The sequence below is a fragment of the Lampris incognitus genome, chromosome 15, assembly GCF_029633865.1.
Source record: "Lampris incognitus isolate fLamInc1 chromosome 15, fLamInc1.hap2, whole genome shotgun sequence".
NCBI lineage: Eukaryota > Metazoa > Chordata > Actinopteri > Lampriformes > Lampridae > Lampris > Lampris incognitus.
This window is the reverse complement of record NC_079225.1, coordinates 34,167,393-34,239,481: the sequence shown is the minus strand read 5'-3', so window position 1 is coordinate 34,239,481 and position 72,089 is coordinate 34,167,393. Positions and strand designations below refer to the sequence as shown.

General features: G+C 44.2%; 1 protein-coding gene across 2 annotated transcripts; it reads left to right on the top strand.

The window, feature by feature from the left end:
• The first annotated feature begins 31,078 nt into the window (after positions 1–31,078).
• On the top strand, positions 31,079–68,380 carry vsnl1a (visinin-like 1a). Of its 2 annotated transcripts, XM_056294602.1 has the most exons (3): positions 31,079–31,240; positions 66,109–66,324; positions 68,183–68,380. In XM_056294602.1, exons 1-3 carry the CDS (start codon positions 31,079–31,081, stop codon positions 68,378–68,380), a joined length of 576 nt encoding a protein of 191 aa, XP_056150577.1. The 2 variants fall into 2 exon arrangements, with proteins under 2 accessions (XP_056150577.1, XP_056150578.1); XM_056294603.1 differs by lacking the exon at positions 66,109–66,324.
• The last annotated feature ends 3,709 nt before the right edge of the window (positions 68,381–72,089 follow it).

Genomic DNA, 72,089 nt, shown 5'->3' with positions numbered 1-72,089 from the left:
TGTCATCAGCGAACTTTATCACCAAGTTGGAGCTATGTGTGGCCACGCAGTCATGGGTGTACAGGGAGTAGAGGGGGGAACTCAGGACACAGCACTGGGGGGCTCCGGTGTTGAGGGTCAGAGGTGTTGGAACCCATCCACACCACCTGGCGTCGGATCGACAGGAAGTTCAGGATCCAGCTGCACAGGCTGGGGTTGAGTCCTAAGTCCCTGAGCTTGGTGTAGAGTCTGGAGGACTATGGTGTTGAATGCTGAGCTGTAGTCTACAAACAGCATTCTCAGATAGGAGTTCCTTTTCTCCAGGTGGGTGAGGGCGGTGTGGAGTGTAGTGCCTATTGCGTCATCACTGCTAGCTAGCAGTGTTTACAGTGTTTGATATGTTATTTATTAATGTTGCTATTTTAATCGTACAAAAATCTTCAAGTGTTACTAGCTAAGATAGTTTATTTGCTAGCGACATGTTTCCAGTTTACTGCTTGGAATGTAACATCGTTACTTGGTTGCATAGCAACGAGCAACTTGTGGCGATAACTACAATTTTGGTAGATGAAATTGCAAATATTATAAACATCCATCCATCCATTATCTGAACTGCTTATCCTGCTCTTAGGGTCACGGGGATGCTGAAGCCTATTCCAGCAGTCATTGGGCGGCAGGTGAGGAGACACCCTGGACAGGCCGCCAGGCCATTATAGAGCCGACACACACACACACACACACACACACACACACACACACACACACACACACACACACACACACACACACACACACACACCCATTCATACCTAGGGACAATTTAGTACAACCAATTCACCTGACCTACATGTCTTTGGACTGTGGGAGGAAACCGGAGCCCCCAGAGGAAACCCACGCAGACATGGGGAGAACATGCAAACGTCACACAGAGGACGACCCGGGATGACCCACCAAGGTTGGACTACCTGGGGCTCGAACCCAGGACCTTCTCGCTGTGAGGCGACCACGGTAAACCCTGCGGCACTGTGCCGCCATTATAAACATATATTTTGAAAAATGTTTCTGGGTTTCCTTTCTTTACTTTGGGCAAATCTTGTGACCAAGTCAATGCCGTGACCCCTCCCGTGTTTTACTGCTCAAATCCAGAATTTCTAAAACGTGCATGACTGACAAAACTGAAACGCCCTCCACCAAGTAGGATTATCTACTAACTTCTTGTCTGGGGAAGATAAACTGCATGTGCATTTTTATTTTAGAATTAAAGGCTTTGGGAAAGCACGTTTGAACGATTCTTTCAGAAACGTATTGGCAGAGGAGGTCACATGTGAGCCTTAAAGTTGAATGAAAGTACCCCTGAGGACATTCATGTTGCCTTTCAAATACGTCTCCAGCATTGCCTTGTGTGTCAGCGCTGGATTAATGTAGTGGACATGGTCATAGTCACAGGATATGTCCCATCCAAGGCATGTTTCCTTTATCGGTTTCGTGCATGATACATATCGTGAAACTGACAGGTTAAAAAAATAAAAGCATTGAAAGGTGAAATATTACTTGCTATTATTCCACTTGAAAAAATTTTCAGCTATTTTCCTGTGTGTAAAAACAGAACCCTCCACCCATGTGCGATTTTATCTATCCATCTTAGTTAAGTTTTATGGCTTTTTGTTTCGTGTGTGACAGCAAAGCACCAACTACAGCAGAATAGAAGACAAACTGTAATAAACCCAAATGAAATTGAAAAAGCAAACAAGAGAAAGGCTCGGTCTCGCAATCAAAGGCACTTAACAGATTCTTGCGATTTGTTTTGCTGCATTGCAGCATTGGTTCCCCCATGGCCCTCTCTCTGGGAGGGAGGGAGAGAAAGAAAAAAAAATAACATGGCAGTCTGAATCTCTCTTCCACCCCTCAAATTAAAAGCGAACCACTCTTACCATATTGTTCATAATACTGGATCAATTTGATGCTTTCAGACTTAACAGTTGCAAACATTTAGATGATACTGGAGATGTTTATATATATATATATATATATATATATATATATATGTGTGTGTGTGTGTGTGTGTGTGTGTATATACATGTATGTATAGTTTATATATATGCACATACATACATATATAGCATTTTTTATACACATGGATAAGGATTTTTTCCCCCAGTGTGGTACCTTCTGATGGAAAGTGGTTGTTTTCATGCTCCCTCTTCATCTTCTCCTATATCTATCAGGTGTTTTGGCCATTGGGACTTCAATCCAGTCCTGCCTCCATTTATTCATCCCCTTATTGGCCATATTATTTCATCAATAGCCTTAATGCCCCAATTTTCTCCTGGCATTTCAGTTCTCTAACCAGATTAAGACAATTTATCAGCCTCTGTGCGAAAACAGACATCAATTTCAGAGATATCAATATTGTATTGGGAGTGGATTGCCTATATTTTGATGATTTAGACAGATTCACCTGCCCTCCTCTTGTTCCCCTGTGATAAATCAGTTAAAGCCATTTGGGACTTTGCAAGACAGCTAACTGGGCAGGTGTGATCCAGGGAACGGCTTATTTAGTCCTTCCACGGAGGTCAAACCCTTTCACACTCACTAATAAAGGTTTTTAAGACTGGAAGACCTGCAGGGGGCTATGGAGGCACAAAGAACCCTGTAAAACTAAAGGGGAATTCTGACTGTGGTCATTTTGCTTTGTTTCCAATGGGACAACTCTGTGTAGGGATGAATGGAGATGGCACCCCACTTTCTAGTTAAGTCAGATTAATCTGTATAGCCATAAATCACATTTTGGCCTAAGAGGGCTTTACCATTATTTTATTTATTTATTTATTTATTTGTTTTTGTACTACTTTATTTGTACTATTTATTGGGGCAAAATTTTCTCTGCTTTTAACCCATCCTTGCTATGTAGCTAGGAGCAGTGGGCAGCTGCCGTGCAGCGCCCGGAGACCAACTCCAGTTCGTCTTGCCATGCCTCGATCAGGGGCACAGACAGGAGTATTAACCCTAACATGCATGTCTTTTTGATGGTGGGGGACACCGGAGCACCCGAAGAAAACCCACCGCAGACGGGGGTGAACATGCAAACTCCACACAGAAGACGACCTGGGATGACCCCCAAGGTTGGACAACCCCGGGGTTCGTACCCAGGACCTTCTTGCTGTGAGGCAACAGCACTAACCACTGGGCCACCGTGCAGTTGCATTCTGTCCAATATATAATAGCCTCTATCCTCAGTTGCCATGATACTTCTGTTAGACAAGTAATCTACCATTTCTACAATTAATATTACATTCGAAGAGCAATCCCATATAGTTTGAATGTAGTTTTGTAATACATTACACAACCTGTGTTAACTTTGCATTGTGGATGCCATTTTTACAAGGGTGGGAACTGTTTACTGCTGAGCTGGCAGCACACAAGTGACAATGGCTGTTACACCTTGTTGGTAGTTCTCACTGCCAGAGGGAGGGACAGATCTGGGAAATTACGGATTTAAGCTTTACAGGGACTGACCTGTGACCATACATTCACACGTTCAATACCCATAAAAGCCAATATGTGTAACTCAGCAGCCATGTGCCCTGTTAAGGGGCCTTCAGCAAGACAACGAATCTCTGCTGTAGAGATGTATCAGAAAATGTCAATAGTCCAAGCTGCAGAGAAACAAGTAGTTTACCAAATGTAGACTATTACAATTTTAATAACTATCTGCAGTCTATTATACATTGGTAATATTTCTCATTGGGCCCGCTGACAATTCCCTTACAACTGTTTATCCTACACTTCTCTGCTCGCCACCTCCATAAATCATCGTAATGCTTGTGAGGAAACATCCCGGTATGTATCCATCACTTCTTTTTGATAGTATGTCTACAAAGCGCAACCAGCAGCAACAACTGCAACTGTGTCCCCAGCTGTCTTGCCATGCCACTGACTGCTGCCGAATGGCACCCTGGAGATCAATGAGGAAATTGGCATTGTGTGGTGAACTGCGGGGGTGCTGGGGTGGTGGAATGAGAATTAGTCTGGAGAATCAATGTACTATAAACTATTTCACTGCCATCCCTCTCTCTCTGCCACCCCCACCAGTAACCCTATCTTTCTCTCTCTCTCTCTCTCTCTCTCTTTCATGCTCTCACTCTCAGAAAGCTGAAATAAATCCACCTAATTAAATGCCGATGGGGACGCTTACTCTGAGGACTCCTATCACACAAAATTAAAATAAAAGCAACAGATGCACTGTGGGCTTGAAAAAAAAATCAAATGTTATTGACTGAGATTAGAAACACCAACATTACTCTGTGCGTCTCATGACTGTCGAGTCATCGACTTTTGAGAGTGGGTTGAGATCGGCGAGGCTAATGCTTCTCTGATCCAATTCCTGCAAGAACCTGGGCAGCATCACTTATACAATTTGAGCTGTGGCTCCACTTGCTTTCCATGAGCTTGTTAGTGCCAGCCAAATGTAGTCCTTGTCAAAACACTGTGCAGTCAACCTCTCCAAGAATAAGCTACTTAATCTAAAGAGCAACTTACTCAAACATCTGCACTTTGCCCCTACACTTTTCTACATTATTGAATTACTTGTGGGATAAAGCTTCATTCAATTCAGTTCAGATACTTTGATAACATATTTTGTGTAAATTGTGTATAACCTCTTCAGCTCCGTTCAAGAGCATTCACACTCCCTAATTACGCCATTACCGAGAAAAGCCCATTCTATGTTGTATATCTCTTCTGGAGACACTTTAAGGGGCAGTGGCTTTAACTAAGACCAAACAGTTGTCTCTCTGAGAGGCCGGCCAAGGAGTCACCACAGCACATGGCGTCAAGGACTGTTGGAGGCATCCAATCAAAAAGCCCAGAATCTTTCAATGCAAATAACCAATGAGCAAATTTTTTTTTTTTGGGGGGGGGGGATTTTTCCCCTTTTTCTCCCCAATTGTAACCGGCCAATTACCCCACTCTTCCGAACCGTCCTAGTCGCTGTTCCACCCCCTCAGCTGATCCGGGAAGGGATGCAGCCTACCACATGCCTCCCCCGATACATGTGGAGTTGCCAGCCACTTCTTTTCACCTGACAGTGAGGAGCTTCACCAGGGGGACGTAGCGCGTGGGAGGATCACACTATTCCCCCCTGTTCCCCCTCCTCCCCGAACAGGCGCCCCGACCGACCAGAGAAGGTGCTAGTGCAGCGACCAGGACACATACCCACATCCGGCTTCTCACCCGCAGACACGGGCAATTGCATCTGTATGGACGCCCGACCAAGCCGGAGGTAACACGGGGATTCGAACCGAGGACCCCCGTGTTGGTAGGCAACAGAATAGACTGCCACGCCACCCGGACGCCCAATTTGACAATTTTTTGAAAGGAAGTAGAATAGGAAATAGAATAGGAATATTCTTTCTTCCACCATCATTCAATGGGTCAGAGGAATGTTGTCAGGACTGCTTGCAATGCTAATGGATCAGCGAACTGTATTTTATTCTATTGTTGTGTTCAGTTGTTTTTTCAGTGCAAGTCACCCTGCACAAGCTAAATGTATACAGTTTCAAATGTTAATTGTAAACAGTGTTTACTGCTGCAAGCATTACATACAGTATTTGGCTAAGCCTGCTGGCATAGGCTCCAGGTCCCCACAGTCCTGACTTGGATTCAGTGGGTATAGCGAATAAACTAAATTTATAGTGCATGAGGTTCAGAAAGCTGCTGGATTTGTATGGATTTATAAAAAGACATCATTGGTCAGAGTCAAAGTATTAGTGAACAGTCCAGCTTTCTTATACACCACCCCGACATGAAGCAATACTCATTCCCATGCCCCCATTAACAAAATTCAGCCAGTCAACGTGAGATGTACCAAAGGAAATGCCACCAGTCTCGGGGATATGCCCTTCCTTCTAACACTGTGTGCCTTCTCCTTGAATTATAACTCAATCCTAGCAGCTCATTAAAGTGGTCGTGTCTCTCCATGGCCTGTAGCTGCTGTTTCTAAACAGATTAACAGTACAAACTTAACTCATATGGGCTGAGGGAACAAATTCCCCAGCTAGTCCTCGGCAGATTACGGCCCACTTCCTGCTGCTGCCTGTGGGCTTAGCCAAGTGGCAGAAAAGGATTTTTCTTTGGGAGCGGTTGGATTCATAACAGTGGCTCATTTTCCTGTCAGCTCTAGCAGCTATCCTGTAACAGTAACGCATGGCCGGGATACACTCCTGTTTATCTGCTGTCAGCCTCTGTTGCGTGTGTTTGCAAACTGTGTGTTAAATGCGAATGAAGGCCTGCCGCAGGGCATTCAAGGTCACCATTTTTCTCATCTCCACAGCAAGCTATAATTTGTAAGCAATAATAATAAGATGAAGCAAAAACAAAAGAGAGGGAGCAGATAAGAATGATTCAACAGAGACAGCATACATTTCCCACATACGTATTAATAGCTTCAAACATGAACTCTAAAGACAGCTGGGAAACAAAAGGGTAAAATTCAGCGTGTGGGTGGACTCAAACGGTAGAGACATGTACATAATGAAGTAGTATAATGGAGTTCTGAGAGATTTTGGCAGTTGTTAATTCATGGCCAGTGCTAAATGGTTCAGCCCACGTTCTTTTAGCTGATAGACCTGGCTTTGATGCAGGATCCAGAGACTCATCTGGACCTTGCCTCACTGCTGTAACCATCCATCTCAAACGCCAAATTAACGTTTTCTTTTTCTTTATGTCCAGCGGAATTATTGATGTCGTAGTACTTAACAATGATTAACTGTATGGGGCAGTTGTTCTTTCGTGCCCTAGAAAGCCAAAAAGCAGTACCTGTGAAAGTTGGGGGCCAGAAGCACATTTCCATCCAAGGGCTTTTGTAAAAACGTTGTTTAAATAAAAAAAAGAAAGCTTGCCAGAAATGCTATTCGAATTTGCATATAGTTTTTTTTGCTTGCTTGAGGTGGATAAACTCCCCCCCCTTTTTTCTCCCCAATTGTTCTTGGCCAATTACCCACTCTTCCGAGTCATCCCAGTCGCTGCTTTACCCCCTCTGCCCATCCAGGTAGGGCTGCAGACTATCACATGCTTCCTCCGATGCATGCGGAGTCACCGGACAGTGAGGAGTTTCACCAGGAGGACGTGGTGCGTCAGAGGATCATGCTGTTCCCCCCAGTTCTCCCTCCCCCCCGAACAGGCACCTCGACCGACCAGAGGAGGAGCTAGTGCAGCGGCCAGGACACACACCCACATCCGGCGTCCCACCCGCAGACACGGCCAATTGTATCTGTAGGGACGCCCGACCAAGCCAGGTCCAACATGGGGATTCGAACCAGCCATCCCAGTGTTGGTAGGCAACGGAATAGACTGCTATGCTACCTGGACACCCGAGGTAGATCAATTTTTTATTCAATAAAAAGAAATGCGAGAAATTACAATGGAAACATACTTGCCAAATTAAAAAAAAAGAAGAAATTTAAATAGAGTTTAAACACATGATATGCTGTTTCTTAATCGTAATTGGTCCATCGTTTTCATGAGTTATGAAGTAATGATGAATGTCGCAGGGCACATTAGTCTCAAGGTTTTATTTGCTTAAACAGATCTGATGGAAGCACTCCTTATTTCGCATGATTTTTTTTCTACAGTATTTAATTATTTGCTTGAAATGCATCTGTTTAAAAGTTGGACGGAAACACGAAAAGTGAAACATTTAAATCTTCTGTCCCACCAAAACATATTTTTGTGAAGCAGATGGTAGCTGATGTAATATCACATGCAGTCAAGGTTTAAGGTGATATACACTGGAAATACTACTCAGGATCCTTGACATTTTTAGCTCTAGAGAAGTTGCTTTAGTTTGCTTGGCTGGGTAGTATGGTCAACCATTACACAGGGGACCCTTACTTAAAGCCTCTTCCAGTGATGACTCCCCACCTGATCCAGGGTCTGCCATGAGCCAGCTAAAGACCTGATTATTTAACCCACCACACTATTTGTTGTGTTCTGTTGCCCGAGTCAATTCCAATTTAATTTGAGCTTTTCGGATGTCTGCTAATTAAGGATGTAAAGTTGTGCCATTATACTTCGCTGTGAAATCCTCTTATAGTCCTTCTTCCTGGACTGCTAACCCTGCCCAATAACAGGGTAACACGGAGATTACTGTCCAAGCAGACCTGGAAAAAATAGGGGCAGGATATTTTGAGCCATTGCAAAGAGCACACTGAGTGCTGCTGGCTAATAAGAGAGTTCTTATCTCACAAATAGTCCACTTTTGTGGTTACTTTACTGTGGACCAATAACGTCAAGCGTGATCCTACTTCAAATGCTTGAAACCAAATGAAAGAGGTTTCATATTTTCAACCAGGTCTTTAAGCACCACAAGTTCTCTTTGCCTACACTGTGATGTTGAGCCTTGCTGTTCAGATTGAGGCCACTCATACATAAAATCTAGGCAAATGTAGGGCACTTTGGACAAAAGCACCTAGTGAATGGCGTTATGTTAAATGCCTTTGAGAATCTTCAATACTGGCCTCTTTTTTTTTTTGTTGAATTGTTGAAAACTGCCCTATAGTCAACTCCAATGTGTGCTTGGGGGATGGATATTCTAGTGTATTTTTAGTCTCAACGTTGATTAACTGATTCAAGCACTGTGGCCCAGTGATTGCTATTGATCTGAAAAAGGCAGCAAATACACACCGTGTATGTGTTGGTGTGCAAGTGCGTGATGGTGTGTGTGTGTGTGTGTGCACACTTACAATGTCAACTACCAGTGTGTGAAACACTTTTTTTTTTTTGCTTTGCATTGATGCAGCTATGTCCTAGAGTTTGAGAAAAACAGATTCCTTAAGGCCAAGATTGATTGTGATGGTATTTGACAGACAGTGAGAACCAGTGAGAAAGGGAACGATGATAACCATGATAATGCACAATACAGATGGGGCGCTGAGGGATTTTTCCCTATGCATAGAAAATTGTTTAATATTCTGAACTAATTAACCCTTCTGCACTGGTGTCATTTTATTGATACTATTGACAAAGCTGATGTCTGCATGCAGGGGCCAGGGAGCATGAGAAGAGACAAGGGACTTGTTTCAAGTACAAAACCACCAAGCTCTAGACATAATGACTGCTCTAGACACTAAAACTTTGAAGGCATATCGGCTTATGTGCATTAATTATCCCTTAGCTATGCAATAATAACTTCCTAAAGTATTGGACTCCACAGTTCATCCCACATAGAGGAAGCATGTAAATGATTTAAGAGGTGAAAGGAAGGTGGAGGAGTGTGCTCTGAATCTTGAAAGGTCTCGTCATTATGATACCATAAGAATAATAATAACACGAGTGTAATACTCTTGGGTTGGGAATACTCCGTTTTTCCAGTCCTCCAGATGACACTTAAGAAATGCATACACATCTAATCACTTTACTATTTTTGTGGGGTGAGAGGGGTTGGTAAGGGTAGAGGAAATTAGAAAGAAGCAAATCTACACTTCTACCAAGTTTCCTATATGGCACTGCTATAAATCTGGGATCCCTCAGTTATGTTAGGAGCCCATCATTTCTGGTAAGTGAATTATACCGGAGAGCTTTTGTGAGAAGGGGGAGGAGTCCGCCTCTAAGAATTTAGGAACAATAAAACAGATACCTCCTGACGTCCACAGGAGCCTTTCAAGTCCCTCTGCACCTTGCAAAGCATTAATATCTTTCACGTTACACGCAGCAGATTCACCTTTATGGGAGACTAATAACAGCGCTAATGCAATAAGGATCGCATCAACAACATTGAAAAAAATTGGGTAACTTGAATTGTAGTTCATTTTGTTATCGTGAGAACAGATTACAAGGAAATTGTTTTCACAGCAATTAGAAAACAAACTCAAACTCTGCTATGATTCACAAACTGACTACTTTCTGCATTTGCTGCACATCTTATGATGTCATAAAACACTGATGTTAGACTGATGACTAGGGAAGGAAACCCATTTTGTTAGCCACAGAAGTGTCTGATGGTGTGGTATAAATTAATAAACTCAACTGCAGGCGTTAGTTTTAAAAGCCGACTAGATTGTTGGAACAGAAAAACTCCAAAAAGCAACTAGGGGGTAGCATAGAATACCTTCTGCAGTTAATGTTTATCAACATTTTACCAGTTGCTGGTGTAAAATTGCCAGCTGGATCATGACACATGTCATGATGTAGTGTCATACATGTCATTTTCCCACATGATTAAAGTGGCAATAGACAACTTTTTTGCTTTACCTTATCATTATAAAGTAAATGTTGGTTGCACAATGTAATGGCTATAGAATAATGACATCATTGGCGTTTAGATTGGTTCCCTTTAAGCCTTGCTATCATTATGCAATTCTGTCTGCCACTGGGTACGATCTCGCGGGAAAATTAAGGCTCAATTTGTGGCACAAAGGAAGTGTGTCAACCATTGCGAAACCAAAATAGGAAGAGGATTGCTCTTTTCTTCCCCCGGTAGCTATTGGTAGTTATCCCCAGTAGCAGAAATGGGGGTTGGTGGAATAACCGAAGTGAGAGAAAAAGAACCCTGTTGACAGAGGAGGCAAATAAGTTGAAGAGGGAGGGTGATAGAAACGGAGGTAAAACAAGAGTGAACCTCGGACGGGCATTCACTCAATGAAGTGAGCTCCGCTATTGTATCGAACCGTTCCCCAGTTGAGATCTGTTCCCCCTAGCCGGATGAAAGTGTTCACAAGGAAACAGGTTAGCTATAAGTTATGTTTAGGTTAAGGTAATTATTAGGTTAAGCTTAGGGTTAGGTTTAAGTTAGCTTAAGGTTAGGTTAAGGTTAGGGGCCTAGGGGGAAACAGATCTCACCGGGGAAACAGAGTTCGATACAACACCCGGGACTTGAGAGGGTTCCAAAACGACATTCAGTTGACATTCTTTCTACTGGCTCAGTAAGTAACACAACCTGCCTACTTATTAATACTACCGGACGTTTTACTCTGCCTTTATCATAGTACTGAGATCAGGGTTTCTAGTTCAAATTGGGATTATTACAGTTGTTTCTTGCTTTGGACAGTAGCCAGGCTGCTAATAAATGGAAAGCAATCTGGTTATCTTTGCGACAGCGTGCAAACAATAAAAACATTTGGAAGCAGTAGGGGGGCGGGGAAGCTGAAAAGTTCTCTACAGCTGCTTTAAAGCATTATTAAAAAAGAGAGACTGGTACTAAAAAATCCCTTAAGAAGAACTGTTGCACTTAAAGTGAAGCGCTACCAACAGATTGGCCACTGTGTGATGAAGCATAACAAATAGTAAAAAGATGAGGTATTATTTGAGCAAGGGACAGATGAGATGGGGATTGCTGGGGAGTTGTTAAAATCACTGAAATTGTTATTTGGATGGTATATCTAGGAGATTGCTGGTCTCATTAGTTTTGCTTTCTTAGAGCAAGTGGTTTGGAGGAGTGAAAAGCTGTCGTAAGCATTAATGAGCTGTTTCGCTTTCAGATCGCTGCTGAATCGAGCTCAGCAGGAGGGGTAAAATGTTCGCCCTTAAGGAAACCTTCAAAAACAACCCAGGTAAATACCTCTGCAACATAAGACATATTTACAACTGACCGATAATTATCAATCAATGAGAAAAATAAATGTATACACCTCCCTCAAAAATAGTAACTCATACAAGGTAAAAATTCTATAAAAGGCCTCTGGCATTTTAATAGATATAGAAACCTCTGCTGCTTTCAAAGACTGCTTCTAGTTAAAACAAGCAGATTGAATGTGTAGCCTCTGAATCCAATTCAATTTTGCAAAGTCATGCCTGGTGTCTTTTTCTTTTGATTTGCACTCACGACAGGAGCCTGTCTGCCAGCTGAGACACTTCCCCCCCACTGCAACTCAACTCTCACAAAACAAGCAGTGTTTGGTGTTTACTTCTCCCTGTGCTTTTACTCAGACAAGCTAGCACTGTGAATCAAAGATGTGATCAAAACAACTCAAAAAAGATCAGTGAAACTGTGGCCCCGAACCCAGGGAAAAACATCAGTGGTGAAAGTACCCCAATAACCTCTTGCATAAAAATAAACTACAGACTTTAAGTGCTTTAATAAAAATACGGTGACAGGTATCCTGACATAAAAACCGTGAGCTTTCTAAAAAAGCTCTAACTTAAGTTTAACATTGTGTTATGCCTCAGTTCAAGAGTAAAACATCAGTCCCCAAATATTGGTGAAACTTTTTCCTCTTACAAATAAATGGGACCCTATATTTGCTATACTGACTTTAAAAAAAACATGACTTGAGTGATAAACAGTGATGTTAATATAATCTAGTCAGGACTGACATTTGAAAGAATAAATCCTTGAGGTTTTGTAGGGGAAGGCAGGGTAGCATAATGAATAGGTAGACCTTACTTCAAATTGAAGGCCATTTAATTGTTAATGTAACAGTAAATACTGCAAAGTGCTGCCTTGCAGAAGTGTCCTTAGGCAAGGCACAGATTCTCTACCAGCTCCAGAGGTGTCTGTCCCTGAGCATTGACCTCCCTGAAGAGTTGGAGAAGTAAATATAGAGTTCTATTCAGCAACTGTAAAGTATCAAGTATCGGAAAAAAACTAATAAGGGTTATAATTAAGCACTAGTGATATATCATCGGTTGCAATGTGTTACTGACCGATAAGATTGCTTGACAAAATCTATTCTTTGTATTATGTTTGTGATTTACAATTAGGAAATATTTCCATGTTCCAGAGTTGTTATTAAAATCAAAACGTATCAGAATGTTGAATTCTGTTGAAACGTTTCTGTTTCTAAGATATACGGTGGAATTTATAATAATAAGAGTTTATTCAGAGCATGGTGATGACATGGTCTATATGGAAGGTATGCAAAGGAAAACATACCTCTTTCAAAATGTCCCTTTAGTGGTATTCACAATGCCAACTTTATCACTTGACCCGAGCCACCTACTTTGCACATAGATGTATGTTTATCTCACTTGCGAGAGTCGAGTTTGGACTAAAATCAATATCTTACCTTCAATCTGTGCTGTGCAAAGAGAACAAAGCCTTCGACAAGACACTGCGTTCGTCTGACATCATGTTAAAAAGATAAACAATGGATAGGCAATTCCTTTTGTTCAATAAGTCTCTCAGAGGCACACGGCAGGCAAATAACAGTCCACAGCGGACAAACACAATTCAGAGGTGTGAATATTGTTTTTCCTGAACAATACGACTTTAAAATGTTGAATACATGATTGATGTGTGTATCACAACCACAAACATACCATAAGGTGTGGTCTCAGGGTTGAACTGTGTGTGTCCAACAAATTGCCAAGGAAATATTGCATGCAATCAACGTTTTATTCTTTGGAGAACAGTTTTTTCTTTGTTTTTGTTTTTTGTTTTTTTGCATTTCAGCCCTGTTCCCTCCCACAGAAACGCTTTAGGGTGTGCCGCATATTAGCATCCTATTTAATGGTAAAAACAAAACATACAAGAAACATTTTCAACTGATTCGTCCATGAAAACATACTCCCACACAGAACAGCAACAAGTAGCAATCTGCTCAAACAAATCCAAGTCATCAGGATTAATTCAAAGTAACAAGCAAGAGTAAATAGCTGAATAAATACACATTGAAATATAACATCATATAAACATCATAAATAGAAATAAAAATATGCCAAACTAGTTCTAACAGTAAAGTATAAACAGTCTAAATCTGCATCCAACAGTAAAATATTACTATTCATAAATGTGTTTGAATGAATATGGCAGCAAACATGTTCTGAAAACTTCATATATATTTATATAAATCGCTCCCATAATGTTCTACTCCAGTCAGCAATGTGACAGGGACTAAGAAAAAAAGAGGAAAAATAGGACAACAAAGCCAAGACATGGGAAAACTATGCACATGGCAGGCATTTAACTGAAAGGTCACTGGTTCAAATTGCCCAGAGCACCTGGGCAAAGCAGACAAAAACTAAATAAAGGAATCTCCTTTGGAGAAAAAAAAAAAGGAAATTTTCTGTGACGGTGCCTTGCAGAGCTGCTGGACAGCCAGGGACAGAAGACTACGGTTAAAAAAGGGAGATCTTATGTGTGAATACACACAATAAGGAGTAAGGCAGGTATTTCCTGAAAATAGTGTGTAGTTGAAACAACGTGACTGCGGGGAAAAGAAAAGTGTGATGTCTTGCACAAAAGAAAAGATAAAATGAATAAATAAAACATCTCCACCGGTGTTTACTTAGGGAAGGTTGCAGCCAAAACTGCGTTTCATATTCATACTCACATCAGCCCAGCTGTTTTTCTGACGTGCCTCTCCAGGGCTCTTTTGTTCATTTGCGGAGATAGGGAACATGCAGATGTTTAGTTTTGGCCCTCTTTGAAAGTCCTACCCGGATGGGTCGTGTGCAGGTTCTCAAGGGCTCCAGTCTCCTGGGTGAATCTCTCTGTCCTGCACACAGAGTATAGAAAAAATCAAATATAATGCGGTAGTGAGGGTATGGCATGCCTGGCCAGCTGGGGGTTTCAGCACAAAGATACAGACAAAGCTGTTAGTTGAGGGCTTGACAGTCTGTTTATTAAAGACAGCGATTAAAAACACGAAGGATTAAAAACATGCGAAAGTAAAACCACCAGATATCTGCAGTGCCTTTAGCTGGAATAGAGTAGCCGCCATGTGTCGTGCCTACTGCTCTCACCCGCTCCCTGTCCCTAGTGTTCCATTGGGGTATTGTCACTATCTGTCCCGAGTTTATTAAACAAACTCCGGGCTGCTGGTGCACAACCCACTCCACCACAAAGGGCTTAGGCAACACCTAAGTCCTTGTAACTCATGATTACTTCTTTAGATTTCAGTCTGATCAGAGCTCACTGAATATGACTTTATCACTGGTCCAAAGCCTCACTAAGTATTCTAGGTTTGGTTCCCAGGTTTTATTGCTGAACAGTTGCAAGGATGTGATGGTCAAGTAACTTACACAAATAAACATTAACAAACTGACCCAATGCTCCTCCAACTACAGAGGATGTAACCATGCTATAGTAGAAGTACTATTTTCCCTAACTGACAACATGAAGACAAATTATGCTCTTGATACCCCAGATGTAGCCTTGCTACAGAGTGACTCCAAAATGACAAGGTGAACACAATGTAGCTGCAGGTACACAGGGTGCAACCAGGCTGACACAATGAACGCAAAGCTTCTCAAAGTATGATGATACAACCCAGAGTGATTCTCTGACTTGAGTCCTCCACAGGGTTGACAAATCAATCCCAGCCAGCCAAATTTAGCTGAACTATGGCCTGAACCTGACCTTTTCCAAATAATCTCTCAAAGACTCTGAGACGTGGTTGTTCATTAGAGTCAGCGATAATAACACACTTTGCTCTTAAATAGAAGAGGGGCAAAAAAATGAGTAGACAATATGCAAGAATTGGATGTAGCAATGATAAGAAATAGAGTATATACGTGTAATTAGGCTGAGGATTTATAATTGGCCATAGACTAAACAAATACTTGTGCATTTTTGCTATAGCTGGTGTGTCTGCCTAACCTACCACACCTTTTGTCAGATAACCAAATATGTAGAAGTCTTGTTTTTTTCTGAAAACCTTTTTTCTCCACTGTATCCAGTGGGGGGGCAGGGAAATCACATTCTAACTTGTAACCAGGTGAGCTCTCATTTCTACAAATGTTTTTGCCTGCTGTATACATCATTATATCACTCTTTCTTATCTCTATAGCCATGCTCCTTTTAAACTGTCTTTTCTAACAGACTACTGAACAGTAGGATCTTGGGTACGACGTTAAACTGCGACCGTTGGGTCATCAGTGACTAAACCGGCACCCCCACTTCAACCCTTGGGTTGTTGTGAGGAGGGTGTGTGGACACCCAGCAGGACTAAAAACAAAACCTGTCAAAGGGCGGATGAGTTCCTCTTCGAGCCAATGGCCATTCATACCTGGAGAGGAGATAGGGACCACCAGGTACTCCCCCTACTCAATCACCATAAACAGTGGAAGAGACTTGTTGAGGCATCAGCTGTGCTCCTATGACCTCCATAGGTTACGGAACTAATGATGATGATGATGACTGAACATTAGCCAACAAAGCATGTGCTCTGAAAATAACCAAAGATCAATGTCAATGGACTCTTATTTCTTACTATATTTTAGGAAGTTGCATTTAATGCTGTTGACTTTATACCAAGCAAATATGCGGCAAACGCCAACAGAGACTTATGTGTTGTCATGCCACTGACATGATGCTGGAATTCATATCTAATAAATGAATGCAAAATTAAAAAATCTCCGGCAGGGTTTTGAAGCTTTAGTCGTAACATGTCCCTCAGTCAAAGTCCTCTTGAATGATTTGGGGTGGCCTCTATACATTGGCTTTCCTTATACATTGGCTTGCCAATCATAATTATTCAACAACCCCTTGTTATACCTCAAACCGACCTATGTTCCAACTGCCATCTGTCTGGATCCACTTCTGTGTAGCGGAGGATTTGTGGTCCGTGTTTTCAATGGATATAGCAAACTCTAGTCATTTTTAGTACATACAAAGCAGATCAATTCATCATCAAAACTAAAAATTATAGACACTAATTCAATAAAATGTACTGTTCAAAATATATGAGGCATCCAAAGTGAACTTTTTTTCAACGTGAGAACCTTGATATCATCCCAGTATTCTGTGTGCTCTCACGGCTTACTTTGGCAAGGCTGCTCCAAAAATGGCTGACATCTGAAAGATGGATTCCAACTTATGTTTGTCACATCTGTCTCATTCAACTCTGAAAGCAACATACTGACAATCAGCTAAAGTCACAAGGAACTGGCAATTCTGTTGTATTGACCGGTGTCGTGAATATTTACATAAACTGATGTGAATATTACGACTTTGTTGTTAAGCTGCAGTAAATGAGGAATGTGAATGGATATCGAGGAAAATAAAAACAAAGTTAATTGTATTTCCTTTGAGAATTGCCCCCTGGCATTTTTAAAAAAAATCTAGAAACATTTTATTCATGCAAGGTAAAGATTTAAAAAAAAATCTGACTATACCTCTGCTGAGATGCTGTATGTCTTTGTTTCAGTACCATTGGAGATTGAATACAGTTTTTGCAGCTAAAACACATCTATTTGAATACTCGACCATGATAAATGCTATGTCTTGGCACTGCTCCTATAGTTTTTCTTTTCATGCTGAAAAATAGAGCCAATTATGCTTTTTCATCTCATATTTGTAATAGCAGTGACATTACCTTTTTTTCTGCTTTTGCTGAATGAAAACTACAAACCTCTGTGTTTCCCTGAGGAGTACATGGAGTTATCTCCCTCCTGGCAGTTGTAGCTGCAGTCAAGAGGCACCACCTGCTCATGGTCACAGCCTTTTGTAGCACAGGAAACTCCTGGATCAGCCCCATTTTCCACACTGAGGTCATTATCATCATTATCATGTCCTAATGAGAGGCAAGAAATTATGTATGAAGAGCTGAATACCAAACTGTTCAAAGAAAGTCCATTCTTATTCTAATAAAGTGACTACTGACATGAAAGCACAACTAGAAAATAACAAGCTTTTGGTTATTCTAAGAGTTTTGCACTTACAGTCCCCTTCAGTACTATATATTCATTTTTGACAGGAAATCCATATCACAGATTGAATGAGACAAGAACAGGAGAGACATACTTAAGCTTACCATTCCAATACATAAGCAGTAACATTTCAATGGCAAAATATGAGGACATACTAACCAAGTAAATTGATTTCTAATTAATATCTCAGTGCCAGATCAACAAGAAATTGTTTTTGTATTAATGTAATCTCATGTTAACAAAAAACAAGTCTCAATAAAGAAAAAGTCTAGCATAAATTTGCTCCGTCAGAGGTGACTATGTTCAACACAGCATTGAATTTTTAATTGCAAGATTCAAGGATGCAAAATGTCTTTCAATTCAGTCTTGTCTAAATTGTAATGGAAAGTCTCAACATATTTGCTAATCTCTGAAGAGGTATTATTAGACATTCTCATGCCCCAAGGTTTTTCAATGACTGACGTTGAAAATCCACTTTCTTAATTAACCGAATCAAAACAGCACTGAACCCTGTCATGATAAGAATAAGAATTTGCTTGAACCATGGTGTGTTCCAAGACCAATTTCTGCTATCAGTTTAAAAACCGGTTATGCTACTAAAAACTGCTTTCGTGTGGCCATGTACAAAATATCTTTTTTGCCTTATATTTGTTTATTGTGCGATGATGAATGTTCATTTGTCATTGCAGCACATTTCTCTCACAGTGGAGGCAAATTATCAGCAATGGGGGGCACCATTGCTGAATGTAGCAGTGAGAGGAAGTGGCTCTGTAAGAATGGGTAAATGATCCAATAGTCAGCTGCACGGAAATACCCTCAAACATGGTAAGCAATCTTTTCAAGGGCATTTTGAGATTTTACATGTTTTCAATGCATATGCGCACAGTGTCAAAAGCTTATTGTCAAAGTACTGCACATATAATAGTAGAAAAAGTAGGAGAAAAACAAGAAAACAAATTACTGCAAGGTTCCCTACTAACCCACCACAAGAGCTGGCATAGCAACCATTATACCAACTAATGAAGGAGCTTTAGGAACTATCAGCATGGTTGAAACAGGACAGTTACTGTTAAGACTGACACAACCTGTCATATAGTGTAAGAGAAAATCTGGATAACATAGTTTCACCTGATGATGTCCTACCTGAGGATGTTCTTCTATGTTGTTCCTCTGATGGGTTGCTGGAACGCTCACTGCTGCCTGACGTGCAGGCCTTTTCGGGTTTAGCAGTAACACAGCACTGTTCAGGTGAAGACACCCTGACCTCTGACACCGTGATGTCAAAGAACAATTTCAGCTCTTCAAGGACCATGTCAAACTGTTCCTTCATCTCAAACCTGGGGTAGCCATTGACCTCAGAAACCCTGTTGCTTTCCTCAATAGAAGCAGTGGACTGCTGCAAATCATAGTTTAAGTCACATTTAGGGGGCTCAACAATGGTGTGGCCTGACTGAATACTAAGCAGTTGCCCTGGCTTTGCTATTGCAGAGATATTTAATGTTGGAATAGAGGCAGAGGCTTCACAGGACCTGTCGCTATAGTCAAAATCTCCATTTCCTATTTTTCTCCCTGGGCATTCATTTCTTTCCTCCCCATTTACTTCCTCCTCCTCCTCCTGCATCTTAACAGATACCCCTCTCTGGTTATCACTCTTAGCTTCTGGTATGAAGTGGTGAATCCATTGCTGGCAGGTTTTCAACTGCTGACTGGGAGAGCTGGTGAGGAGAGGGCTACACCCGAGCCCTTCAGCGTCGTCATCTGGTGACAGCTGGATCTTTTCAAAAGTGTCAAAACCCCTAGGCACTAGGTCAGAGAAAACCAAGACAGGTGGCAGTGATCCTGATACGTCATTATTACAGTGTTGAGTGGAAGGGTTGTCAGCATTTTGTGAATGAAGTTGAGGGACTGAATCCTGTGGGCCTGGGACAACCGCATCACTAGTAGGAAAACCAGTAAAGGAGGACGGTGGCCCTTCATCGCATTCGATAACCATGAATGTCTCAGTTGAGTGTATGCCAACAGAAGGGGAGCAGAGTAGGGAGCCCTCATTTGCACACTCATCTTTAAAAGATAACGTTGATATGTGACCACATTCAGTCACGTTGCCCTCTGTGCAATCGATGATGCACTCAGTTGAGATTTCAGTCAGCTCTGCTATGTGCTGTTGACTTTCTTGTGTCAGTAATTCCTCTGGCTTTACTGAGTCAAACATGACAGCTCTCATTTCTCCTTCAGAATTTCCTGGTTTCTCTTCCTTTGTTTCTGTTAGCCCATGTACTGCAGCAATTTCTGTCTTTGAACATGCAGCCTTCAGGTGGTCGGGGCTGATAGGAGAGAAGCCAGAAGGATCCCCCTGCTCCCCCGGGTGGCCCACAGTGCGGTGAATTTCTTTTCCTTCCTCCCCAATGGGAAAACATTCCGCAGGCTGACATGGGCTTCTGCTGGGACAGGATTTCCAATGACAGAGCCTTTCATTAACATTCTTGTTGGCAGAAAAATGTTGCAGTATTGCAGATGACTGATCCATTTCCTGTTTTTTCCCTCTGCACTGTTGCGTTCTACTGGAGCCACTGGAATGGCTGGTCTGGTCAGAAGCCAAGAGCTCCTTAGTGTCATATTCTGAGGGCCCGACTTGTGATGGCTCTGAAAGTGGAGTTTGCATGCTAGAGACTCTCACTGATGGAGACAATTGTACACCTGCATCTTGCTCTGACTCAGAGCATTTCTCTTCAGCCTCCCTGTCTGTTTCACTCTGGATTGCAGGGTCAATTATAATGAAAGAGCCTGTATCATTATCTCCCTCAGCTGGCTCTTGACTGATTTTTGCCGGCATTTGAATCTCAGTTGTGTGATCAGCCATTTTACTTGCAGCTTCAGCTGTCATCATGCCCAGGGCTTGCCCTGCTTCCACACCAGAGGGGTCATCAAGTTCAAGACTCATACCGGTCTCAATGCCCTTATTCATGACATTTGCTGCCAATATCGTATCACAAGTGATAGTCGAACCCTGTGCACTTTCCACTCCCTGAGCTGCAGCACCAGGGTTAGAGTTGTTATCTCTTTTGCTGTTCTCATCAACTCGGCCTTTGGTTTCCCCACTGCAGAAAACTTCACTATGTTCTATATCATGCATCCATACTGCAGCATCTTTTCTATGACTTTCTTCTCCCCCTGCATGGTTTTCTGAGGGGCTCGTTTCACAGTGAGAACAGGATAATTTAAAGCCTCCATGATCACTGGGAGCTGTCTGACTCCTGGCCACTTCTACTTCCTTCATGAGGATATTTTGGCTATATTTATGCTCATCCCCTTTCTGATTGCTCCCGTTACCTTCATAAAATTGGCAGCTTGTGTCATTTTCATGGGCACGGTCAGACTGACATTTACCCTCCCCATGTTCACTTGTGCCAGCGGGGATTGGTTGGATATGACTGGCTCCAATTTGAATTGGTCCCCTTCCTTCGTCATATCCAGTAAGAGGGAAGGAGGGGTGGCTGCCATCACCTGGGAGCTGGTACTCAAGTGATTTCCCCAGCTGTTTGCAATCATGAAAAGTGGAGGTATTAGCGCTTGTGTCATTTGAAGTGTGAGGCTCTGCTGACACATCTCCTGTGTCATCGCCAGGGTGTGAGCTCAATTTGTCAGTTTCAATAACTGGAAGTGCCTCATCTGTCCCCAGATATGAGGGGTGTCTTTCACCAGCAGTGAAAAAACCCCTGCTTGAGTCTTCATGCTTATTATCATCTGTATGTGACATAGTTACCCAAGTACTAGTGGCGTCATCTGTTTTAGCACTCTCATTTTGATCATTTTTGTGTTGTGTGCCCTCACATCCAAGTTCTGCTGTGTATGTTCGGCCCGTATTCTTCGGTAAAATATTAGAGTCCTGAATTTTCAAAAATGTTGACAGCTCTGGAAACTCAAAACTGCTTTTGCCAATGTGGTGATTTGTCGTCATGCAATCTGTCCTTGGTCGTTTGGGGGGGAGCAGTGAAGCATCCTCTCTCTCAGTCTGAATTAAAATAACTTTTTGAGCGATTTCATCCATTTTTTTCTTCCTGCAGAAATGTAAAATCAAAACAATCTGTGAACACTACAACAGGAGCCCACAGTGCTCTTGTTAATAGATGTATTCATGTCAAAAGCATACATTGATGTGCACCAGTCTATATCATAAACCTCTTAGCCAAACCTAGAAGATATGTAGCCATAAATATCAGCTGAAAACAAAGTGGGACTTAGTCTTTTCGATCAAGACTCCTAGGCTGTGGTACAGCCTTACTTCTTAACATCACAACAGCTGCATCATTCACTTCTTTTAAATCCTCCTTGAAAACTCACTTTTACAGGTTTCCCCTCAGAGTTTCATATTTTTATCATGGCTGTATTTAAACTTGGGTTGTGCAGTTGTTTCAAATTATTTCACTATATGCTGTATCATGTAAGTGCTTATTTCTATAAATGTTTGCTTTACTGTTTGTTTTAGTGCATGTTTTATTTCTTTTTTGTAAAGCACTTTGTGCCTAGTTGATTAGTGAAAGGTGAAAAATGGTTGCAGATACTTCGTCTCCTACGTCCAACTGTTTGTGTCAAACAGACTACCTTATAGGGCTGGGCGATACTGAAAAAATCAAATACTGTGCTATATTTGAATGAATATCTCAATCTTGATTGTGTAACAATATTTTGGGATTACTGTTGGTGGTTTCATAAAATATTCTCACACAAGAAATTTTTAATAAATGATTGTTAGTAATTTGGATAAGATAACCAAGCAGGTAGAGACATTTTTAATTTCAGTCAGCTGAAAGAGTGACTTCAATTAAATTATATCACTTCACTTTAATGCAGCCTTTATAAGAGGGAATGGCAGCATTTAAGTTATATTATGACAACCTGGACATGCGGCCTTTCCAGGGCGTCTCCCCGCCTGCCGCCCAATGACTCCTGGGATAGGCTTCAGCATCCCCGCGACCCTGAGTGCAGGGTAAGCGGTTTGGATAATGGATAGATGGATGATAACCAAAATCCCACACAATATCTTGTGTCATATCATAATAAAGATCAATATTATATCAATTACATTTATCTAAATAATGCCAAAACATTTTACTCCATTCACCAAGCATAAACGGTCAGTTTAGCAAAATAAATTCTGGGGGAAAAAAATATGTAAACGGAAAATTTAAAGAGCCCTGTTACTGACCAAAAAATTGACCAGTTTGTTTCACTCATACAGCTAGCTACCATGTTATCAAGTCCAGAAAAAGTCATTGTGTTCCTTGAAATAGAACCCACATTTAGATTGTTTGTGTTTATTGCCTAGTTTGTTTAAAAAAACAATTTTAAGCCATTACTAATATGTTTAACGTCAAATTAGCTAAAGAACTGCTTGGGGGGGCTAACCTACTATGCTTTCCTACCTGCTTTGCCAACGTCTAATCCGGGTAAAGAAAATGTCACAGCAACCGACTAAAAAACACATTAACATACGACACTTTATCAGGAAATATAAACCAAACAGGTTTATTAAAACAACTTAGAATAGCGTATTTGCCTTTGTTATTCACCACTTACCCCTCAAGATAAGCTCGACAAGTTGACGATTTGGCTCCTGGCTAACAATACGGGTCTGACGAAGTCGACCCGGTTCGGCCGGCCATGTAAAGCTAACGCTAACCGTGTTGCTGCTGTTTAGCTAGCCGGCTAGCTAATGACGCAATTATTTCGCGCCCGTTCGTCCGCCATTCAAGAAATCGTGTTTGTCAGGAAAGTTCACCTTTGCTTAGTCTAAAGATACTACATGTCGCTATTATAATGACTGATCTAAAGGATGTGTGTATTTGGCTCTTTTATTAACGGCCCACATGTTCAGATTTTGGCCTTGAGATGTTTCGACGCTTCTCGACTTGATATCCAGCCTTGTAGCCGTTCATCATAATGAGGCCATGTATTTGATTACACGGTAAGGGAAAACGCCAGCGCGTTGCACTTTCCCCCCACATTTCACCATCAAAACACAGATCCCCGGCCTTCACTCTGTAAAGTCGTGAGAGACCGTGGCAGGCAACTGAGGGAAAGAAAGGAAGGAAGAGGGGGAGAGGGGGGGGAGAGGAGAGGAGGGCAAGAGGAGTGGTGCACAGGCTTTGACGCTGCGCTACAGTTACAGTACCGTCTCTTCCACAGCAGCGCCGACAGTCGCAGCATCCCACGGAAGGCACCGTTGAATTTGGTCAAGACTGACTTTCGTTCCGCAGAGAGAGAGAGAGAGAGAGAGAGAGAGAGAGAGAGAGAGAGAGAGAGAGAGAGAAATCCCGAAATACTTGAGGGTTGATAGAAGACTAGGTTCAAACGTTTGAATTGCATCTCTCCGGTGTCACACGCTAAAAGCGCTCCAAAGGACGGACTTCCTCCATTGACTTCGCACCCTCGCAAGGTAAGGATGCAGTTTACGTGTCGGTGTTCTTTTGGGTGGGGGAGGAGGTGGGGGGGTTGTGTACCTAGAAGAACAGTGTGGGGTTGTGTACCTAGAAGAACAGTGTGTTTGCGTAGAGAACTGTTACTTTTTTGATGTCTCATCTCGCATCCTGTCGCCCTGTGCGTTTAATTCTACCAGATTAGTTTGTGAATTTAAATGGGGTGTAAGGTCCAGCGTTAACTATAACCGAAACGAAATGCGACAACATAGTCAAACTAATGAAACGCGTAAAACAAAAATCAAGAGAGCGTTTTGTGTTCGCGTCGGAATCTACCCTTACACTACAGCTGCTCGTGTTTGCGTGCAGAACTGTACTTCGGTGGTTAAACTGGAGAGCCCGTTGTGACGGTTGTGTGTCCTTGTTTTGCGATAGTGAGGCGTTCGATTCAAAGTGGCGGGACCGAGACGAGTCGATGGGAAGTGTGAATTCGTTTATCGGGCTGATCTTGCACAGGTGCGTGCCGCCTCGATGCGGAGAGATATCCTCGCAGCCTCCCGTGGTGCTGATGTTGGGGGGGGGGCTGTCGGCACGCGCGCACGCAGAGAAAACAGGGAACCATTTGCGTGATAACGATGCTTGCTCTGGACCACAAGGCTGTGCGCCCTAAATGAACGGTCGCCAAGTAAACCCCGACTCTGACAATTGTTGTAGCCTAGTAAAATATGCGACCCTGACGCTGGAAAGCTTTCTAAGTGCAAGGCTGCTATGACCACGTTTTTCTCAAATCGGTGCATGCCTCCCACTCACACACGCGCGCGCGCGCACGCGCGCGCGCACGCACACACGCACGCACACATAACTACAACCTTCCCATTAGATTGTTTCAAAGAATACGGAGCAGAAATCCATAGATGAGCTACCAGATGTGATGTAATATTGAGCCAACCACTTATCAATTGCTCTGTTCTTATCTAATGGTGGTGTGCTCATCCGGGGCTGTGCCTCTCAAGGTCATCCCCTATTACAAAATGATGGTGAACGGACACAGTGTTACATAATGTGCCTGGTTCACGAGCACATATGCTTGATGTTTAGAGGTCTGGGAAGCCACTCGTTTACCAATGTATATTTGAATGTCTAACATTGGATCATTGGTACCTCCCTGAACGCTATACTGAGGACCCACTCAGTGGACTATATGACAAAGGGCTATGACTCAGGTCTTAAGTCAGCATGGTGCTGCGTGATACACTGCAGAAAGACCCATTATTTGCTATCCCAGGCTCCATGTTATGTGGCTATTTTTTCTCAAGCCATAATAAAGCACTGACATTAGCTGATTATGTAATGGTGGCCTATTTATAGGTGGTACAAGTAAGGGATGCAAAACATGCATAAAATCAAGACCTAACAAGGGGGTGGGGTTCATTCAATATTTAGTGCTAACATGGGTGCCATCCCATTTCATACAACTCAAATCACACCCTGTTTGTTAGTGTACTTGAATATCGTTCTCTTTTGCAATGCATTACAGTGTATTTCTTCCCCCTCATTTCGTTTTCTACTCAGAGTGAACTTTCCCCAAGTACACCTGTGAATTGGGAAGGGATTTGCCATTGCTACCGTACCTCTGCCCTCTTTGTCCATATCCTGACAGCTGAGACAGATTCTGTTTGAAGTTATGTTACATTTACTTTAAAGGGAATTTATTAAATCAGTGTTAATCTGGAGGAAGACACTAACATTGGGCATTGCCAGTGTTGTGACTGTAGCCAAGTTGACTGTGCTATTGCCCATATTCAATCAACAAAGATTTTATTGGAACACAAACTGTCATTTTAAAAGGCGGTCAAGAAATGAAGGTACTGAAACAAATGTGGCATTCTTAAATGAAGAAAATGGATGGACTCTAATGTGTGATGTTGCAACATGGAGAAAAAAAAGAGAAACTGGAAAATGGAGGAGAAAAACGCTGAAGCAAACCACACACACACGCGCGACTGTGATACATCTTACAGTTACAGCTCTCCTGGGACACATCTGTCTCTTGCAGCAGTTGCTGTCTTGGGGCTGGCTGCAGCGTGATTGACAGCCCATATTGTAACAGAAAGGAGTTAGCAACTCGCTGTCAGGATATATCACCTCGTCTTGCTGCGCCAGGGCATCGGTGGAGACTGTTCTCCCACAACGGTCTGTGCTGGGGTTGTTTCTGAGTGCTCAACACTTAAATGATACAGGTCGGACTTGAACAGGAAAATCATGTTGCATGTTTAGCCGCAGAGATTGGCATGTCCATGTCAGTGGCTTTTGCGCAGGGCTTTTGTGTGCGTGCATGAATTTGTTTGTGTGTGTGTGTGTGTGTGTGTGTGTGTGTGTGTGTGTGTGTGTGTGTGTGTGTGTGTGTGTGTGTGTGTGTGTGTGTGTGTGTGTGTGTTGCTACCAATTGTTCCTTTTTTGTTAATCCTTTGATAATGCCTATATAGATATACTATGGCAGCCTTCCCCTTTACACCTCCTGCCCACCCCTGGACAAACAAGAGGAGAGCCAATGTGTTAGATTAATGCTTTTATTGTCCAGCGGCAGCCACAGTTTCAACACCCCAGCCAGCGCTGTAAATAACAATCGGAACAGAACAGGGACGCACACGGAGCCAAACGCATAATTACTCCCACATGTTTCTGTTATGAAAAAAGACAAGGTAAATGCAGAGTTAAAAACAAACAAACAAACACTAGGTTTGGTCCCTCACAAGCAGGTATTGCATCGAAACTGGAAATGACCATGCTTCTGCATTTTGCATGGGAAATATGTTGGAAAATGTCGTGGATTTTTGTTTTGACTATCCACGCTTTTTAGTTGTAATGATAATTTTCTCGCAATACTGGTCCTCCCGTTGTTGGATGAACTCCACTGACCCCAAACTCTTAAGCCTGGAACACACTAGAAGACTTTTAAAGTACTAATCGACTGGGGCGAGACTCGGCATCACACGTTTGGCTACTGACTTTCGCCGATTACAGTCATGGACATACACACTGGTTACGACCGCAGCCACAGAGATGCACACGCTTTGCAGATGAGCTCAGACTTGTGCAGACTCCAGCCGTAAAGATCGAACACGTTTGATACAGTCACAATGGCTCTGACTGGTTAAAGGCTCGATCAGGAGGCGATAGATTTTAAATCTTAAACCCCAGGCACTACAAGATAACATGTACCGACTATCCACAGAGTTATAATCGGCCTTTAAATTATCTAGTGTGTTCCCGCCTTCATGTAGCAGACCAGACAGGACATCCACAATTTCAACTGTGGACAGTAGTTGTATTTAATCAAGGTTTGCAAGTATGATTGTCAAACACTCCTATTTTAAGTTTGGGGGGGGCACATTTAGTACACAGTGAAAAAATAATAGTCATTTAAAATGTAGTGGCAATCACCCAGGGTGCACAAAAACATGCACATGCATGCACACTCCTGCAGAAATGTTGCATATCCTTAAATATTTGAATAATCATTGCATTCACGTTAAAAGCTGCAATGTTGCTATTACTCGGCAAAAATATTGAGAGACTGCGATTGTGAATTGGCGGACAGTTCAGATCACTCTGAATATCAATAAAGCACTCTGTGAGCATCGGAATTGTTTTGGGCCAAGCTGGGCTTAGATGATACTGAGTGCATTCATCCAGTCTGCTTTTTCCTTTGGTCTCGGGGGACGAGGATGTTCACCGGCAGGGGCCACCTCCAAGGACAGAGAGCCTACACTGCAGTCTATAGATCAGAGAGTGTGACATCCAAGCCATTTATCTGGGGTACCTCTCCAGGCCCAGAATAGCCAGGGAGCCGGTGAACTGCTGCCAATGTTATTGGATGGCTTTGGTATTCATGGTTTCTGTTTACTGGATGGGCTACTTCGATCCCTCTCTTTATCTATTTCCCTCTCTCACTCTGCCCCACCTCCCCGTCTCTGCGTCGCTCTCTCTTGTTCAATCTCTCTCAGGCTATAGCATTGGTGGTTTTACCTTGTCCTTCCATAAGCCATGAAATGAAATGAAATGAAATTGGATTGTTTTCTGAACTCCGTCACTAATGTGGTGTTGCATCAGTGAATAAGCTTTTTTTTTCTGTTTACCCCTTAGCATAAGTTGATTGGGAATTCACGTAGCCTAATTGATAACCTGTAGTGGAATCATCATGTGGAGAACATGCTTCGTTTCCGCCATGATCTCATTTGGAGTGATTGAATTTTTTTTCTTAAGTGTTGTTCATTTTGTTTGCTGGCAGTGTCGAGGCCTAATAATTTGCTATGGCCTTGCCCATCATATTATTTCGCAACTGTTGTCTATGTGCATAAACCTCATCAACACCTAGGCAGAGGAAAATTGATGGTGAACCCACGCCTAAACCCCATCGAGCCTTTTTTTCTTTTTTCATTTTTCCTTTTTTGACAGCTCTGGTACGTAATCACATTAGTGCCGTATGGCTGAGGTCATTATACAAGTCCCACATAAGCAGCTACAGTATTAATTATTTATACATCTTGGTCATTGCTTTGTTACCTCAAGTAGCAGAAGCTTTCAGATACCCCGGAGGTTAAAGGCGTATTTGTTGCCCCGGCACCAACCAGGCCTCAAACCCTCAATGTCACATCGCTCCACAAGCATCCTCAAATCGTTTGTGCACTGGGATTGTTTGGCCCATAAAAGACTTGCGAAACGTTATTTAGTAATTGGGTCGGGGGCCAAGGAAATCCGCCTTTATAGGGACCAGACAAGGAACCTCTCGGCATTTGCAGGCCCAGCTTCAAGACAGCCACGCGTCTCGTTAAGTTGTCTGCAACTCAGTTTTTTACCCTATTAGAGACAAATACCCAGCTTAGAGTGAAGAGACTTTCGCCACAAGGGGAGGGAGTCACACTGACACTCGTAAAAGGTGTCAGCAGAGAAAGAGAAAACAAATATTCCAAAAATCTAACCACCTTCTGGCAAGTACAGGAATTTTGGGGCTGGTTAATTGAGTTACATGCCAGTAGAGCAGCACCGGCACAATGTAAATCGATAAGCTTGACACGGAGGCCGCAGGATGCAAACAGCTGCTAATGGAAACGATAAGGGACATGAAACACCACGCCACACTGGGATTTATTAAGAAAGTCCCAGCGGACCAACTAAGTAAGGCGGTGTGATGGGATTAACCCTCCCACAGCACAAATCGATTGATCGTTGAAATGTGAGGCGTTGGATAGCTGCCATCTCAAAAAAGGCAGCTGACTTGCAAAATGTTGGGTGGTGGGAAACTATTTTAAAAATGGTACATTTTAATTGAGCAAGTAAATTGAGTCCTTGTTTTGTTTGACAAAGTGGAACACATTATCTGGCTGGATCTTGGAAATTTCATATATATATATATTCTGCTCCTCATTTGTTGAGCACTTTTATCAACACCATTGATGGTTCATATATATATATATATATATATATATATATATATATATATATATATATATATATATATATATATATATATATATGAATGAACTTAGGTCATTTCAGATGAGTCAAAAACAGTAGGTTAGATATATGCAAATTGCACTTCTGTTGGGATCAACCCCCCCCCCTTTTTTTTTCCTCCCCAATTGTACCTGGCCAATCACCCCACTCTCTGAGCTGTCTCGGTCACTGCTCCACCCCATCTGCTGATCCGGGGAGGGCTGCAGACTACCACATGCCTCCTCCGATACATGTGGAGTCACCAGCCGCTTCTTTTCACCTGACAGTGAGGAGTTTCGCCAGGGGGATGTAGCACATGGGAGGATTATGCTAGTCCCCCCAGTTCCCCCTCCCCCCGAACAGATGCTCTGACTGACCAGAGGAGGCACTAGTGCAGCAACCAGGACACATACCCACTTCTGGCTTCCTACCCGCAGACATGGTCAACTGTGTCTGTAGGGACGCCTGACCAAGCCAGAGGTAACACGGGGATTCGAATCGGCGTTCCCCATGTTGGTAAGCAACAGAATAGACTGCTATGCTACCTGGACGCCCTTGTGTTGGAATCAGCTTGTTTGTGCATGAATTAACTGAGCTCAAAAAAGTGACACATACTCAGACTTGGGCCCGAGTGTCAGGGGCTTGAAACTTAACTTGGACATAACTTTAGGGGTTTGAAGCTGATCATTAAGACTCAACTAGGACTCGCGATTTGGTGACTCGAGTGCAGTACTGGCTCCTAGTTCATCATGGCTTAATGCAAACCCCATTAACACTGGTTTGGAATACAATAGTGTACAATTATAGGAAGACCCTTGATAAAAGGGGTCATATACGATTCACGTTTCGTTTATATGAAATTACAAATGCACCACCTCTCGATTAGGTGCTTCATGATGATTTTTCTTATTACACTTTTTAATTTGTTCATTGTCTTTTGAATAGCTTTGGGAATAAATTCTTACACCTATAGATGTAAGAATTTATAGACGCAGTATCAATACAGGATCACAGGATGAGGGCACCAACTGAGTCCTAAAAAGGGGGGGGTCTGTACAGGTCAACTTTAGGGTGGTGTGACCATGTTTTTGTCTGTTGTGTATCAAATTGGTTTTATTTTTTAAGTCTTTTTTTTTTCACTGTGACTTCGGCTTGAAGCTTTACCTCCCTTTTAGAAACTGGCTTTTCTCAGGGCATTCTGAATCACACTTTAAATTCGGTAACATAACTTTCAGAAAGAGGCCCGTCTCTGTATCACGTGTCAAGTGATAAAATAGAAAACAACAACTAATGTGTGTGTGTGTGTGTGTGTGTGTGTGTGTGTGTGTGTGTGTGTGTGTGTGTGTGTGTGTGTGTGTGTGTGTGTGTGTGACCCCGAATGCTCACTGGTGCATGCATTGGCACACACGTGCTGTTCCCTGCATGTGTGTGCACTCTTGTACATGCTCCTCCACCCACACGCTGGCACACATATGCCTGTATGTGTATATGTGGGAGAGCATCTGCATGTCCCTTTGTACATACATGCCCCCTCCCCCGTGCCTGTGTGTGTGTGTGACTGTGTGTGTCTGTACCATGTTCTTTCCCCCCCGACAGGCAAAATGGGGAAACAAAACAGCAAGCTGACCCCTGAAGTGATGGAGGACCTGGTGAAGAGCACAGAATTTAACGAGCACGAACTGAAGCAATGGTACAAGGGCTTCCTGAAGGACTGTCCCACTGGTCGGCTCAACCTGGAGGAGTTCCAGCAGCTCTACGTTAAGGTAAGGTTGCGACTGTGAACGCCACAGCTCACCGGCGGGCTGAAACGGTCTGCCAGGAGGCGCCAGCATACATCCACACGAGCACGCATGTCCAAGCGTGCACGGGCACCTTGCGGACATACGTGCATTAAGGCACGCCAAGAGTATGCTGCACGCTACTCTGTAAATTGCTCGTGTTGTCGCAGACGTAATCATACACAGCCGTACTGTACACACACACACACACACACACACACACACACACACACACACACACGCACACACCCAGGCACCCACAAAGAAAGTGTTCAAAATGTCACCAAAGTTTACGCAGCATTTCTGGTGGAGTAGATTAGACCTAAAGAGAGCACAGCAAACATAAGTAAATAACAGTTGATTGGGGTAAATTAGCTTATATTACAACTGCAAGTGGAGAAATTACATATCTGAGACCAGCAGGGTAGAGCAGTTGAGTAACATGTAGGGGAGTGGGGTAAAATTGTTAAAAAGGACTTTTTTTTTTTGTACTTCAGTTAGAAGGCAACAGGCATGGAGAAGAATATGTTATCATTTGTACAGAGCTTGATTTTCTCTTTTTTTTTTAATTATCATCATTATTGTTTTTAAAAGTAGGTGTATCCGTGTCGTAGTAGCAGCAAAAGTAGTTGTAGTTTGATATTTTAGTATTATTATCCATCCATCCATTATCCAAACCGCGTATCCTGCTCTCAGGGTCGCGGGGATGCTGGAGCCTATCCCAGCAGTCATTATTGGGTGGCAGGTGGGGAGACACCCTAGACAGGCCGCCAGGTCCATCACAGGGCCGACACACGCACACACACATTCATACCTAGGGACAATTTAGTACGGCTGATTCACCTGACCTACATGTCTTTGGACTGTGGGAGGAAACTGGCTCCCCCCGGAGGAAACCCCCGCAGACACAGGGAGAACATGCAAACTCCACACAGAGGACGACCCGGGACGACCCCCAAGGTTGGACAACCCCGGGGCTCAAACCCAGGAATGTCTTTCTGCGAGGCGACCACGCTAACCACTTTGCCGCTACTAGTACTGTTATGATAATGAAAAATCATGGACACTGTCGTGTGGATACACAAAATAACTTTTTCTCTGGGAGTGTTCTCCAAAATCATGTTTACAAGGTCGTGTACATGAGCTTATACATAATACATGAGCTTAAAATAATGAGGCACAAATTACGAATAAGGAGCAAAATCTGCTACACACAGCAACAACTACCTCTGCCGCTATTTACTGACATGGCTGAAAGTGCTGGAAATAAAAATGATGGACAGAAAGGGACATTTGGGATCGGAGGGTTGAACTCCCCAAAAGTGAGCAACAAGCTCTTAAAGGGAAACAAACAAAATTAAACGCATGAAGTACGGATGCCCTAAGGTAGCTCGGATCAAGATCCACCGCTAATCTGATACCCTCCTAATGTTTGATTGTTATAATCTGTGCCTCATGGAGTTATGAGAGGCTTATCTCAGTATCCTACTCTTCCAGATTCCCTCCACCCCCCACCCCACCCCCATTTTATCCTTGAACGGGACCGCCTTTGTAAGTCAGTGACCAGCTTAGCTTTCTGAGTGGTGTAAGAATAGATGGCATTAATCTTTTATCGCTTGTGCCAGGAAATGCCTAACAACTAGAGGGATGGGCGGTGTGGGGGGTGGGGGGTGGGGCGGGTGGACTAAGGGGGTGATTGCAGTTACATAAGACATGCCCGGGCACTGAGGGCATCAGCGTACTTCCTCTAAATGCCATCACTTGAGCTCGAGCATCAGCCGAGAGCAGAGGAGAAACTGGAAAAGGAAAAACAAGAAAAAATCTGAAACGACCCACACATACACACACACACAACACACACACAACACACAATCAGAGTTTTAGACCCGAGAGAAAACTTTGAAACACAGCACATCTGTCAGCGGTCGCATGCGGGTGGCAGTTTTCATTACTTCCATGAGAAACCAATCTGTCCTATCGAAAAGCATTGGAATTCTTCTAAAACTGAACCTGGAATACAAAGGACGGCGCCTCCTGTGAAATAAGGGGAGAGTCGGCAGCTCCGATAAAGGGAAATGCCCTGAAATATCAGATAGCATATCCCTCAAAATCTCTTTACAACACGGTACGACACACAAGCAACAGTCGGAGGGGGGGGGGAGAAAAAAAAAATCTTCCATCGTACAAAGAGGACAACGCGGCCCGAATTAAAAGGGGTCCTGATTCGCAAAATCCTATTGTTGGTGTGTCCTGTTGTGTTCCTAGGCAACAGTGAAACAGCGATAGAGCTTTATTTAAATCCAAAGCGCTGATAAGTGGGAAAACCGGCGGACAGAACCTCGCAATAACGGGAGAGACTGTTCCTGTGAAGAGTGACTCTGCCCCTGTGTGCGAGTCTGCTTGTATGTGTGTGCATCATCGTATGACTGCATGAATGTGTGTGCGTGCTGGCACTCATGCATGTGTGGTGGTGGTGGTGGTGGTGGGGGGGTCGATATATGTAGTGGGAGGAGAGGGGGGTGGAACAGTGTGCCTGCACATCGGTGAGTGCGAGAAAACGAGAGGGGCCGGGACCGCAGAAGTGGGCGAGTGGAGCCGAAGTATGCATACATTATTCATCAGTCCTCACATTCACACAACGGGGTGATGAGATATTTGCATGAGATGAGGTGTGTGTGTGTGTGTGTGTGTGTGTGTGTGTGTGTGCTTGCATGCCTGATAAACAGCCTGTGTGCATCCACATATAATATGTACAGTATATCTGAGCCTATGTGCTCGTGCTTTGCTGCATCCATCTGCCCGTGTGCCAGCCGTGTGTGAATGAGTGCATTTGTGCATTTTTATTCTGTGTGAGTGCATGGGAGTTTGTATACATGCCCCCACCCCCGCCCCGTGTGCAGTGCATGCACCAGATAGCCACAGTTCACCTTAAGATCTTAACCTGCTGAGATGAAGGATGGTTCATCTCTTGCTACCTTTATCTTTTTGATCACCATCTCTCTCTCTCTCTCTCTCTCTCTCCTTCACGTACAACCCCCCCTCCCAACCCTTACCGCCATCCCAGCATGCCTCTGCATTCACACACCGGTATAGCTGCGCCAATTGTCCAGATGCCCCTTCCTGCTGAAGTGCTAGATGCGGTATTATCTTCACTCTGCTGCCTTTATGGAAAATCAGTGTACTGTATTGCTTTAATAGGACATAGACACACTCCCCACCCCCTGCTCTGTCGCCGTGTCCTTTAATTCTCTTCGCCTTTTTATGAAGCAGTCATCTTCGAGGCCTTGAGAATAAAAGCGAGGGAGAGAGAGAGCGAAAAAATGGCATTGAGCGAGGCAAAGAGGAACACAAAGAGTGTGAGAGAGAGGCAGAGTGAGAGAACAGGTGTAGCATATCAATTGGAAATAATAGGTGTGCATATCTAAGGGCAAGTCTGTTATGAAAGTATATTCATAGAATCAGAATCAGGTTTATTGGCCATGTAGGTTCACACACACATGGAATTTGACTTCAGTTTCGTGGCTCTCGGTGTGCTTAACATGGAATAACAACACGACAGCACAACAATCTTCAGGTATCTACACAAGGGTTGACTTTATACAGGCAAAATAAGAGGCGATAAAGTGCAATGATGCAGAGAATGTATCAGAGATGCTGATGTAAGTGTATGGTTTAACACGGTGTGCACTGAAACCAGAGTTACTGCTCCCACTTGTCTGCTGTAATCGTCAGGGTTTGGGAGCAATGACAAATTGCAGCAACGGGGCAATTACAAAAAAAACAAAAAAAACAACTTCAAAATGTTGCACAATTGGTGGGCGTCCGGGTGGCGTGGCGGTTTATTCCATTGCCTGCCAGCATGGGGCTCGCCGGTTCAAATCCCTGCGTTACCTCCGACTTGGTCGGGCATCCGTACAGACACAATTGGCTGGGTCCGTGGGTGGGAAGCCGGATGTGGGCATGTGTCCTGGTCACTGCACTAATGCCTCCTCTGGTTGGTCGGGGCACCTGTTCAGGGAGGAGTGTGAACTGGGGGGAATAGCATGATCCTCCCACGCGCTGTGTCCCCCTGGTGAAACTTCTCACTGTCGGGTAAAAAGAAGCGGCTGGCGACTCCTCATGTATCAGAGGAGGCATGTGGTAGTCTGCAGCCTTCCCCGGATCGGCAGAGAGGGTGGAGCAACGACCGGGATGGCTCGGAAGAGTGGAGCAATTGGCTGGATACAATTTGGGAGAAAAAGGGGGAACCCCCCCCCCAAAAAGTCACACGATTGATTAAAAATACAATAGTCACATTTACATTTGCCTCTATTTCACTCCACTGCGGTTCATTTTGTGTGAGTGCTACTTAGAGCATCGGTTTTCACTGCTCTGAAGGACCCACGGCACTGCTGCTCCCCTGTTCTGCAGGCCCGTTCATTACATTCACCTGTTGTTGGGTTTTTCCAGCCATCTGACCAGGGATGTTTGTAGACCTGACACCACAAATGGATGTAATTACCTACCTGGCAGAATCTCCAGGGTTTTTAAATTGGGTTTTTTTTTCAAATTGGGCCACGTAGCATTAATCCTCATGTCATGGAAAATTTAACTCAACCCGCCATTAAAATGGATCCGTCGACGGATGGGTGAGTTGACAAGTTAAATGAAAAATGGACTCTGAATTGATAGATGGACGTGTGAAAGGTTGGATTGATTAATAGATTAGCTGGCAGAGTGATTGATAAACAACAAATGGATGGATCATGGCTGGTCTGGTGAGTGGACTGGGGATAGACAGATGCATGAACGGATGACTAGATTTATGGATGGTTTAGATGGATGATGATCGACGGGTCGGTACGTAGATGGACAGATGGATGAATGGATGTGTGGATGGGTTATCGGGCAGAATGAGAAAATGCAGCCGTGTTGATACTTGCTATTTTAAAAAAACCTTAATATTTTAGGATTTTTCATTCACTTTTAGCTTCAGGAGACTTTTTTTTTTTACTTTCACAAACAAAATTGACTCGACTACATTGTCCAATATTCACAAGAACACCATGAGCCACTTTTTGTCGTACTCCACAACTCGAGTGACATTAGAAATACCAGACAGTCATACGAAGGATTGGAAGAAGGGTTTTCTGGTCAAGTGTTGAACACCGTGTGAAATTTCTCGGCCCCGGCAGGCTAACTGCTCTGGGAGCCACTTGTGTAACAGGGTAACGACACTTCCTGAAGATCGTTTTGCCGGATTTCTCCATTTAAGCGCGTTTGACGCATGCAGAGACGGCAGTCACACACGGTCACGTATCCACGGTTAAACACAGGCAACCGCTGAACACTGACATGTGCACAGACGCAGACATTCACAGTGTGCCTGCAAATGTGTGCAACCCTCCTCACACTTCCTAGTGTCCTCACAGTAATTAATTCACAAGCGACTGAAAGCTTTTAACACCGCATCCCGGCCAGACCACTGATCTGCATGTGTCTGTGTCTGAGCGTGTTATGTTCATCTGTGTGTGTGTGTGTGTGTGTGTGTGTGTGTGTGTGTGTGTGTGTGTGTGTGTGTGTGTGTGTGTGTGTGTGTGTGTGTGTGTGTGTGTGTGTGTGTGTGTGTGTGTGTGTGTGTGTGTGCATCGTTAGTGCTCGCCGGTGCTCTTGCTGTGGTTACTGTGATGAGGAAGCGCCGTAGCATCACAGTAAAAGAGGAAAGCTCGTGTGATGGTTTCTGATGCTAACAGCATCTCTTGCTGCCTCTGTCCGTCTGTCCGTCATTATCATTCTTCTTCGTATCACTTTCTGATTGTCCACATGGAACAAGGATACTGAAGAAGACAGAGAGAGGGGCGTCCAGGTGGTGCGGCGGTCTATTCCGTTGCCTACCAACATGGGGATCGCCGGTTCAAATCCCCCGTGTTACCTCCACCTTGGTTGGGCATCCCTACAAACGCAGTTGGCAGTGTCTGCGGGTCGGAAGCCAGATGTGGGTACGTGTTCTGGTCACTGCACTAGCGCCTCCTCTGGTAGGTCGGGGCACCTGTTCAGGGGGGAGGGAGAATAGCGTGATCCTCCCACATGCTACGTCCCCCTGGTGAAACTCCTCACCGTCAGGTGAAAAGAAGCAGCTGGCGACTCCACAGTTATTGGAGGAGACGTGGTAGTCTGCAGCCCTCCTCAGATTGGCAGAGGGGGTGGAGCAGCGACTGGGACGGCTCAGAAGAGTGGGGTAATTGGCCAAGTACAATCGGGAAGAAAAAGGGGGGGGGGGGACAGAGAGCGACAGAGCTCTATGGTGCTTCTGTAACACAATGTGAAAATATGGCCACAGTGAAGATCATATTCTACTGTGCCTATGTTTAGCCCAGCCTTTCATTATAATGAAGACCTAGCATCAGAAATCTAATACGGGTGCCCCGGTAGTCGGAATGGTTGCGGCACATGCCACATACCCGCAACGTCCCTGGTTCGATTCCAGCCAGTGACCCGTGTTGCATGTCCTACCCGTCTCTCCCTCCCCTTGTTTGCTGTCTGCCACTCCACTATCCTCTATCCAGTAGAGGGGAAAAAATAATCTTCAAAAAAAAAATCTAATTGACTGTATGTATGTATAGATATGTCTTTGTTGCTTCCCCCCCCCCTCATGGTTTTGACCATATAATATGGAGTTTCTATCAAAATACAGTTCATCTTCAAACTTGGTTTATAAGATCGGGCGCCTTTGTGTGCAAAAAATCCCCTTTGAATTTTGAATCCCGATACTCACCTGTGTAGTTCTACAAAGTCTGAAAAGGTATGGATTTTGATTTTTTTTTTAAAGTTATTTACAAAGCCTTGAAACGTTTGGATTTGAATGAACAATTACGTTAAAAGGTTCCCTTTGGACCCACATATTTGTTTTTGAGAGCCACGGTTGATGTGGCCTGCAAGCACAGCTCACAGTCATGTTTCCAAGCCAAGACCAACATCATGCACGCCTCAAATCAGGGGAACATTTTAAAGTGCATTAGAGAAATCAAGGTCCGGATGTAGTATGGAAATAGAACGGAAGACCTGTTATTCTCAACCGCAGAGGAGAAGAGATGATGCTGTTTTCTGCTTTGACAGCTAGCCTTGGTTTAGATTGGAAGTACACTTGTGGCAGTAATACACACAGATACACACACACACACTGACGTAAACACAGACACATGGATGCTGACCTGGATAGAGATGGCTGGATGAATCACTCTCTGTCACATCTCGGTTGCATAGCCTTGAGGGGTATGGACTGAACAGTGCGTGTGTGTGTGTGTGTGTGTGTGTGTGTGTGTGTGTGTGTGTGTGTGTGTGTGTGTGTGTGTGTGTGTGTGTGCGCGCGCGCGCGCACATTTGCAACAGAGACCATTCAGCAGTAATGGTTTTGGAAACCACTTCACTCCTCCACAGACGGAGAGACAGACAGAGCATCAAAGAGATAGATGGGTCATTATATGGAACGACAGACAGACACTGACATCACTTGGCTAGTGACCTGTGTCTGTGAGCCACAGTTCACATGGAAACATATGTCACCTGGCGGCACGATGGCACGGTGGTTAGTGCGGTCGTCTCACGGCAAGGAGGTCCTGGGTTCGAGCCGCAGGGTGGGTCATCCCGGGTCGTCTGTGTGGAGTTTGCATGTTCTCCCCGTGTCTGTGTGGGTTTCCTCCGGGTGATCCGGTTTCCTCCCACAGTCCAAAGACATGTAAGTCAGGTGAATTGGCCGTACTAATTTGTCCCTAGGTGTGTGTGTGTGTGTGTGTGGGCCCTGTGATGGACTGGCAGCCTGTCCAGGGTGTCTCCCCGCCTGCCGCCCAGTGACTGCTGGGATAGGCTCCAGCATCCCTCCCTGTGACCCTGAGAGAAGGATAAGCGGCTTGGATAATGGAGGGATGGATGGACATATGTCACCTGATCACATGGGAGAGGAGAGAGAGACACACAGAAAGAAGGGGAATAATTACACAGACAGACGGACAACACCTAGCTGCACAGCCCGGGGACTGCCCTATTACAAATACGGCTCCTTGGTAGCCACTCAGTAGCTCACCTGGAGTACTTCGAGGTCTAGTGCCTTGCTCAAAGGCACCTTTTAAGCACACCCTTAAGTGCTCAGTGAGCCCAAGAATTCAAACCAACTAACTTCTTCTTTGTCTCACGTCGCCAATTTTCTTCTTCAAACTTGCTGCTACCTGCCTTATTCCTCTGCACTTGGCTGTTCTGCTCTGTACCAGGTTTTCCGAAAAAGGTCTTATCTGACAGTAGCCATTAAAATCAGCAAATGTTTTCTTGATTTGAATATTAGCAGATTATGCAAATTTACTGCAAATGCAAATTTGTTTGCATATAAATTGCCAGGGTTGTATCTTTAAAATTCTTGTAGCTTATTTTCCCTCTCCGCCGCTTACAGTGCTCCCAAATCTGACAAAAAAGAAGACTGTTATGAATATTTACTACCAGTTAGATCCAGAAAATACTGTGGTGCTTCCTCTTCTACCCCTGGGCAGAAGAATAATGTTGTGACAGAATATCTATGCTGCACTTCCACTTAGTGGCACAAGTGTGTGTGTGTGTGTATGTGTGTGTGTGTGTGTGTTAGCGGCATGTCTGTATTTCTGTACATGGCGGGGCGGAGCGTTGGCAAAGAGACATTTAAGGGTAGCCCTGGCATGATATTTTCATGGATCACTTGCTCAATGTAATCTGATGGAAACTTCACTTGATATTTGAAGGTTTTTTTTATATGTAAATTCATAAGAATGTTCAATGTAAAACTTATATCAAACTTATTGACAGAGCGTTTATATATTACAAATAATATCCTTGTCTTAATAACTATGACACTGAAAATCTATATATAGTTCTGTCAAAACTATTGACAAGCGACGTCAATGGGGGACGCATTTCAGATTGACTTACCACTGAATACATGGATTAATACTGATACTGGCAATACCTCTGCATCTTACAACTTTGATTTTCTTCTCTTTTTTTGATTCCCATACCCCCCCCCCACCGTTTTTCTCCACAATTGTATTCAGCCAATTACCCCACTCTTCCGAGCCATCCCGGTTGCCGCTCCACCCCCTCTACTGATCCATCAAGGGCTGCAGACTACCACATGCCTCCTCCAGTACATGTGGAGTCGCCAGCCGGTTCTTTTCAGCTGACAGTAAGGAGTTTCACCAGGAGACGTAGTGCGTGGGAGGATGACGCTATTCCCCCCAGTTCCCCCTCCCCCCTGAACAGGTGCCCCGATCAACCAGAGGAGGCGCTAGTGCAGTTACTAGGACAACACCCACATCTGGCTTCTCACCTGCAGTCACGGCCAATTGTGTCTGTAGGACACCCGACCAAGCTGGAGGTAACACGGGGATTCGAACCAGCAATCCCCGTGTTGGTAGGCAACGGAATAGACCGCCACACCACCCGGACGCCCCCAATTTTGATTTTCTAATGCACACAATTTGATGTGTGTGTGTGTGCATGTGTGTGTGCATGTGTACATGCACATGGTAACTGGGGTCTTGTGGCCCCAGGGTAACTTGGCAGGGGATCTCGGAGCAGCAGTGGGCCCCTGAGATATGGTGTGCATGCCCACCCTGGTGGACATGCCCTGGCAATGATCAACCACTGCCCCGCTGGCTTGTGGGTGAGTCTGGGGAGACATAAGGCTAAGGGAGCTTACCCCAACAGAAAAACAAGCTGTGGTGGCGTGCTTCAAGGCGGTTTCCAAAAACTGTCCTGGCAGAGCTCCCTGAACAGCCTACCTCGCAAGAAATCCTGCATGCGGTCAAGACCCTGGAAAACAACAAAACCCCTGGACCCGATAACATTCCAGCTGAAATCCTCACGGAAGGAGGCTACCTGTGTACAAGGATACTGTATCTCTACATCCTTGAGGTGTGGAGTTCCTGAGTAGGTTATTTCACAACTGGCCATTGCCGGAAAGGTCCTAGCCAAGATCATGTTCCGCAGGCTAACACTCCCAATAGCCGAATGGGTCGTACCAGAGTCACAATGCGGCTTCTGAAAGGATAGAGGGACAATTGACATGATCTTTGTCACATGCCAGCTCCAGGAGAAATGCCGGGAACAGCACAAGGATTTATACATAGCATTCATAGACCTCTCAAAGGCGTTTGATACAGTTAACCAGGCCCTACTGTGGCAAGTCCTGAAGAAATTTGGGTGTCCACCCAAGTTTCACACTGTCCTGGGACAGTTTGACTCAGGAATGATGGCCCGAGTGGTAGCGGGGAACCACAGTTCTGAGCCCTTTGGTGTGCAGACTGGAGTCAGACAAGGCTGTGTGCTAGCCCCAGTCCTGTTCAATATCTTCTTAGTCTCTGTTACAACACTGTTATGAAGGAGGATGGAGAAGCAGGCTGGAGTCACCATTGACTTCAGGTTTGATGGTAACCTATTCAACATCAGGAGGTTTCAGGCAACTCCCAAGTTGATGTCTGAGAACATCATTGAGCTACAGTATGCTGACGATTGTGCCCTGGTAGCTCACACACTAGAAGCCCTGCAAAACACTCTGTCGGCAGTTGTAACTGCATACAGGAGAATGGGACTGATCATCAACACCCAAAAGAGGGAGGTAATCTGTCAGGTGAGTGCCGGCCTCCCAAGCCACCCAACAACCTTCACAGCAGAAGGACAACAGCTGGGTACTGTTACTGCCTTCAGATATCTGGGAGGCATACTATCTGACACCTGCACAATCAATGATGAGATTTAACACCACCTCAAACAAGCCTCTACATCTTTTGGTCGTCTAAGGAGAAAGATTTTCCAGAACAGCAACCTCAATCTCCACACTGTTTTCAGAGTAGTGTGCATCTCCGCACTACTCTATGGATGTGAGGCATGGACCATCTACAGCCACCATCTCAGAAGCCTGGAGGCCTTCCATGTGAGATGCCTCCAGAGGATCCTCGGCATTACTTGGGAGGACAGAGTGCCACACACAGAGGTGTTGGAACGGGTAGGCAGTTTCAGCATGGGGTCTACCCTAAACCACCATCAACTCAGGTGGTATGGGCATGTCATTCGCATGCCTAGCCAACGACTCCCATGCAAAGTCCTCTACAGCCAACTACACCTTAGCCAATGCACTGCTGGTGGGCAGAAGAAGCGGTTCAAAGACCAAATGAAGACCACACTGAAAAGATGCCAGATCAACCCCTCTTCTTTGGAGGAACTTGCCTTCTGCCGCACCATCTGACGCTCTCACGTCTAACAGGGAGTGAAGTATATGGAAAACCAGCACACACAAGGCGTGCTCGCAAAGCTACCCCTGCCCCCCAGCACCACTTTTACATGCCCAGTCTGCAACCGCAACTGTGCATCCAGGATTGGACTATTCAGCCACCAAAGGACTCACAAATAGGAGAAGATGGTCATCATTGGATATGATGGACAACCAGCAGTAGCATGCATACATGGGTGTTTTGGGGTTTTTTTTTGTAGACAGTGGAACTAGTGCTATAAAGCTAGCATGTTTCCTCTTTTGGGGTCATGAACCTTCCTCCTGCCATTGCTTTGTCTTCCTCGCGTCTCTCACTCCCCTCTTTTTCTCTCTCACTTCACATCTGCCTCCATTCTCTCACCCTCTCTCATGCCTCTCTCTCTCTCCAGTGAAAGTGGGGTTAGGGCTGCCTTGCATTAAAAAATAGCATTTGTCATTTCGAAGGCTTACAAACCACTGTCCATCGTTGTCACAACACAAACACACACACGTGTGTATGTTCATGCAAACATGCTCACAGCTGAGTACAAGAAGTCGTGAAAGCAAGGTTTGTGTGTATGTGTGTGAAGATACTTCAGTAATATCAAACAAACTCTTGGTGTTGAATTTCAAACCTCTATACAAGAGAGGTGCACACATAATAATGGGCGGCATGGTGGCCTAGTGGTTAGCACTGTTGCCTCACAGCAAGAAGGTCCTGGGTTCGAACCCCAGGCCGTCCCAGGTCCTTTCTGTGTGGGGTGTGCATGTTCTCCCCGTGTCTGCATGGGTTTCCCCCCACCATCAAAAAGACGTGCATGTTAGGGTTAATACTCCTGTCTGTGCCCCTGAGCAAGGCAGTGGAAAGAAGAACTGGAGTTGGTCCCCGGGCGCTGCAGCTGCCCACTGCTCCTATACAATAGGATGGGAAGAATGCAGAAGACATATGTCATTGTAACCGAGCAACTGTACAATGACAAAAATAAAGTGGCTATCTTTCTTTCTTTTGATATTATATGACACAACGCAGCCTGAAAGCATGTTTTTAGGAAATGTGTGGGCCTATCAAGCATTGAACCAGTTATGTTCCCACAGTGGCTTCCTCAAGGCACAGATAACCTGAATCAGTTGAATTAAATGAACTGTTAATAGACTTGTATTATAATGAATCACTGAAAGAAAACATTGTTTTAAGATGCAGGAGAACCAGTAGCACACAGTGTGTAGGTGAAGTGAGTCAAAAACGTAGGCTGGATTTGTGATACTTGATGTGCATAAACACACACAGGCACGCATATGAGCACACACACACACACAAACACACACACACATAGCCATACCTACAAATGTGTATGCACATAAGCACACTAAAACACTTGCACGACTTCAGTGGCTTCTAATGGCCTCATTAACTATCCATCCATCCATCCATCTATCCATCAATCCATCCACCCATTATCCAAGCCGCTTAGCCCAATCAGGGTTGCGGGATGCTGGAGTCTATCCTAGCAGTCATTGGGCTGCAGGCGGCGGGGAGACACCCTGCACAGGCCGCCAGTCCACCCCAGGGCCGACACATTCACACCTAGAGACAGTTTAGTACTGCCAATTCACCTGACCTACATGTCTTTGGACTGTGGGAGGAAAATGGAGCACCTGGAGGAAACCCACCCAGACATGGGGAGAACATGCAAACTCCACACAGAGGATGCTCCAGCAGGACCCCCAAGGTTGGACAACCCTGGGGTTTGAGCCCAGGACCTTCTTGCTGTGAGGCGACCATGCTAACCACTGTGCCACCGTGCCGCCCCCTCATTAACTAATGCAAGGAATTTCAGCTCAGATGGACGTAGACTTATAGATAGACGGGTTGATAGATGAATGAACAGAGAGACAGACAGACCGTTAGATTGGTCGATGGGTAAACGGCTAGATTAATGGTTTCTATCTATCCATCTTAGTTACTTATAAGCTAATTTAAGACCCTGCAGTCCTAATTGAATTACTGGTCGGAGGATGGTCTTCCTGCTGCTGCGGTGAGGGGGGAGGGTATGATTCAAGTATCTTTACATACATGTAGTTGTATGTACATATGACTTCTGTAAAATCATGTATGTATCTGTTTACGTGTACCTTCATACACCATGTGTGAATCAGAATCTAAACTAAATTTGAATGAATCTGAATCTGTTGAATTTTTTTTTTTTTTTCTCCCCAATTATACTTGGCCAATTACCCCTCTCTCCCGAGCCAGCTTGGTCGCTGCTCCACTCCCTCTGCCAATCCGGGGAGGGCTGCAGACTACCACATGCCTCCTCTGATACACTGTCAGGTGAAAAGAAGCCAGCCGCTTCTTTTCACCTTCTATTCATTTTGGAGTATGGGAAGGAAGCCTGGGGTCTCTCTCTCTCTCTCTCTCTCTCTCTCTCTCTCTCTCTCTCTCTCTCTCTCTCTCTCTCTCTCTCTCTCTCCATTGTATTTGCTCTTTGGTTGTTTTGCTACTCTTTCGCCCGTCCTTGCCTTTCCTGGCCTTCTATCGCTCCATCTTCCACCCATTCTCCCACTGCCTCACTAACTCTTATTTCAGTTTTGCTCTGTCTTTTATGTTGGTTCTATCGCTCTTGTTAATCTTTAAGTCTTTTGTTAAGTCTTTGTTTCTGCCTCCTCTCTCTCTCGCTCTCTCTCTCTCGCTCTCTCACTCGCTCGCTCGCTCTTTATTCATTCATCCATCCCTCGCCCTTAACTGTGGATCCACTGGCGGTGAGATAAGCTAACAAGGCTAAATAGCTTGAGAAAAAGTCTCCAGGGAATTCCCTTGAGAGCTATTTGTCATTTAAGACACATGAAGCGTGACGATGCCACCGCAGGCGTAAGGACGGGATTCATCTCCGTTGTTATTTCAACCACTGAATAAGAGCTAATGAAAATCAAAAAACTCCCATCGGTGCCTGGGAAGTCGTCAAATAGCCATCACGCAAAACGGTAGTGCAAAAGCGACAGCACAAAATTATACTGTAATTCTAAAGTTGACAGACGGTAACTTAAGTTGTTCGTCTACAAAATAAAAACCGTTTTACTGCTGGCATCATATTAATTTCAGAGATTTTGGAAGATGGACTGACAAGACTGACAATATGTTGTGTCTTAGGTACTCTGCCAGCCCTGGTTTGTTTGCGAACACAAATAACCAAACTGAGATCCTAAAGAAAACACTGCCCATGGACGCAGCTGTCTGCGAAGGGGTCTATCCGAGGGCATTACTGTGCACACTTTGTACAGGAGTTGCAGTTATGGTAGATATTTAGACTTAAATCCATCGATCACTGATGTAGCACATTTTACACCGAGAAACATAATGTGATGTGCTTTACATGAGAACAGATGGGAGAGAAAAAAAAACAGAATTATGCACTGAATAAAAAGATGCATCGAATATATAATTTTATTATTTTGCTCCTTGTTTGTTGAGCACTTTCCGTACCATTGAGTGTTTCATTTAACAAAGTTGTTATATATATATATATATATATACACACATAGCGGTGAAGCGGTGTATTCCGTTGCCTACCAACACGGGGATCGCTGGTTCGAATCCCCGTGTTACCTCCAGCTTGGTCGGGCGTCCCTACAGACACAATTGGCCGTGTCTGCGGTTGGGAAGCCGGATGTGGGTATGTGTCCTGGTTGCTGCGCTAGCGCCTCCTCTGGTTGTTTGGGGCGCCTGTTTGGGGGGGAGGGGGAACTGGGGAGAATACCGTGATCTTCCCACGCGCTACGTCCCCCTGGCGAAACTCTTCACTGTCAGGTGAAAAGAAGTGGCTGGCGACTCCACGTGTATTGGAGGAGGCCTGTGTTAGTTTGCAGCTCTTCCCAGATCGGCAGAGTGGGTGGAGCAGCGACCGGGAGGGCTCGGAAGAGTGGGGTAATTGGCTGGATACAGTTGGGGAGAAAAGGGGGTGGGAAAAAAATACACAAAAAGGGCAAACTGCAGCTAATTAACTCATCCAGTGTGCCAGCAAAGCTACAAGTTCGGTTTGTAACCATGGAGGTCGAAGCAGGAGCTCTAACCGGAGTCAGGACTCGGATAGCTTGAGGGCTTGTCTGCTTCAGTGGGTCCCCATGTCACCTCAACAATGCTACAAGCCCCTATGTTTTAATGCACCCCAGGGTGAGCATACATTTACTCAATTAGGATCTCCGGCTGACAGAATGTGGATTAAGAGAGTCTGATTCTTGGACTTGAGGCACTCCGACTGTCACTTATGTGCACCATTTGAGCAAAATAGAAATAATGTTTTGGCAGCTAGGGCAGTAAAGACACACATGTGGTGTTAGATGTGCCTGCTCGCCACTGCAAATAAGTGCACTCATGGGTACGAAGTTGGGTCAAGAGAAGGCACAGACATGTAAAATACTCGTTAAAAATACACACATATGAAATGAATGCACTCCTGTTAAGTTCATACGTGGGGAGGCATAGTGTACACTGTTGTTGGTGTGCACTGTAGAATTTAGGTATATTGTAAGTAATGAAGCTGCTGCTATTCAGAGTAACGCAGAAGAGATTGTGTGTCTGTTGTGTTGCGTTGCTCTTCGTTGCTTTTTTTGTGCATTGTTTCATGTGTGAATCGGGTTTTCACATTTTAGATATTTCTCCCAAGCCACCATTCTAAAAAAGGCTCTTTCCCACCCTCTGTCTCCCCCTCTCGCTCCCTTTCTCTGATTCACTGCTAGTTCCATTTTTCCTCCCCTTCTTCTTCCGGCCTGGCTGAAATGGCTGGATGCTTGCAGGCTGAGCGTGAAGTATGATGAAAAGATGGTTTCAACTGTTTCAGCCGCACAGTGCGAACTGCACATATCTTACCAGTCTCCGTATCGCATAGATTTTTTAATCAAAATTTAAATGGCCGTTGATTCTGTTAATTCTATTGTTTGCCTTTTGTTACGCACGGTTCGCCTGATCCTTTCTGACTGGAAATGAAATGAAAGCTCTCACCAATTTATTATTTAGAGTCACAATCAGTTTTCATGCATGCAAGTAACATTCACTAAATATTCATGTTTAGTGTTCAGTAAAGGGAATTATTCTCCATACCCCACACGAATTACAAAAGATGTATGAAGTTATCTATCTATCTATCTATCTATCTATCTATCTATCTATCTATCTATCTATCTATCTATCTATCTATCTATCTATCTATCTATCTATCTATCTATCTATGTCTCTTTGGACAAAGTTAGTCTTTGCTATAGAGTACTCACACTTTGAAATATTGTATATTAAGAAAAATCCAAACAGAAATATTTACAGAAACCGGCGTCCGGGTAGCATAGCGGTCTATTCTGTTGCCTACCAACACGGGGATCGCCGGTTCGAATCCCCGTGTTACCCCTGGCTTGGTTGGGCGTCCCTACAGACACAATTGGCCGTGTCTGCAGGTGGGAAGCCGGATGTGGGTTTGTGTCCTGGTTGCTGCACTAGCGCCTCCTCTGGTCGGTCAGGGCGCCTGTTCAGGGGAGGGGGAGAGGGAGAACTGGGGGGGGGGGGATAGTGTGATCCTCCCACACGTTACGTCCCCCTGGTGAAACTCCTCACTGTCAGGTGAAAAGAAGCGGCTGGCGACTCCACATGTATTGGAGGAGGCATGTGGTTGTCTGCAGCCCTCCTCGGGTCGGCAGAGGGGGGTGGAGCAGTGACTGGGATGGCTCGGAAGAATGGGGTAATTGGCCGGATACAGTTGGGGAGAAAAATACTTACAGAAATATTTAATCATCATTGTGAGCAAACTAGCTGATTACTTAAAAAAACAAAAATAAATAAGCATGACCATTAAATTGTCTGAAAAATGAACCAACAATGCTGATATGGTTCATTCATTCAACCCCTGTGGTTTAGCTGCACAAAGCCGTGTTGCTGATAAATGATAGATTTGGTGACTTGTGAGTTGATACTGTGTTGTGCTGTATTGTTTATAACGGGTCAGGCGGGGACTGAAGATGTCACTTAGTTGGGTGATGAAACGTATCCGTCGATAAACGCTGTATCCAGATGAACTGATCCAACCTTCTTTGAGGTAGTTGATACGGTTTGGTTGGTAGTACATTGCACAGCCTTTTGGGGGCGTGTGTGCACTCACCCGCTCCACCATCGCCACCACCAATAACACCATTAAGCCTGTTCACCACATACAGACAGTATCGATCTGAGGTCAGACACGTCGTTCTGCACTCGGTGGCTCCCTCTACTGCCTCGTGCCAACGTAGCATCTCTAGACCCTGCATAACGAGTCTACATTATGCAGGGTCCGAGCAGCCAGATGGGTGTTTTGTGTCTGCAGATAAACCGGGGTCAGGGACAGGTCTTTTGGGAGTTTCCTCTTTAATCAGTAAGCAAATGTTTCAGTATAGGGCCTGGAGATGCTTTTGGTCTCACTTGCTTCATTGAGCAAGACGGGTTGGTGAAATATCTGTATAAAAAAAAAAAAAGTATGTCAATAGAAATACGCAATTCTTTGGTGCCACCACACACACACACACACACAAACGCATGCACGCACACACAAAACGTGTATAATGTGGCTCTAGGCAAGGCGGTCGGGGCTGGTGATCTATATTTCGATTATGAGGCCGCTCGCCTTGAATGCCTACTGTCAAACGAAATCGAAGGCTCATTCCTCAGGGAGAAAAAGGGAATCCCACAGACCTTGACTATAAGCGAAGGTTACACCTGCGTTGCAATGCAGCGGTAGTCGCATTTCAGTAGCTTGAGGTTACGATCTGCTTTACTCCCCTCTCTCTCTCCTCGTTTATTTGTTCGTAAGGGCCAAATGATCATCTTATAGCTTGCATATGAAGGCACATGAAGACACATTTAACCTCACAGGCCGTTGAATCGGCGGTGCAAAAACGCAGAATTTTTTTGGATTTCTTAAAGCCAAAACAGATTTTGGCCCCCCGGTCACCTGACTGATGGCAACCGGCGTATCAGCCTCAACATGCTGCTTTTGTGCCGTGACCTCGATATATAAGGTGGTTATGTGCATTATGTATGACACCGGGGTCTGTGCCTTAAACCATACGGGTTTGTTAGCAACAAAAAAAAAATAAGAAAAAGAAATCCCAGAGGGACCAGTACCCTCTAAAGCTGTTAAGCTGTTTTGACATTGACATCTTGTGCTGCGTGCACAGGAGACCCTGCGTGAGTAATAAGCAAATGATTAAAAATTACAATTTGCAGAGCGGAGCGGGTGGAGAGGGAGGGGGAGAGAGAGAGAGAGAGAGAGAGAGAGAGAGAGAGAGAGAGAGAGAGAGAGAGAGAGAGAGAGAGAGAGAGAGAGAGAGAGAGGAGAGAGAGAGAGAGAGAGAGAGAGAGAGAGAGAGAGAGAGAGAGAGAGAGAGAGAGAGAGAGAGAGAGTGTGAGATAGCTGAAGACCCTCAAGGCTTAGAAGCAGCAGCAGCAGTAGTGTGCTGGCGGGGTTTCTCTGGCTTCGTGGTATGTCACTGAGGGTTTATGTAAGAGCACACTGGGGTCCATATGCATGTACACACACACACACACACACACACACACATACACACACACACACACACGTACACACATACACACACTATGAATATCCCAGAGATGGATTATGTGTGTGTTACAGTATCCCCCCCCCCTGTTTTTCTCTTCCTTGTTTGTCTCTCTGTCCCCCTCTCTCGTTCTCTCTGTCTCTCTCTCTGTAGCTCGTCCTTTCTGCATGGTGAACGAGCATCTCCCCGATGCTTTGCCACAGCAAGGTACACAGCCGTACGCTGTGACAGCCAGTGTTGTCCGACCAAGGCCTCTCTAGCGTGTGCTTCAGAATAGGCCGGGCTGCATCTGCCATTGTTAGCAGAGGGATGCACGTATAAAGCATAGGGCAATATTTAAACAGGACTGGTGTCAAAGAGGCAAAAAAAAGAGGAAAAAGTCTAAAATGCAGAGAGTATTCAGGCTCATCTTTCCCGTTTTAAGCCTCATACCACCCCCACCCCTTTTTTTTCCCTCCCCAATTGTATCCGGCCAATTTCTCCACTCTTCCGAGCCGTCCCGGTCGCCGCTCCACCCCCTCTGCTGATCCGGGGAGGGCTGCAGACTACCACGTGCCTCCTCTGATACATGTGGAGTCGCCAGCCGCTTCTTTTCACCCGACAGTGAGGAGTTTCACCAGGGGGATGTTGCACGTGGGAGGATCACGCTACCCCCCCAGCCCCCCCCCCTGAACAGGCACCCCCGACCGACCAGAGGAGGCGCTAGTGCAGCGACCAGGACACATACCCACATCCGGCTTCCCACCCACAAACACGGCCAATTGTGTCTGTGGGGACTCCCGATCAAGCTGGAGGTAACACGGGGATTCGAACCGGGATCCCCGTGTTGGTAGGCAATGGAATAGACCACTACATTACCCGGACGCCCCTTAAGCCTCATATTTTGAGTTTGAAAATTAAGAGTGGAGTGAGACAGATGTGCTTGAAGGGTAAGACAAATTTTGGTAACTGCTTTTTTTTCTGAAAGCTTAGTATTAATGTAGTGTTAGTCTTCAGTATGTTGCAGGGTTGAATCATCTGTGGGAAAAGCTGTCACTAAATGTTGATGAAAGCACAGACACAGCACATTATCTTAAAGATTCATAAGCACGTCCGTCCATCCATCCATTTTCAAACCGCTTATCCTAATCAGGGTCGTGGGATGCTGGAGCCTATCCCAGCAGTCATTGGGCAGCAGGCGGGGAGACACCCTGGACAGGCCGCCAGGCCATCACAGGGCCAACACATTCACATCTAGGGACAAGTTTTAGTACGGCCGATTCATCTGACCTACATGTCTTTGGACTGTGGGAGGAAACCGGAGCAACCCGGAGGAAACCCACGGAGACACAGGGAGAACATGCAAACTCCACACAGAGGACGACCCGGGGCGACCCCCAAGGTTGGCCAACGCCGGGTTTCGAACCCAGGACCTTATTGCTGTTAGGCGGCCGCGCTAACCACTGCGCCATCTTGCCGCCTCATAAGCACGTAAAAATGTAAATTTGTGAAATTCCGGTTTGATGTTGCCTTTAGTTTAAAGGAATAGTCCGGAATCTTTAAAGTCTATCCCTATTGTTTACTCACTGCTCATGTAATGCATAAGTAGGTTTCATTTTCGCTGTGCATACTGGACCTGTAGCACAACCTTGTCATCTGCAGTTCAATGCAGTTAATGGGGGGGGGGGTGCATAATCCTCGTTCAGTGCACAAAAAAAACACTCCACAGTCCAGCCAAAGCAAACGGGATGCTGCAGCAGTCTGTCATAGCGAATTTGAGTGGTGGTTTTAAAAATGTACAGTTGTTATGGTCTTTTCCTGCCATGCTACTTCCTGCAACACTGTCACTTCACCATGACACAGCAAAGCAAACAATAAGAGAGAATATCGCAATAAAAAAATACCCGTAAAAGTTTTCAAATGACCACTCAGATTTGTTATGATAGAGTGCTGCAGCATCACGTTAGCTTTGGTTCAACCTCAGAGTGCTTTTTTTTTGTTGCACTGAATGGGGGTCGTGGATTTGGCCCCCATTAATGGCAATGAATTCTAGATGACAAAGAGGGAGCTGCCTTTACAGTTCTGTGTGCTCTACTTGGTGGTTAGTTGACAGTGACTTGAATAGGAGCACATTTCTCTTGCCTCTGGTGCTGCAGGTAATGATAACATTCATCTAGGTGGGAAAATTGATATTGAACCATTAATATTGTTCAGGGAGAGGAAATTGGCAATGTGGCTCCCAGAAGTATGTGTGTGTGTGTTTGTGTGTGTGTGTGTGTGTGTTTGTTTTAGGCATGCATTTTAGAGAGAGCGATAGAGAGACAAATGGGAGTGAAGTAGAACTTTGACGCTGTCAGCGGAAGATGAAGGTGTTCATGACAGAGCACAGTGTCAGCATGGCAGTCATCCAGGCCAAGCATTGCAGCATAGTGAGTGTGTCTGTTATCACCCAAGGGGGTCGTGCCTGCGGGACGTGGGGAACAAGACTTCCATTAGGGTAGGCCTAAAGCTTGTCAGCTTTCCTATGTATTTCACTTGACAGGGCAATGGCTTCACAGTAGGCATTCAGCGGCACGGCTGTGTCACTGGCTGGGATGGCAGCCAGGTTTGGGTCACCAAGCCTAAACTTAGTGGATTCTCACAGAAATAACAGTTGATGGTACTGACGGCCCGGAGGAGCAGAAGATCTCTATTATTTGATTGCCAAATTGTAAACTCTGAAAGTGCTCTATGATTAATCTTCACTTCTTTTTTTGGGGGGGGGGATTTTTTCCCCCTTTTTCTCCTTAATTGTATGCGGCCAGTTACCCCACTCTTCTGAGCACCTCCTCTGCCGATCCGGGGAGGGCTGCAGACTACCACATGCCTCCCCCGATACATGTGGAGTCGCCAGCAGCATCTTTTCACCTGACAGTGAGGCGTTTTGCCAGGGGGATGCAGTGCGTGGGAGGATCAGGCTATTCCCCCCAGTCCCCCCACCCCCACGAATAGGCGCCCCGAACAACCAGAAAATACACTAGTTACGCGACCAGGACACATGCCCACATCCAGCTTCCCACCCACAGACACGGCCAATTGTGTCTGTAGGGATGCCCGACAAAGCCGGAGGCAACACGTGGATTCGAAGCGGGATGCCTGTGTTGGTAGGCAACAGAATAGACCGCCACGCCACCCGGATGCCCCTGATTAATCTTCACTTGATTTGACATTTGGAAAACCCTAAAAACCATTTACTGCAAATAATTATCTCCATTTTCAACGTAACAGTGGCAAAACACCAAACCACAGGAAACTGCAGAGCAGCAGATAAGACCAAAGATTATATTTAGATATGCACACTGTCAGCTTCTTCAGTTTAACTCTCAATTGTCTCTGTGAGCGACTGCAGTGACGATTTCTGTTGTAATGAGAGTCCAGCAATCCCTGTTACATGTGGCTACTCCCTAATAGCAATTAAGTGCCCAACGACTAAATAAATCTTCACGGTGACTGCATCCGGACCCTTGGGAGCGCATCATCAGAGGCTCGTTCGCCTTATTCGCCTCGGTGCCATGCTTGTTTAACTGACATCATGAGGGGGATTAGACGTGCGGAAATGCCATAGACCCAATGTTAAAACTCCGCTGTAAAAATACAATTTCTAGAGTAGGATTAATCACAGTCACAGCTGGAAAACATCTCAGTAGCCACAATAAAACGGTTTTCTTGCTCTTGTTTTATGGTTGGAAGTCAATCAGCAGAGCAGCCATTCACCTTCATTCATTTTATATCACGAAAACCCCGACGGTTAAATACATTTGACCTCTTTTAATGAGTACTTTGAAATCATGATAGCCTGATCTCCATGTCATTTAATTCAACACTACTCTTAAAATAGTATTTTTATCAAGTCAAGTCAATTTTATTTGTATAGCCCAATATCACGAATTAGAAATTTGCCACAGGAGCCTTTACAGCAATGCAACATCCTGTCCTTAGACCCTCACATTGGGTAAGGAACAACTCCCTAAAAAACCTTTAACAGGGAAAGTTTCAGTTTCGTGTGTTGAATGGTTTGGAGACAGTGGCACTGACAAAAAGATGGGAGGTGGAGCTGGAGGTGGCAGAGTTGGAGATTGCTAAGATTTTCGTTGGGAGTGATGGAGAAGGACAGAATTAGGAATCGGTTTATTAGAGGGACAGCTCAGGTTGGATGGTTTGGAGACAAAGCAAGAGAGGCAAGATTCCCCCTCCCCCCTTTTCCTCCCCAGTTTTATCCGGCCAACGACCCCAGAGCCATCCTGGTCGCTGCTGCACGCCCTCTGCCGATCCGGGGAGGGCTGCAGACTACTACATGCCTCCTCCAATACATGTGGAGTTGCCAGCCGCTTCTTTTCACCTGACAGTGAGGAATTTTGCCAGGGGATGTAGCGCGTGGGAGGATCACGCTATTCCCCCTAGTTCCCCCTCCCCCTCAAACAGGCACCCCAACTGACCAGAGGAGGTGCTAGTGCAGCGACCAGGACACATGCCCACATCTGGCTTCCCACCCGCAGACACGGCCAATTGTGTCCACAGGGATGCTCGACCAAACCGGAGGCAACACGGGGATTCGAACCGACGATCCCCATGCTGGCAGGCAACAGAATAGACCGCCATGCCACCCGGACGCCCGAGAGGCAGGATTGAGATGGTTTGGACATGTGCGGAGGAGAGATGCTGGGTATATTAGGAGAGGATGCTGAATATGGAGCTGCCAGGATAGAGGAAAAGAGGAAGGCCAAAGAGGAGGTTTATGGATGTGGTGAGGGAAGACGTGCAGGTGGCTGGCATGACAGAGAAAGATGCAGAGGACAGGAAGAGATGGAAATGGATGATCCGCTGTGGTGACCCCTAATAGGAGCAGCCCGTAGTAGTAGTAGTATTAGTAGTAGGGAGAAAGTTACAAGGTTATTTTATTACCACATGGCTAGGCTGGTGGAATTAATCTCAGTACAGATGAAATGGCTGTAACAGTACACCACATACAACACCAGTGCAAACATAAAGGACACAAGTGCAAAAAAAAAAACTTACAGTACACAGCTCCACATACCATACATACAATACTATTAGACCAACTATTGTGTATTTATCAACTGTACAGCTTTGGGGAAGAGGCTTTGGTTAAGGTCTCCGGTCCTGCCTCCTAGTGACCTGTACGTTCTGCCAGAGGGGAGATGCTGAAAAAGATGGTAAGCTGGGTGGAGAGGGTCATCCGTTATCTTGGTTGCTCATGAGATGGTGTGTTGTGTGTATATGGAGTCTGGTGTGGGGAGTATGCAGCCTAAGATCTTTGACACTCCGGTGATGATTCTGTCCATTTTCTTTATTGTGTGCTTAGATGTGTTTTCATACCATACAGAAATCGATAGTGACAGGATGCTCTGGATTATGGCTGTGTAAATTTGGAGCAGTAGACCTTGCCTGACTGTTTTTTGAGTTGTCTCAGGAAGTAGAGTCTCTTGGGCTTTTTGCATTTGATGGTTGGCGATGACGTCCCATTTCAAGTTATTGCTGATATGTGTGCCAAGGAACATGAAGGAGTTGGCTATTGTAATTGGTTAGACATGGATGAGGATAGGTGCTCTTATTGATTGTTTTGTTCTGAAGTCAGTGATCAGTTCAGTAGTCTTTTTTTCATTCAGGGCCAGGGCATTGTCCCTGCACCCGTTGACTGACTTCTTTACCTCCAGCCTGTAGGCATCTTTATTGTCTTTTGAGTTCAGTCCTACGATTGTGGTGTCGTCCATGTATTTAAGCATCCTCATGGAGTTTGATGTTGTTCCAAAACCATTGGTGAAGAGGGAAAAGAGCAACGGGGACAGAACACATCCCTGTGGCACCCCATGTTGGTAGTGAGGGGATGGGAAGTGATGTTGTGGAATCTGACAACTAGGCCACTGTCCTTCAAAAAAAATCCAGGATCCTGAGGCACAGTGAGGTGTTAATGTTCATGTTCTAGAGTTTCCTGAAGCTTGAGAGGGTTGGTAGTATTAAAAGCAGAACTGAAATCGATGAACAGATTTCTTGCATAAGTGTGTTTGGACTCCAGATGTTGGAGGGTGAAGTTCACTGCCAGGTTGACTGCATCATCTCTGGACCAGCTTGGGCGATATGCAAATTGTAGTGGGTCCATCAAGGGGGATTTGGCTGATTTAATGTGTGCCACGACTATGTGCTCGAATGCCTTCATAGCCGTTGATGTCAAGGCCACAGGCCTGCAGCCATTGAGGGCAGATATTTTTGCTGTTTTGGGAATGGGGGTGATAGTGGAGTTTTTTGAAGGAAGCTGGGACCTTTTGTTGGCTGAGTATAGCGGCGTTTTAACATCGGAGTCTACGGCATGTCCACATCTAATCCCCCACATGACGTCAGTCAACCAAACATGGCACCGAGGGGAATAAGGCGAATGAGTCTCTAGATAGATGTCTGTCCGGTTTAACTATTATCCAAATACTTGGCAGCGCACAGCAGCTAAATGAAAACCTGGATAGGGGTGTGTGAAAGAATATTGCTCTTACCTAACCTTACAAGAAACTTTCTTGCCAACAAAATTGGTGAGCAGCTCCTAAAGTCAGTCTTTTTTTGTCACATGTCATCTACATTTTGCTGTGAAGTCGTGTCTCTCTGTAACTTGGGTTGTGAGGTGGCTGCTTCGCCGAGGGAAATGCCACATTGAGCTGCAATGCTAGCCTGCGCTCCACAACCTGGTCACGACCGTTCTCTCACTGTAAAATAGTCTTCATTAAAGTGTGACCACATTGTGCTGTGTCCTTCTCCTTCCCTTCATCTCTATCACTCTCTTTGTGTGTCTATCTGGGTTTTTTTTTTAATCTCGTTGTCCCCCAACTTATCTTTTGCTTTATTTCTGGACTGACATGAATGGCAGCTTGCAGGCTGATTATGAAGGATTTTATGTTCTTCTGAACAGCAAGCTGATTTTGCTTGTGTGCACTGGGAGGGGCAGTGCATGTGTGTGTGTGTGGAGGGGGGGGGGCGTGTTCTTGGCTAGAGAAATAGAAACCCCACATATCTCCCATCCCAGCCTCCCTGCACATACACATTTAAAACGACACACACACACAGCCCTCATTTGGGCCAGCTGTGCCAGACCGCTTGCTGACTCCAAAGTGCCACATATCCATACCTGCAAATGGGATCCAACATCGCGAGGGGAATCAGATAAAATGTTGTGTAACATGTAAATAGCAAAAAATTCACAAGTGTAAAGGAGTCGAAAGTGCCACTGGGAGTCCTGAAAAGATTGTTTGGGTGGCTGAATCTTGATGGGAAACCCAACGGGTGAAGGTTTGTTTTCCTCTAAAGTGAGACGCGGGTGTGATATCCGTCATCTCTGACAGTCGGTGACTGTCGAAGACGACCATCTCATGTTCATCACCTTGTGTTGTTGTTGTTTGTTTGTTTGTTTGTTTCAGACATCCTGCAATGTAGCGCTCTGATGTCTGACAGGGACGTGAAAGTCGAAGTGTCGAAATAACGTAATGAACAGTTGTCACAGTCACGTCGCCCCGTCCTTCCTCTCACCGCGTCTTTCTTCTTCCAGTTTTTACATAACAAAGTGTTTCGTAACTTGCCAGATTGTCAAGGAGCTGCACTAGCGCCCCCCCCCGCTCCGCCTTTCTTCCCCTCACCTCTTCCCCTTTGTCGCCACCCACCCTGCATGCATCCCCCGCTCTCGCCTGCTCCTCCCTGCTTTCTCTCCCCATCTGTCTTTTCTCCCCTCTTCCTCGCCTCCCATCTCCACCTCTTCATCGAAACCTCTGTTCTTTCTGCTTCTCAGTCCCCCCCCCCCCCGTCCCTTTCTTCCTTTCCCTCTCTCTATCTTTCCCTCTCTCACTTTCTAGTCTGTCTCGGTGTCACTCCTCCTCCACCTCTCTCTCCCCTCTCTTGTGCTCCCACTGTCACCTCCTTCACACACACACACACACACACACACACACACACACACACACACACTCCTCTCCTTGTATCCTCCCATACAACCATTTCTTGTTCCTTCAGGATCAGCAGATGAGGCGAGACAGGGCTGTAGGGGGCAGGGGAGGGGGCCCGGGGGTAAGGCCTGAGGATACCATGTCGCATTTGTGCAAGACTGCTCCACGCTGTATCCTGTGCATCCGGGCGGCTTCACGCCAGTTTCGGTCTGGGAGGGCTAATTTCAGGAGGGTCCTGGATTTGAGACCTTGTTTTTTCTCTCTTTCATTCTCTTTCTATTTCCCTTGCTCTCATGTAAACTCAACACCTCTCCTCTCTCTCTTCCTCCCTTTTGCTCTTTGTCTCGCCCCCTCTCACTCTCGGATGATCACTGTCGGCTCCGTCTCAGTTCAGTTCAGCGAGTGGTGTAATGGCATGGGCACATATTACCAAAACATACACGTGAAGATTAGTGGGATAGAAATCAAATAAGATGAAATCAAACAGATCAAACATAATGGGTCAACAGATTCTTCACAGGAATTTGCTCTGTCAAGTAACCGATGCTGATGGACAAAAAAAAAAGAGAGTAGAGAACGTGTGGTTACTAGGCAACGGAGATCACAGCATTCATGTGTGTGTTGGATCATGACCCGGCTTTACATCTTGTACACGGAGTTCTAATGTTCCAAGAAGAATACACACATGTTTAATTGGTGCTGACATCCTGGGACTTGTCTATAATTTGAGCATATTTTTTGTAAAGTCTGTTTATGATGAGTTTGTTTTTATTGCGGGAGAAGGAAGTGATCCTCATTGTATTTCTCCTGAGTCACGGTCTTTATTCTCGGCAGGTAGCGCCTGTCCGTAGCTAGCTGATGTGCACTGATTTTATACATTGTCAACCACTTTCTTTGATTTTGGTAAGATTTTGTGCAAATTTGTGATTTGTTTTAAAGTTTTGGAAGCATTTTATCTTGTCTTTATGGGTTGTTTTCCTTTTTGCCAATCATGATAGTCTTATTGTATTTTTTTTCCTATATTTTTTATTTCAGTAGTGCTGGTTATATGTTTAAATTTAGTTGGTGTTTTGTGGTTTTTAGCGTCCCCTTTCTGTCTGTGTCCGTCTCTCTCTCTGTCCATCTGTCTGTCTCTCTGTCGCTCTCTCTCTCTCTGTCCATCTATCTGTCTCTCTCTTTCTGTCCATCTTTCTGCCTCTCTGTGTATGTCTCTCTGTCTGTCTCTGTGTACATCTCTGTGTCTCTGTCCTCTGCTTGTCTCTCTGTGTACATCTCACTGTGTACGTCTCTCTGTGTATGTCTCTATGTCGCTCTGTATGTCTCTAGGTCTGTCTCTCTGTGTCCGTCCCTCCGTGTCTATCTCTCTAGGTCTGTCTCTCTGTGGATGTCTCTCAGTGGATGTCTATCTATGTCTGTCTCTCTGTCTGTCTCTCTGTGTGTCTCTGTGTCTGTTTCTCTCTGTCTGTCTCTCTGTGTCCATCTCTCTGTGTCTATCTCTCTAGGTCTGTCTCTCTGTGTATGTCTCTCTGTGTCTGTCTCTCTAGGTCTATCTCTCTGTGTCTGTCTCTCTATGTCTGTCTCTCTGTGTCTGTCTCTCTAGGTCTATCTCTCTGTGTCTGTCTCTCTATGTCTGTCTCTCTGTGTCTGTCTCTCTAGGTCTGTCTCTCTGTGTCTGTCTCTCTAGCTCTGTCTCTGTGTCCATCTCTTCATTTCGGCCTCTGGCGCACTATTTCTGTTTTTTGTTGTTTTGCCGCCTTATTGCCACACTCATTGTCATCTCTCTTGTCATTGCCTGCTTTTCTCTCCCCCCGTTCATAAATCTCTTTATCTCCCTTTCTCTGTCTGTCTCTCTCTTTCTCCTCAATCTCTCTCTATGCATTTGTCTCGCCCCTTTGTCCTTGCCTTTCTCTGTCTCTGTTCATCAGTCACTCTTTGTCTCTGTCTATTTCGGTCTCTCTGTCACTGTCTGTTGTTCTCTGTTTGTTTGGTGCTGCAGTCTGATCTCTTGGCTGCTGCAGCAGATTCTTCATGGGTGGGACCTTATTGCAGATGGGCAGTTCCACAACCAGGACTGACTGCCTGTCTCACCCCGCCCCGCCCCCCGTCTGTCTTCATAATTCTCATGCTCTGCCTTTATAATGCTCTTTTCCATCTTTTCTCTCTCTCATCGATCTTTATAATTCTCACACTCTGCTTTGCTCTCTCGTCCTCCTTTTTCTTTTTCTCTTTCTCTCTACTTCTTTCTCTGTATTGCTAATTTTCACACTGTCTTTCTTCTCTCTCTGTCTTTCTGTCTTTAGAATTCTCACACCTGTTGTTTTCCTCTCTTTCCGCCTTTTTCCTTCTCTCTCGTTCTCTCTTTCTTCATATTTCTCACGCTCTTCCTTTACAATGCTCTCTTCCCCTTTTTCTCTCTTTCTCTCTCCCCCTATCTCTCTATCTTTATAATTCTCATGCTCTGTCTTTTTAATACTTTCCCCCTTTTTCCTTCTCTTTCCTTTTTTATAATTCTCACACTTCCCGCTTTGCTGTCTTCCCCCTTATTCTTTCATGCTCTTTCTCTCTCTCTCTCTCTCTCTCTCTCTCTCTCTCTCTCTCTCTACCGCTTTCTAACTTCCTCCTCTCCAATAAGAATTCATGGCCTCCCCCTCCCCGCCATGTTGTGACTCCAGACAGTTTGTTGCATGCTGGGACAATAGTGCCATGAAAAGGCTGGGCAGCATCCTCTGTTTTGCTGTGTATGACGAGACCGTCTGCAACCGCACAAGCAAGGACACCATGTATTACAGCATGGTGCACTGTGAAACGAAACATCTGGCACCTCTGCTTGCTAGCTGTGCGAAAGAAGAAGAAAGCCACTTTATTTTTGTCATCGTACAAGTTACAGGGAAATTTGCCTTCTGCATTTAACCCATCCTGTTGTATAGGAGCAGCGGGCAGCTGTGGTGCAGCACCCGGGGACCAACTCCAGTTCTTTTCCCCATTGCCTTGGTCAGGGGCCACAGGCAGGCGTATTAACCCTAACATGCACGTCATTTTGAAACTGCAACACATTCATTCCCTGTTCTTTTCTCGTCTCCACCCTGTTCTTTTATTTCATGATGACTTTGGCCAAGCGTTTATTGTTTTGTTTTTGTATTTTTTTTTAATGTTTCTTCACGCTTAAGACATAATGTTCAAGAAGACACTATGGCGAGGTTGGAGCTGCACCTGGCACGTTCCTGTTTATGTGCTTTGGTCGTCATCAGTTATCACTCACCATATCAGGGGTTCCCAACCTTGTTTTCCTAGGCCCCACCTCGCTGATTGAATTCAAATCCACTCCGATAATGCTGTGGTTCCCTTAGTCACATCATCATTTAGGCCAATAAATGTCTGGGGATGCAAAATTCGTTGACATTTGCTTAAGTGATTCATTGTCGGATAAAATCTTAAAAGTGGTGAGGCGATTTCCTTGTTTCTCCTGAGTGAGCTTGCTTTGACTGTTGTTCTTTTTTTTTTCCTTCAGTATTGTTTTTTTTTTTTTTTTTTTAATCTGGGTAGAATTCTCCCTAATGGATGAAACCTGGCAAACAAGTCAAAATATGCATTAGCCTCTCTCTCACATCTCCATCTCTCATTAATGTATTCCTTGCTTCATTTTTGTTGCCCTTAATCTCACTTCTCAAGTGTGCAGATCCACACAAGAGAAGTCGTTTCAGTTAAGTCAAGTCAATTTTATTTGTGTAGCCCAATATCACAAATTACAAATGTTCAAATCCTCAGAATAAACAGCAAGAAGTATTTTTCATAGAGAAGCACCAGAATATTATAGAATAATATATTAGCAACTAGAATAGAGCAGATATACATTCCAGTTTGTTACATCTTCCTAATTAAACCCATAGGCTCCCGTTTGATTATTCAGGCCTTGAGAGAGAGAGAGAGAGAGAGAGAGAGAGAGAGAGAGAGAGAGAGAGAGAGAGAGAGAGAGAGAGAGCAGCCTCAGCAAACTTAGATTACTCATCGGCTCCTAGTGTTCCTTCCAGAGAGGTCAAGTGGAAGGTTGTGTCTAATGAATCGCTGAATCGCTCCACTACTCCCGACTACCCCATGAGGCCTCTCAGGCTAGATGACCAGCAAAGCAGGGGCTCAGTGCTCATCCACAAAGTAGCTGCAAAGATCTACATTAACCTCGGACCTTGAGCGTACGGCTGGATGCTCACAATTAGGGATTCAGAGATGATACTTTTGGACTGACAATAGTAAATGTAAGCTTCAAGGGTCTCGGTGATACCAAGAATCAGTCGCCATCCACAGCGTTATCCAAATAGCATAGACTCTGGCCATTAATTTGGCCCCTGTTGAATAAAGATGATTGAAAATTTATCCTTTTTTTTCTCTCTCTCTCTCAGAGATGATATATCCTGTTGGTAACACAACTCAGACAATCAAGTTGTTCCACTTGGATTTTAGAGCTTGTTTTTTACCATTGGATATTGGCACACATGAAATTCTCTCTCGCGTAATGCTCGGTGTCAACAAAGAGGCGTTTCAACATCACAGTTTTGCCTTCTCATTCTTGATGTGTTCTGTCTCTCGATGGGCTTGACTCATATAAAATGTTATGTCATCACTCATATTTTCACGCCATGCCCAACCTGTTTTTAAATCTGTTTAATAAGTTTGTGATCATTTGTCAAAAGTAGGAAGTTGGATGGGGATCTTTTTAGAGGTTTCATATGACAGCGAGGCTCAAGCAATGTCCTGTCCCAGAGCTCAATATTTGAATGAATTAGAAAACAACTTCATGAAAGTGGACTTAGAAACATTACCGTATTTCCTGGACTATAAGTCGCTGGGTTTTTTTGTGTTTTTTTGTGTGTGTTTTTTTTTACTCGTCTGGCTGGTCCTGCGATTTAAATTCCAAACCGACTTATACGACGTAATTTTGTTGGACGAATACTCTGCATTTCAACTAAGGCCACTAGATGGCACTGTTTAATCTTAATTTCCTTTATTGACGTTGTACGTCTCAGATCAAAACCATTGTATACCAGCTGTTCTATCCATCCTTCAGAGATTTAGCTCATTCTCAGGCTATAAAGTAAATATCTCCAAGACTGAATGCTTTCCTGTCAGTGCTCCGGCATTACAACCTAAACAGTCTGAAATCCCTTTCAAATTGAGCCCCTCTGGCTTTAAATACCTGGAGATCAATGTAAGCGTAACATTAACTTCCCTCTTTTTTTGCCAATTTCTCCCCTTTAGTGTCTAAATTGAATGCTTACCTTCAAAGATGGGGAAGTTTACCTCTGTCGTTGATTGGAAGAATTAACAAAGTTAAAATGAACGTGTTGCCAAAATTCCTGTTTCTGTTCAAATGTCTCCCCCTATTCCTGCTGAAACATTTTTGTTTTTTGGGGTTTTTTTTTTTTTTTTTAGCAATTGATCAAGCTATTTCTAGCTTTCTGTGGCATGGAAAAGCACCCAGAATCCGTAAATCTGTACTTCAAAAATGTAAATTCAGTGGTGGACTATCTCTCCAAAATTTTCAACTATTATTGAGCAGCACACATCCACAAAATTTAATTTTGGTTTGAATCAACGGATCGGCCATGGTGTCCCAAATAGCTTTACTTACCTCTTCTATTCCAACCAACCCCTCTGCCTTTACAAATAACCAAGTGGTAAGATCGACCCTCAAAATCTGGTACCTATTCAGGAGGCATTTCAAATGTATTTCAGCATTATCCTCAGCTCCCTTACTGAGGAATCCCTTATTTCAACCCACATTTACTGAGCCCACCTTTTCTGTATGGCATGATAAAGGTCTGGAAGTTTTTTAAAGATCTGTATAAGGATGGTATTTTTCGTAGCTTTGCAGATATATCAAGCGAATTTCATCTCCCACATTCTCACCTCTTTTGATATTTTTAAATTAGACACTGCGTTAAATCTTTGTTTCCAACCTTTCCCTCCCCACCTCCGACTCAATTGTGGGACGAGTTTCTCAGCTCCAACCCAGTTCAAAAGTCACTCATGTCAAAGGTAATAAACTGCTGTCCTATGACAGTTCACCAGCTACCAAAGTCGAGGCTGCCGGGGAAGCGTGGCCTGGGTTGAACCTGGAGGACAACTGGTGGGACGGTGCTCTTAACAAATTTCACATGAGCTCAACTTGTGCTTGTCTCATACTCATGCAGTTCAAGATATTGTTTAGGATTCATTTTTCCAAAGCTAGGCTGTCACAAATTTACCCAAATATTACTGGCAGTTGTGACAAATGTCATGCTTCATCCTGCAGTCTGACCCATATGTTCTGTTCTTGTCCGTTATTATGTTGTTTTTGGCAGAACTACTTCGATATTATGTCAAAAATACTTTTTATCACTGTAAATGTCTCTCCCCCATATTGCCATATTTGGGCTTCCAGAAGACAACTGATATACCTCCAAGCAATAAGCTATTCTAGCTTTCACTTCTTTACTGGCAAGACGCCACCTTCTTCTTCACTGGAAGTCAGCCAAAGCTCTCTCCAGCAGTCAGAGGCTCTGTGATATCGTGTCCTTTCTAAAGCCAGAGAAGATTAAGTATTACGTGAGTGCTAATTCTGATCATACCTATAATAAGGGGCTATCTTTTTTGATGTTCTTCATCCCTCTTCAATCTCCGTCCTCTGATTGACAGACCCCCCCCACCTTCTTCCTTTTCGTTCCTTTTTACCCGTTTCATTTGTTTCAATTAATTAATTAATATACTTATTAAACTTGTCTCTACTTTACTTTGTTTTGTTGCGTTTTGTTCTTTATAATATGAAAACATCTTTAAATGGCAGAAAACATGGCTTGTTTTTTTTATCCATTGAGATGCACAGTACGTTGACTATATTACTTCTATTATGTAGCTATGTTTTAACTGTGACTCGTTGTTAAACTGACAGTGTCTTGTCTTCTCATGTACTCATGCGCCATATTTTCTGATAAGTGACAAAGCAGCAGTCAGAGTAAGTTATCAATAACTAACTTACAGAAACATTGCGAGCAATAGGCTAGTTTGTGCATTACTAGTCAACCTTTTCTTTCTCTCTCTCTCGCTCTGTCAATTAATTAATTATTCTCTCTGTCAATTAATCTCTCTGTCTCTCTCTCTCTCTCTCTCTCTCTGTCTTGCTCTCTCTCTCTCTCTCTCTCTCTCTCTCTCTCTCTCTCTCTCTCTCTCAAACACACACGGACGCATGCAAGCAGCTTTATCATCAATTTGCGGTCGTGGTTTTGGTCAGTGCATGTGTGTTAGAGTGTTGAGGCTTCACCTATGAGTTTTTCCCTAAGTGGTATCCATAGCTTTTGTTTACACCGCAATTTTTTTAATTTATTTTTTGTCACAAAGAAGAGGCTTGTGTGTGTGTGTGTGTGTGTGTGTATGTGTGTGTGTGGCTTGCTTCAGTTAGTTCAGTTCAGGACTAATTGTTTTGCTGATATTCAACAATAAAGTACACTATTTCATCTGTTTGTTTAGTAGCCTAGAGACAGGTGCTATTAGGCTAATATACAATAGGTTATTATGCTGGGCAAACAGCCAAAAAATGAAACAGTACAACACTGCTCACTTTGTTGTAGCTAGCCCAGGCTAAATTTGGAGGTTTGCGGGCCGGGTTGGATTTACGCATATTTTAACAGGTCGGGTGGTGTGGATTGGCTCTCATAATGGGTCAGGTGGGTGCGGGTATTAAAAAAAAGCCTGATCAGAGCATCACTACTGTACCACCATATAAATGCGACGTATACACCAAAGCAACTTGTATATGTTTTTTTCCTTGCAACAACGCGTTTTTGTTTTTGTTTTGCTGGGTGCAGTTAATACTCCAGTGCGACTTGTAGTCCGGGAAATACGGTACATTCATGAATACAGACTGTTGAATAACTGAGAGGAGAAACGTCTACTTTATGGATTAGTATTACAATGTGTTGTTTTGAAGCACCAATTTTGTGTGATTGTATTTAAAGGAAAATGACATCAGTGAAAACAGTTTTGATTCATAAAAGAACAACCTTGTGTTGTGAAGACTGTTGTTCACATCGTCTCCTTCACTCTTCCAGTTTTTCCCTTATGGTGACGCATCCAAGTTTGCCCAGCATGCCTTCAGGACCTTTGACAAGAACGGCGACGGCACCATTGACTTCAGAGAGTTCATCTGCGCGCTGTCCATCACATCACGAGGCAGCTTCGAGCAAAAACTCAACTGGGCCTTCAACATGTACGATCTGGATGGCGACGGCAAGATCACACGGGTGGAGATGCTGGAGATCATCGAGGTACGAGAGCAGAAGTGTCTTTTTCAGAAGGCTAGTGTTCAATCCAGATTAGGAGGACACGCCACCGGCACCACGTTTGGTAGAAGATATCGAGCTGGTTTGAGTTTTGGGATCAGAGAATTTGATTGATATAAAGGTCAAACACTACGAGCTGTGTTTAAAATGTTAAAAAATTAAGACAAATTTAGTATAGGTAAAGGTAGCATGTCAGCTCAGGTAATATTTCAATCATTTTTTACTCATTAAGTTATGGTCAAGTCTGTATTCCTCAGTGCAAGTACTACGTGTTGTCTGAAGTTTAAATCACATACTTGGACCATCATGTTTTAAAATTTTTTCAAAATCCTACTTTGAAGGATTTTCCCCTCATTTTTAAAGAAATTATACACTTTATTGATGCCTGCCTCAAAGGAGGAAGTATCCTTTTGCCAACTGGTTGAGGTGCAGGGTCAGGCAGCTAGCATGGTGGTCTTGGAACAGGCGGGGATTTAGAGCCTTGTTCAAGAATACTTGACAAAATGGAGGATCAAAACTTTGGCCCTCCAAGCAGGGGACAGCCTCGCTAACAGTTAGCCCATCAAGCCACCATTAAAGGAAAAGTTCTGAATAGGTAGTGGGTTTCAGTTTCACCGTCATCCATCCGTCTCTTCATACTGGACGCACAGCTCCAACTTGCCATCTAAAGTTAAGTACAATTAATGGGGGACAAATCCATAATCCTCATTCGGTGCAAGAAAGCAGTCTATAGTTTAGCCAAAGCTAACATGATGCTACGGCAGTCTATCGTGGAGAAACCAAGCGGTCATTTGCTAAATGGACAGTACGAGTGACTCCTGCTGGTGATCACATATACTGTAGGATGTTTTGCAGGAAGTAAAAAGCTGCAAGTCTTTAAAATCAAAATGACCACTTGGATCCACCATGATAGGCTGCTGTAGTATCCACTCAGCATTGGCTGAATGGTGGAGTTTTTTTTTTGTTTTTTTTTACTAAATGTTAAGAGTGAATTTGTCTCCCATTAGTTGCATTGCGTTCTCAATGGCAAGCTGGAGCATGCATGTCCAAGTATGAAGAAAAAGATGAATGACTGTGAAAATGTGCTACATAAGTGGTGAGTATAAAATAGGGATAGACTTCCAGACAGCGACCAGTGGAGAGTGACAGGGTAGTTACGAGTATGAAAAAAATATATGATGCAGTTCATGAGCCCTCACGTGTACATGGTACGCCCCTTAACCTGCCGAGTCACCGGTATCCTCTTCCGAAGTATTTGATGGTCGTACACCACTTCTAAGTGCACAGGAAGTGCACAACCTTTACTTGACACCAGTTATTCATGAACGCGAGCACAACTAAATCAACAACCACAGTTACAGATCATAGTGCAAACACACAGCAGAGTATTTACTGCCGAGCAAACCCTGGGAAATAAATGTAGTTATGTAGCTTGAGGTAAAGACACACACTAACATGTGTACTAACACACCTGTGTACACACACACACACACACACACACACACACACACACACACACACACACACACACACACACACACACACACACACACACACACATTCCCCAAGTCCTTTGGCAGATGTTAGGGTTTGTTTTTCGTTTTTTTGTGTGTGTGTTTTTCTGTGACAGTTTGTACGTCTCTCTGCTGGTCTTGCTACTTAATCTCTCCTCCACCTTCGCTGTTCAAATCTCTCTGTCTCTCTCTCTCTCTGTCTCTGTCTCTGTCTGCCCCCCCCCCTCTTCTGAGTGTAGTTTTGAATGCATGCGTGCACGTCTAACCTCCACATCTCCCGTTTTTGCCGTTCAAGTGACTGAAGCTCAAATTCCCCCTCCCCTTCACAGGCGATCTACAAGATGGTGGGCACGGTGATCATGATGAAAATGAATGAGGATGGCCTGACGCCCGAGCAAAGGGTGGACAAGATCTTCTCCAAGATGGACAAGAACAACGACGACCAGATCACGCTGGAGGAGTTCAAGGAGGCGGCAAAGAGTGACCCCTCCATCGTATTACTCCTGCAGTGTGACCTGCAGAAATAGGGTGAAGGGGTGTTGCGTCTCCTGCCGGCCACCAACGGACTGCAAAGAAAGAATTTCATGTTCCATTCAGTTTGCAGCTATTTCCACTGACAAAAAAAACAAAAAACAAAAAAAAATGCTTGGACTACCTTTCAATGGATCCGCTTCTTGTGTTTGAAACACTTGTGTGCATGAGAATGTTATTTGCTATAAAAAGATCTACACGTAACATATAACAAGTGTGCAAGAGTGTACGAGTGCAGGTGCACACTCACAAACAGATTTCACACAAAAAAATGTGCTTTCACACGCGCGCGCACACACACACACACATACAAAATCTCACATGACATAGTTACACCTCACACAAATATATATATAGATATATATAGAGCTATATATAAATATATATATATAGATATAAATATATAAATATGAGTATATAATATATATATTTAAATTATTTAATGATCAACTGCCAAAATGTGAAGTGTGCAAAGTATTTTCCATACAGCTTCACTCTACTGGAGCTTGCGCATCGGTGATGTGCCACATTGAATTTACTGCTACTCTATTTATTGTCCCGGGTTTACTGACGCTGTACGGTATGTGTTCGATAATACTGAATCATTCAGACGAACCAAATCCCCATGATAATGTATCTGCGTCCAGTTTTACACTTAATCCATTCTTCCAAAAAATATTAACGCTGGATAGACGAGGAGAGCGATTAATGTTCGTCCCCAAGTTTCCCCTTCCAAACATGCTCGTGCCGTCAGGGGAAAAAAAAGAAAAAAAGTAAAGGAAAAAAAATGACGTAGTTGATTTGCATGCCTTTAGGTTCTGCCTTAAAATCTCCCCTCATCGTGCGTCCTGTAAGAGTGGTCTAAGATGGAAAGCCTTTATCAGAGAAATGCGGAGAAGTCGTTTAAAGTGCAAGAAAGGATTTTTAGCGAGCAGAGACGAACCATACTCCGGCAGGTCCTTCCACGAGAATCGTCGTACGGGATGTAACTTTTGTGATTCGTCAAGACATTTTATTTTTGACTGCTATATCTGTGGGAGCATGTTTCCTTGTAGATAAGCTATAGTATATAGTATGTTGCTAGGTACTAATTCCCGACCCCTGTGCATATTAAATACACCGTCGCATTAACCTGTATTTGAAAGGGCGGATGACGGATGTGGAGTGACTGACAATGAATCGATCATTCTGAACCAATATGGGATATATGAGGAGGTCTACTTTGTGGGGGAACGCGTGAGATGGAACCGAATGAATTGGGAAACGGGTGCCATCTAACTACTAGCTAGCCTACATCGGGAGCGGTGGGCGCTATCCTGGGGTGTAGACAGTCAGTGACGTTATTTGGAAGGGCTTCGGTTAGTTTAAAAGAGAGAAGAAGAAGAAAAAAAAGGTGTGTGAATCGTCTACAGATGAGAGATTTTAAGCATGTGTCATCAGACTTGGAAACTGTCACCGTCTCACTCGCCTTTACCAGAGCATACAGGTTGCATATCAACGAGATGAATTCAGAGCGATTTTGTTTTGTTTTTTTTAACACTTTTTTTGAGTGCAAAAGCGGGAGTACAGGAGTAGTGCAGCATTTTGCAGTAGGCATCGAACACTGACACAGTGTTTGTCTTTCTTTCAGTGGAAGTCTGTGAAAGCTAGGAGTGACGTAGTAGAACGCCATCTTCAAGGACGGCCATTAAAGCCATGTGTTTAGTAGGCTAAAGAGTTCAGCCACCCCCCTCCATTGTTAAAGTTTATCTCTCTCTCTCGTGATCCTCTGCTGATCAGTCAGCCTTTTTCTACTTTTTTACTTCCCTGTCTCACATACACATCTGACTCACACTACAGCGTTTTCCTTCAAGGTAAAACACCCTCCACGCAAGACAAAGGTAAATGGGAACGACTTGTTAGCCTAGCTGCTGTCTGGAGATAGCCCAGTTAAGATTCCCTCGGTCCTTAAAGGTGGTACCACAGACCCCTCCCCACCTTTATAATAAATACTATTGCAGTTTGCCAAACTACCGTGCCCGCTTATTTTAAGAGCCGTTTGCATAACCGGGAGGGTCGAGGAGCCGTCATATTCATTACAGACCACTCTGCAATAAAGCCAGCACCGACATGATACCGATCCATTACCATCTCATAAGTGAGGCTTGCACCGGTGTTGTGGAATTTTCTGACGTCCGCGCAGACTCTGAGCCCCCCCCCCTTCAGAATCACGCTGTGTCAACGGATTAGGGTTAGACTAACCCTGATCCCTAACCCGTTGACCCCCCCCCCACCCCCACCCTTACCCTAACCCTCTAACCTGTTCACTCGAAGGGAAGTCAGATTCTGCGGGGGTGTCTGAAAATTCTATAACACCGGTAAGTTTATAATCTGAATTTCTTTACATGAGCATCTTTGCCCAGAAAAAAAGTGTTTATAAATACAACTCTGTTATTACTATTGCTATAATGATAAAGATACCAAATGTAATGGCAACCGTGTACAACAATTTTTTTGTAGCATGTATTTTGTCCCCAATGACATGGCTGCACTTCTCCCTGTGTTGTGATTTAATCTAATAAAAGGAACTCTATGGGCCGACGTCTGCTCTGGTACCTCATGTAGTCTGTCAGAGATGTCACACCTCCAGTCTATCGAAAACAGGTCTACAGAAAACCCATTGGGACACTTTCTACACTACAGAAATACTAGAGATTTGAATAGTAATGTGATGAATTTTAAAAAAAAGTGACATTATAGCAATTTATATAACTGCCTCTTAGTGTGTCAAAACCCCATAAGAATACAACAGTATTTTTTTAATGGTTTTATGATAGTCCATGCTCAATCACTTGTAACCCCAGTAAGAGATCGCCTCACCCTGTCTATTGACCCTTTGCACGTGACGTCACGTCCCACTCGCGGGGAATATGAACGCCATGGCGGACGGCAGAAGATCAATCGATTTCGCCTCCTCGAACAGAGCTTTGCCGGGTTTAAAGGGAGGCTGTCCCCATTGTCGTGGCCCATCAGTGCAGCTTCTGTCTTCCAGGTGTTTCACGGCGGAGTCTAGTGCATACAACAGAGTCGTGATGTGGGAGCAGACCTCTCCAAGGCCTGCTTTACATGTGCAGTGGCCGCACACAACGGTTCCATCCTTCTTCACAGACACTCATGGTTTCAGCTGGGTCGCAGACAGAGCCTGAATATGATGGACCTGGAATTACACATAGTGCAGGCGGGTCATTCCATGGAAAGTGTTAAGATTGGACTTTGGAAGTTTGAGGTTTTTGATCATAACCAAATATTATATATATATATATATATATATATATATATATATATATATATATATATATATATATATATATATAAATTTTTAACCAAAAATTATGCATTTTTAATTTAATTAACACATTTCATATGAAGAGGGAAGTATTTTTGCTCATAAGAACAATAAAAGTCTGAGATTTATGTGATATTTTTTAAGTGTTACCTTCCATGAATGTGAGAAATGGTCAGAGTGGACATGAGAAAATGATTGTAATTTAACAAAAACAGCTAAAATATACAAATTGTATATTTATTATTGTATTTTGATTCATGCTAACCAGTACACTTGAATCAGTGGCTTCAGAAACTGAAAACATTACTGACCGTTTTATTATGCCTCCTTGTCCCCTTTGAATGTTGTGGACTCAAACTTAACACTTTCTATGGAATGAC

Excerpts from the sequence above, each read along its gene's own strand:
- vsnl1a (XM_056294602.1), top strand. The coding sequence starts at position 31,079 with ATGGGGAAACAAAACAGCAAGCTGACCCCTGAAGTGATGGAGGACCTG. Across the intron at positions 31,241-66,108 it reads TCCAGCAGCTCTACGTTAAG|TTTTTCCCTTATGGTGACGC; the intron begins GTAAGGTTGCGA and ends TCACTCTTCCAG. Across the intron at positions 66,325-68,182 it reads AGATGCTGGAGATCATCGAG|GCGATCTACAAGATGGTGGG; the intron begins GTACGAGAGCAG and ends TCCCCTTCACAG.